General features: G+C 35.0%; 1 protein-coding gene across 1 annotated transcript; it reads right to left on the bottom strand.

Annotated features, from left to right (window-relative positions):
* Positions 1–13,426: 13,426 nt before the first annotated feature.
* On the bottom strand, positions 13,427–64,974 carry LOC105211299 (retinal homeobox protein Rx). Its single transcript, XM_011182649.3, has 4 exons — positions 63,475–64,974; positions 14,662–14,840; positions 14,499–14,584; positions 13,427–14,446 (listed from the first exon to the last, which is right to left on the bottom strand). Exons 1-4 carry the CDS (start codon positions 64,469–64,471, stop codon positions 13,867–13,869), a joined length of 1,842 nt encoding a protein of 613 aa, XP_011180951.2. The 5' UTR covers positions 64,472–64,974; the 3' UTR covers positions 13,427–13,866.
* Between the last annotated feature and the right edge of the window lie 7,115 nt (positions 64,975–72,089).

Below are 72,089 nucleotides of genomic sequence, written 5' to 3'. Positions count from 1 at the left end.
GGCGCCACTTGCTGGCGGTGGCAGCAGAAGACGCTCATTTGGCGGCTAATCGGTTTGTAAACACAAAATTGTTGTCAAAATATGTGATGCGGTTTTTAGTTGGTGGTGGTCCACACGACGAGGACTCGAATTGCGGAAGTGGACACGGACGCGCCTCTCAAGTGGCTGGTTGGCCTACCGATTTTATAAACAAACACGAATATGACAAATGTACGAACATACATACATATATAGCATACATACATATGTATGTATCTTTTTTCATTTATTCTATTTTGAATTTTCACTAAATTATGCCTGACGAGCTGTCAACGAATGGGGCGAGTGCCGTTGACATGTGGCGTCCACTGTGTGTAAGTGAATACCCACTGTATTGGATATTATATACATAAATATGTATGTGAGACCAAATGTAACAATGTATATGCCCGTACTATTCTTTTACTCTGTTTGTTGCTTATGGCTTGAGGAGTATTTTGGTGTTTTGAGCTAAAACCAAATCGATTGAGCGCATCAATGAAATGTCATTTGCTGTTTTCTCAAGTGTCATTCAATAATTTCGAACATTCAGTACAAAAATGTAATTGTTATTGTTGCTATTGCTAGACGCACATGTGTATAAACAAGCCAGATTCATGCGGCGGGAGCACATTAGCAGCGTTTATAATTATTTTAGATGGGGTTACTTGAGTTTCTCATGGAAAGAGTTACAATTTTCAACAAATTTATATCACTAATTAAATAATTAAAAATATTGAATTCTTAAAAAATAAATTTAAGTTGATAAATAAAATTATATTATTTAATATGTTTACTAAATAATTATTTTAATGTAGTTTTTGTAATTTCCGATATTAAAACTTTTCAAGAACCCTTTCATTTATGATGTCTCGTCTACGCCACTGTCAAGAAATTACAGCTGCAATATTTAAGAAATATTTTAAGAATTCTTTACTAAATTACTCTACTTTTCGTAATTTTAAACGCTGGCGTACATTGGCCTGAACTACTTATTGTTGTCTAGTCTTCAGAAAAGTACAATGATAGCACAATGAATAAAAAAAACGATAGTTACTCAAAATGATATTCAAACCGAGGAATCCAATAGTTCTTCAAGTCAGGAATTTATGCATATAACCGCGAAATGGTGAATCAGACGATGAATGGAAGAAATTGTGTTGACTGTCTGACTGGGATATATATAAATTTAACAACATGGAGTCGGGTGTCAAGAAACACAGTAATTTCGCTATATATATTGATAGATTCCATTTATGTTGCACCTCTTCGAAGAAATTTGACATGCAGAGAAAATTAACGACCTTATCGCCGAGTCAAACAAAGCTGGTCTAAAACTGAATATTTTAAAGACCAATGCAATCAAAATTAATGCCCGTAACAGCAATGACAATTACTTAGCAGAGGCTGCATTTATCGAGAACGTCAACTCCCTTTCATACCCAGGTAGCATTATAGCAAAGAAAAAAGGTAGAGTCCACGACGTACGTAGTAGGATCTTTTACACTCTATTATCTTTCCAAATACAACTCAATAAAATCTGTCGCTTATCATTAATTTCCTAAAATAAAGATGTTTAATTCAAATGTAAAATCTGTTTTTTGAATGTTTGCAAGACTTGACTGATTATAAACACCCTCCAAGACATGGTGTAAATGTATGTCAATAAGTCTCTGATGAAAATTTTAAAACTCTGGTGGCCAAACACAATCCAATATAAAGAACTTTGAGCGAGATACACACAAACGCCATCATCCAACCGGATGAAATCTGTTAAAAAGCACTAGAGTGGAACTCTCATGACAGTAGAAAGCGCTGGAGGTTTAAGTACACCTAGACCCGAACAAGGGGTTAGGGGTAGTCAAAGACACGGAATTAAATCATTTTATTTTACAAAAGTAATAATATGGCATTATTATGTTACAATGTTTTGACTTAAAGTCACGAAAAAACAAAATATAATTTCCAAAGTTATAGATGTCTGTGTTGACCCAGTTCCAAAAAAAGGTCCTTGCGGTGACAATCATAAGTCCTTGGAGATTCATCTAAAATCAATCGGATAAAAAAATTAGTTTTATAATTAGATAATCCTGGGGCTGATCGATGCTTTTTTTCAAAAATTAACAAAATGGCGGCCTGAGGAAATTTTTTTCTAGAATTTCGGGAAAAGATCAACAGTTAATTGGTCTTATAAAATCCCAAGTTCTGAAAAAAAATCCTTCGCTCAGGCCTGAGTTTATTATGTATTCTAAAAGCTGTATGAATTCAATTAAAATCCACTGAGCGATTATCGAGTTACAGTTGTCAACAGTTCAAAAAACATAGTTTTGAGAAAAGCGCATTTAATGTTTAACCCGAGCGTTATGGAGCGCCCGAGCACTCTTTGTTATTTGTCGAATAACTCGAAAAGTTATTATCGGATCAACTTCAAATTTTCAGATAATATTTTTAAGATATTACACTTAACGAAAATGCAAAAAAATTTTTTTTTTTCGAAAATTCTGACTAGCCCTAACCCCTTAAAAGCAACTTACAGCGAGCTGAAAGCCCGATTAAATCATGATCAATGGAGACAATTTGTTACGTTGATATGCTCCTCAAGCCAAGGGAAATAAGAAGAGGAAGACAAACTCGAGTTTAAGAGTTTGTGGTTCTGAATAACTAGATTGTTCAAAATAATAATGCAAATACAGTTGACAGTGGCAAAATCTTTTAATCTTGATTCTGTTATAAAACTGTTTTTTTAACTCGAGTTTGAAGAACAAATTTTGTCCAATAGAGTATGTGAGAATTACTCGTATTTACTATACTATTATTGATTTTCCGTCGTAATATCGCACTTTTTTTTAGCTTTAATAATGTAGGCACATAGTTCATTGCTCCTACTGGCAAGAGGAATATTTTTACTTCCTAAATATTGCTCAAGTTGTTTAATAATTTGCCACTACATTTGAAATTCACGACCTGCCTTTTTTCTTTAATGACCTCAAGGTATGAGAATATATTACCATTTTCCCGCCTTTGGATTAAGGTCTGAATAAAAATTTTCATTAAGAACTTTAAGGAATTTTAAAGAACATACGTCATAATTGAATTGAATTATCGGTCATCCCTGTAAGAGTGAGGCAAAGAACTGGAAAAAAATTATCTCAAAAACATAATAACGGTACTGAAGACTGCACTGTTCCTCTAATTTCACTGACTCTATATTTCATCTTCATCGAGTTTTGAGTTCAAGAAGAACTGGCAAGTACTACATCTGAATAAATACGTGATAATCTGTGTAATGCATCCCAGAAACTGTGTAATTGAATTCGGTAAGGGAAAAATTCGTCTCATATTTGTCTCAATACTTTAGTCACGCAGTGTAACATCGTACAGAACTGAAGAGTCTTCAAATTTAGAACACCAAAAACCGATTGACAACCGATATTAAATGTATAAACAATCGCTAATTGAGCCCAAGCTGCGGGTGTTAAGTTGGTTTTGAGGACGCTTCCTAGAAAACAAACGCAGAAACATGTATCGAAAGGCGACGACAACACAAGAGCTAATATGTGTCTATAAATATAAATAAAATAGAATATTCTAATGAAATCGCCCCCATTCCAACTAATGGCAGACGCAAGCGAATTTGTTAGAAAATCTGCCAGACATTAAAATAACAATTAGTGCACATTTAAATACACACACACCCACACAAACACAAGCAAACTAACGGTATACTAGAGCATAATGTTGTTTTTATAACTAACTGTTCCAACTAAACAAATGTGCGTGGGGATAACGGAAAGCATTTAAGTAGCAGCAATCGATCGAAAGGGTTAAGTGTTCGGTAGCAGAAAACAGCAGCAGACGAGTCAACGAGCATTTTTTATGTCCTCTCTAATGCAAATAGAGCCCATTTTTATTATACACATACCGTTATACACGCACCCATTTAAATGTATGTGTGTAAAATCACATTTTCATTGTCTTCGCTCTCCAAATTGACTCCGTTGTTTACTTAATATTAAAACAAAAACAAAAGTGTACTGAGGGAAGAAGAAGCAGAGGCAAAAAAACTGCAGCAAATCTGTGCCGAATGTGGCTGGTGCGCGTGGCTTTTTGTGTGCGCTGCAAGTTGAAGGCATTTTTATTGTTGTTGAGAGTTTGATGGATCTCTGTAAGTAGTGGGCCGCTGAAGTGAGCGTTTGAAAATTGCCGACTGCAACGCCGCCACATGATGCATTTGTGCGCCAGATGAGCTGCGAAGCATTTAAAAAATTAGCTAAATGCTCATCATATTGTTGTTGTTGTTGCTGTTGTTGTAGTAGAAAAGAAAAATATTTTGTTTTGGGCAACATTGATTGCCTGCTTATGTAAATATTATTCAACTCCTTGACGCTGTGGGTGTTCACACATTTTTCGTGCTATTTATGGATAATTATAATCACTTTTAAAAGCTGTCATTCAAATTTAGATTTTACAACGTTTACAACGGTAACATGTAAAGGATTTTCTTTCATAATATAGTTGAGTTCTTACTAGAAAGTACTAATAGAGGATTCCCTTTACAGCCGAAAATCAAAAAAAAGATTTTCTTTTGATATGCTAATGAGAATTTGTTATTTTTATTTTAAATCTTAGTCTGTACATGAGATATTGAGCTGAACACATTTCTCCAAAACTGCAATCATAATTTGCGGATCAATCCATTAGGGATTTGTATATCAATTTGCAAATGTTTTGACAAATTTAAATAACATTTTCGAGTAGAGTTGCCATCTATATATGAAAGTATGACTATAAATTTTACAAAATGTACGCAGTAAAAACGATGATATTTTTAATAGAGTTGCCACCTATATACAATTAATTATTACATACTACAAGGTTCTCAAGAGTTGTACCTGGGAGAAAAATACATTTTTTTAAAGTGTAAACAAAGTAAAAGTATAACTCAAACATTTAAAAAATTATATTCACCACACTTTGTAAATATTAACCATACTTAACCATACTTCGTTTTTATGAACTCAAATATATGTATCAATTCTTATGTGCGTTCTCATTCCTAATAATTTTAATTTTAATTGTAATTTTAAAGAGCTCCTTTGGAAATTCATATTCATATTAGGGTGGTAAAATATTATAATAAATGTAATTTTTCTTGAATAATTATACTTATTTAAAAGTTTTAATGTAATCTGAAATTTTTCGGTCTCCATTCTGAGAAGCAATTCGACAATAAATTAAATTATTTCGAATTATTTGGATTTAGAAATTTTTAGTTTACCTTTCCAAAATTTTATTTTAAAACTAGTAGCGAAATTTTATTCCACAAACCAAGAGCCGAGATTTCGAAGAAATTATATCAAATATTGTAATTAAGGATTTCTAAAAGGCTTTTCGTTTGATATAAAACAAGTGGCAACCTTTGTTGAAATTTTATATGACAAGATTTTGTCCAATATTAACTTTCTTGAATTTTTTCAGTTGGTAATATTTCATAAGGAGTTTTTAATTAATTTTTTTTTTTTATACTGGCGATCATAACACTAACCTTCCAAATTATGCTACACAATTTCGTTGCAATCGTCTATTTTTATATCTATATAAAGAAGCTTCACTTAAAATACATTCGAAAAAAATACAATGTTCGTGTACCCTAATGTATGTACTCCCATACGCATTTACACTCAAATATAAAACCACTTAAAATAGAGTAAAAAATACAGCCGCAGCATTATTTGAGTGGAAATACATGCCTTGCTTGTATGTGCGTTGCTTATGTGTTCCAAAAGATCTTCTGCTTATGATGTATTGTTGTTGTTTTTTTTATTCTTTGTCAGAGACAATACCGAGCAGTAGGTTAAGCATGGCGTCTGCAGGTGTAGTTTGTTTATGTTTATTGCCAACATTGCCACTACATTACTTATTATTGGTGGCGTTAAAAGCTGTGGGAGCATGGTGGGTGGTCTAAAGCACGCCCACCCTTTGTGTGCTGTGCGCAGCAACAAAACTTTAAATATGTACAGTGTGTATTGTAGAATGGGTTGTGATGTGATGATTATGATAATTTATAAAAAAACATGTGTGCATATACTTATGTATATGTATATATATATTTGTATGTATGTATAAAGAAGTCACATATGCCAGCGGCTTGTTTATGCTTCAGAAAAATGAAATTTGTTTGAATTAACTAGAGTAGGTGAGTAGCTTTTACCCGGATATACATATGTATGTATGTATGCATATATCAAACTTTGTATAGAAGCGTAGAAGTGCATATTACACAATTACATATTTAACATGTATGCAAGTACAAGCCAAGGAAATGCTTAATTCATTTAATTCAGTTTGCACTTTCGCCGCGCATTCACTCTTTGTCGCGGACATTTATATACATACAAACATATATACATATTTATGTGAGTGAGTTCTATCAACTTGGTAGCATTTTCCCTGGGAAACGCCTTCACCCTTCATATTCGCCCTGTGGCGTTTCCCAGCTAATGATCGCCTCTTGAAGGCCACTCGTGTGGAATTAATAGATTCTGGATTATGTGCATAGCTAAATATCTACACACATACACATACATATGTACATTTATGCATAAAAACATAGCAACATCACACGTGCGCTGTGCCTTTTACCGTTTGCCACCAACTTCGGAGTGTCAAAATCCTTTTATTGCGCTAGTTTAGCTTAGCTGGTCTCGGCTTTGTTTGCACAATATTGTTGGCGTTAGCAAAAGTCTTTCAGCGCTTAATTAGCGATTATTGATTGTTTGAATGCATTGAATGGCATATTAGGACGGTGGTTTATGCAAGTGTGTGTGTGTGTTTCTCGAATTTATATTCACACTTTTTGTGTGGTAACAGCAAATTAGAGCAGCTTAAGTCGAAAACTATTGGAAATCCAGTGGGCAGCGTGGTGTGAAGGTAATTTGATCAATTTAAGGAGTGAGGTCAATGGGAATTTTGGTTTACCAGTTGGGGAGATACTTAGATCACCTAAAAAAACGAGACGCCATATAAACAAGTTATATCGGTACACCTCAATGGTAGAATATTCCTTCGGAGGAAACGTTAATACTTGATATCCACGATTTGTACACTATGTCAGTTATTTAAGGTGAACACCATGAAAATTATTTCAAATTCATCATTTGGGACCCGGGTCTTTTAATCAATATTTTTTCAGATTTTTCATATGGTATGAAATTTGAAAACAATAGCTTCAATTCAGCAGCTCAAACAATTACTCATCTTAAATATTTCCAAAATTATGTACTCCCAAATTCATGTACTCTTCAAAGTTCACTAACCTTTGACACTTGACAAATCCCACAAAATATTCCATATATTTGCTTGAAGCTCTTGAAGTGCTTCTTCCATTATTGTTGATAGGTTTAATAACACTTTTTTATTATGATTTCAGCTAATTGTGTCATAATTGAGATAATAGAAATGAAAATGTAACATTTGACTTCATACCATAAACGTACAAATGGACATTATTCCTACATATTCATACATACTTTATAAGTATGTGTCATGTGAAAATAAGAAATGTATGCAGGCTTCTGTAGAATAGGGCTTCTACTCGGCGTTATCAACTCCAGATTGCTATTAATGCCGCCAATGAAGTGTTGTAGTGATGGAGTATTTGTGAAGTGACTGAAAGATTCACTCAAGTCAAGTGGCTGGCAAAGCGCAGCTTCCGTTCATTAATTTACAGTTATTATGTATACATATATGAAAATGTTTATATGACTCTGTTGATTTGATATAATTTTTATAAAAAATTGATTCGAGATCTCGAGCTTTTCCGTTATTCCGCTAAGCAACAAAAACTCTTCAAAATCATACTTTAAAAATCATTTCATCTTAGGCGTAATAATCTCTTTTAGTGGAAGTTTGAAGAGTGGTCATATGTAAAATTAATTTTCTATAAGTCTATCTGCTTGATGTTAAGCTTTGGATTTATTTTTTTTTTTTACAGCTTGTAAGAGATTTAGTCTAATATAAATATTAAAGTACAGTTTTTATATAAATGACGTTTAAAGTACCAAATTATACAAATATCTATAAGCAGTTTCTTAAAAATTATATAAAAGTTAGTATATTAAATATATGAACTCGTTTGTTGATCTTGTTATCAATACTACTATTATAAAGAGGAAAGATTTGTATGTATGTTTGTATTGAATAAACCCAAAAACTATTGTTCCGATTTCAAAAATTCTTTCACCATTGGAAAGCTCCGGGTAACATAGGCTACATTTATTGGTATAATCTCAACTTTCTGGAAAAAGATTCCAAGTGAATGTATCAAAAAGACTCCGTGATGGAGAATCTCAATCTGAAACTGAAAATTGTCTTGCCAGAGAGTCGAGTAACGAACGCTCGCAGCTGTTTGCTGAACAAAATTTCAAAACCCCCCAAGTACGCGCTTGAGAGTCGAGTACGTAGCGTGTGTAGCGGCTTGAAGAACGAAATAGTAGAAATATACAAGCTCTCACTAGGGCGTCGAGCTCTGAGCGTTCCCAAAGTCTTCATAATCACAGAGAAAGACAACCGATATCAAAGACGGAGTGGTTGTAATCAAGTTTTAGCTCATTGCAAATAAAATATAATTTCATGTTCGAATTTTTCTCATTTTACTTTTTTAGAATGACCTCAAGCAAGAAACGGGAAAGTACATATATATGGGTACATAACTTTTGAAATGTTATATGTACATATATAATCATAAAAGATTCTTATGAGAATTTTGATGCAAGCATAGACTCGTAGAAATGTATCCATTCCTTCTAACTAGAGTTTTAAAGCGGTTTTTGTAGATTCCAGAGCGTCCTCCCTAAAAAAATGTTGGTTTTTGATTACACTTTTATATTCTTTCTTAAAGACATTTTAATTGTCATATGCGAGCATCTCGAGCATATCGTATTATCTAATGTGAATTGAAAAACAATTACGGTACCTATGTGCATTCAAATATGCAGTAATTAATAACTAATTAATAGCAAATCAAACCATATCAGTGCCACTAACACATTCGAAATTCGAAAAAGAAAAATCATAAACCAATATTTTCGAAAAAAAATGCTTATCTTCGTATCCGTCTAAGCTTTTATGCGTAAATGTTTGTATGTACATATGTGCATATTTATCTGAATGATGGAAATGCCAACGAATGATGACCAATTGAAAATAATCAAAACTGTTGACTTGAGTCGAACTGCGCCAATCAAATCAAATTAAAATAATACACAAAGTATATTGACTGGACCGACATGTACATGTTAATACATCTATATGTACTCGTATGTACATACATATATAAAGAGCGTTGAATGTTCAATCGCTACGCAATAGAAATAGTAGTTTTCAACGGCAATATATGTATATTCAAGTAATTTTAATATATAATACGCCATTATACATTTCTATTTATGCGAACATAATTATCATAAAAATTTAATACTCACAACTAAATGTGTTAGAAATATGGGAAAGTTGAAACACGTACCTGAAATATATATATTAAATATTTTTATTTTAGTTAAAATTGATTTATAATAAATAATATTAAAAAAATAAGTAAATAAGTAAAACCTGAAAATATTTTATAGCACAAATATCTTAAAAAACCAAAATAAAATAATTCTAGCTTATCATACGCATTGATTGCAGTTTATAGCACAATTATCTCAACTTTTCAGCAATAAAATAATATAGTTATAATTATAGCACATTGTTTGCTATAATATCAGCACAGCGCCACCTGTTGCATATGGAAAATATTTCAACAGCTAAAACAACCACCAAGTTCATGGATGGTATGAAACTTCGTTGCAAAACACTATATTCTATTTGGCAACCAATTGGATTTCCATTAACAACTGTGCGTCAAGGCATTTGCAATAAATGTATTGCTTTTCAATCAATTATTTAATAGATTTATGAGGAAATATAAAACATCAAATACATAACACTCACCTTACTTGATCTTAAAAGTTCGCTTCTTCTTCTTCTGCTCCAAAGAAACTGTCCTACGCGTACTTTGCTCGCAAAGCCTCACAGCGGTCGCTGAGACTTCCTTGCACAAATTTCAATATTTTAACACTGCCGGAAATCTTTTTAAACAAATTTTCACTAGTAAAACACTAACACACTTTGTTTTCCAACAATTTTCATTATTTAACACATTTTATAAACCGAAATTTACATTTTATGTTCACTGCGTGGGAGACGAACGCTTTTTCATGGTTTTACGCGAACGCACAGAAGGAAACTGTCAAACGTACGCAATATGGCGCCGGAACGCTAACCACTGCGGGGTTGCATGTGGTGTGAAATATTTATTTAAATTAAGTAGATTAATTTTAATTTTAATATTTTAAAATATGAATACGATTAAATTTAATTAAGCATAAGGTAATAAAATTTAAAGTTAAATGCTTGGCTGAAGTATGCATTTTAAAGAAATTATATGAAATTCAATTGACTATTTTGTAAAGCAGAGTTGCCACCGGCTAAAAGTTTTTAGTCATTGCATATTAATAAAATAATTATGAATATCGAATTAAAAATATTTAAAAATGTTTTGGAGTGAAGGTTGCCAACGGAAAATGAAAATGCAAATTTATAAAAGAAAAAAAATTTATAAAAAAAATTTAATATTCAGTATTCTCATTTGAAATTATGAAATTAATTAAAATGTATTTGTCATGAATGCTGCTTTAATAATGAGATGATTTTATATTTTAATTTATTAAAAATATAAAAATATGTTATATAGCTCTTAAATTAATGTTTTTTATTTTTAAATATCTTTTTGTTTCATAATAAAAATTCCCACTTGTAATAATGATTTATTTTTATTTTTAATAACATTAAATATTTTTTATAAATGTTCTCTCATTAGCTCTTGAACAACAATTAATTCGATCGGTAGTTGAATATATCCCCTTAATAGTTCGCAGTATTACGAATTTATAAATAAATTGAATATTCTCTTCTTAAAATTTTCTACTTTTTTTACAAAAAATTTTTAGCATTAACTCATATAAATAGCTTATTTACGAATTTATTAAAATGTTTTAATTTCGCTTTCAATTTACATACAAATTTTACAGTTTTTCATTTTACCTATGCTCATTCTCAATTTTGTGATGTCATCACTATTCCTTGTGTCGCAATCTTGTCTCTATCATTCTCATAAATATCAACACGTTCGCATGCAACCCTTTGAATGACAGCGTACAGCAGACTTTTCCGCCATAACGGCAATGGCTTGACAGTTTCCGTTCGCGAGTGTGAAATGCAAGCTGTTCTGCAGCGATTCAATTGAAATTATTAATTTCTAACTAAAATATTGTGACAAGTGATATAAGATGTTGAAATAAGTGTAGTGGAAGTGGTATTATATCGAGAATAAATAAAATAATGTCAAAAAAGTGCAATATAAAGGTTTATTTGCTCAGTGAATATTTGGCAAGGGAAGTGTATGTGTGCATGTATTACGTTCCACCATCCACCGCTGGTAAAAGTGTTCAGCAATTTTGTAAATTATGTGGAATAGGTTGCAGAATTGCTCTTTGATTATGAATGTGGTAAGTGGTAAGTGCTGCTTTAAAGAATTTTACTTAAAATAATAAAAGTTTTTACGGTTAAATGATTATTTCTTGATTTCCTTTCTGCGGAACTCCTCGAAGCGACTTCCGTATACCGAAGCATTTTTTATAGTACTCAGTTGGATACAAATAGCGTCCTCTATTGGTGGCAGCCTTTGTGTGAGAAACAGCAAAGACACATTTCAACATCTAAGACACATGCATTTTGCTAAAACTCAAAGCATGTGGAGAGTGGATTGGAAAATGTGGATTATGAATAATTTGGAAATAACTTACACAACAACAATGTGCAATATTATCTTTACGTTTTATCTGAAATGGATAATTAATCTGCTTACGATTTGTCCTTGGGTTAATAACTTATGATTGATCTATTGTAGAGAATGATTGAATGTGCATACATACATATGTACGCATGTATATTTTTCAGGTGTATGGGATCGAAAATTGTGCAAAACCCTTAAACATTTCTTTTAAAAGCTTTGATAAAAATGATATCGTACTATGTATAAATTGATTTTTTTTTTATAAGTGTAATTTTATATTTTATGTTCGCCTCCATACGATTTTGTATGTATCTGGTCGAAAAGTTCGATTAATGGAAGAAAATTTATATGGAAATTTTTTTCTTCTTCTTCGAGTTAAGGAAGTTTGAGTTATGGAAGTTCCACTGTAATTTAATTACATCTGAGACCTATATGGCCTATTCACAGGCCAGTTTATTTATATGATTCGGCCACCAAGAATTCGTTCCAATAAAGTGATAATTTCAAGACCAAAATTTTATCATCTTCAGTCTTATGAAGAAAATCAGAAGTTAACAATTAAAATGTGTGGTTTTTGAAAAAAAAATTATCACAATTTTAAAAAGTGTACTTCCGGTGTAAATTTTAGGAGGATTATATGTCAGGGTATTTGAAACTTAACCTACAAGCAAATGAGTTTCCTTCGACATTTTGACAACAATTCATTTAGGAAAGACTTTACCTCTAAACAAATACTTCTTATTATATTAGGTAACTATTAGGTAATTTTTTAAATTCTTCCCAAGCTCTAATGGGAGTTAATTTGAATTGGTTTTTTGAAAATAATCAAATTCTGATTCCGCCGACCGATTGAGGCGTCTTCTAGTGTGTTTGTGATAATAAGTCAAGAATATTTAACTATTTTTTACTTTTCCAAAAAATTCAAGGTCATATCTCCTGATAAGTTTATCAAAAAAACTTTCAGCAGATCATGATCTAATCTCAATATAATTTAGCAAGACATATTATAACGGGTGTTTTATTTAGAAGTGGTTTTCAATGAGGAAATGCTTTTTTTCTGTGTTGGTCTTTGATTTATACCCAGTTTGATTTGTCATTTCATAATGAACAGAATTACTTCGGACCAACGTTTATTGCTGACATTCGGCCCTAATTGACGCATAAAGTGGTCGATAATTGGGCCTCTCGGAATTTATTCGAGCAAGCCACGCCGGTCACTTACCCGAAGTAAGTTTTAAAACATAATTGCAAAACTATATCTTTATAATAAAGCTAAACTCTTGCCAATAACATTAAATTATAAGCGTTTTAGTTTTTTGTTTTTGAAAACCACGTGTCTAAAAAAGCACGCTTTACTTTTTACCGAGTTATAATGAATGAAAGTGCATATACTGAAACAAATAAATACCCATGGATAATCATTCCCTAGAAAGGTGAATATTTTGCATCGCTTACATATATACATACATATCTCCACACATAGAAACCACCAATCATCTTTAATTGTTATGATATCTTATATTTGGAACATATTAATTTAATTAAATTAAAAAGCAAAAATCACAATTGCGCTTACATAACTAACTACATAATTTTGAAATCGAATACATTTACATACATGTGTGTTTAGAGTCTTATTTCCTAACTCATTAAGCACTTTCTTACATAATCTACGATACGCACAAGCATAGCTTAATGACCTACATTTGCTGTTGTTGCAATTTCACGATTTTGGCAATTGTCATAGTAACTGTATCTACATGCATGAGAATGTGTGTCAACATACAGACACATACATAAGCTGACTTACATAAAGATATACATCATTATTTGGTAATACTACATGTGGACTTAACCGCATATATCATCATACATATGTCTATATCTTTCTACTTAAGTAACATTTACAAATTGGGCTAATACAAATAATGCCGAGGTTTCCTCGCGTTCGCCTAATTGGCATTGAATTTGCACGGCGTTCGCTCAGCGTGTACGCCACCACCGTTAGCGGCGTTGCCATTGGCAGCCGCTCTGCCGCAGAGAGCGATGGCATCCCCAGACGCCGACGTCGCTGCAGCATCGGCTTGAGCACGGCTGGTATAATACATGAGTGTCATCATCTTCAGCATTTTCAGCTCCTTCTTATCCTCGGCTGTTGTGGAGCTGCTGCAGCCTTGGTTGGTAAGCGTTGGTGGCGTCGCTTGTGTATGCGCTGGCAGTTGCGACTTCATTTTCGTACTCGCCGCTGCTGTCGTTGCTGCTACGCTTGTTGTTGTTGGCAACTTTAGCGGATACATCGGTGACTGCGCATTCGTATTGTTGTTGTGTTTGTGCGGGTAATTGTGCCGCAGCTGCTGTGTGGGTGACTGCGCTTGCAGACAGGATAACGGCGATATTGGCAGCATGTGATGATGCGCGGCCAACGTGTGTTGATTGCTGAGTGTGGCCATTAAATGTTGTTGATGCTGCTGCAAGCGTTGCCGGCATGCCACCTGATATTGTTGGCTGCTGATGTCTGCTGACTGGTCGGGTCTTTAAAATACTTAAGTCATTAACATTTTCTAAAAAACTTTTATGTCCTGACAATTGTTTCACAGTTTCAACGTCCTTCTTCAGCTCCTCCATGTCACGCTTCAGCTTGGCACGTCGGTTCTGGAACCAAGTGATCACCTAAAGTAAACGTCAAATACCGAAGAAAAATTAGTGAAAGTGAGCTTAATGACATGTTAATTGATACGTTGACTTACTTGTGCATTGGAGAGTCCCAGCGAGGCGGCGATCTCATCACGATCAGCTGGTGATAAGTACTTTTGGTAGAGGAAACGTTTCTCCAGCTCAAAGATTTGATGATTGGTGAAGGCAGTGCGGGATTTACGTTTCTTCTTTGGATTCGGACGTGTCGAAAATATATTCAACGTGGCGGGATCTGAAAGAAGGAGTAGAAAGGGTGTGAGTCATTATTAATAATTATGAGAATTTTGATTATTTAAGCTTAAATGGCAATTGTAGGCATGTAAATTCATATCTTATATATACACAATTCTTCTGCACGTGTGTATGTCACTAAACTCTTCCTAAACGGCTGGACCGATTTATGTGTCTTCAGATGGATTCGAGAATGGTTTGTTGTTACCTTTCCGGTCCAATTTAAATAGCGGATTGTTACAAAAGAACAGAAATTGGAGCTCAGAGTGTTCTGAAACAATCTTCACGTGAAAACATGGTTCTTCTAACCGTTAGTTGAGAGTTCCTTATATACATTTTACATGCGAAACATGTTCCAAGATCCTCAGTTCCCTTAAAAACTTTTTTGTTTGGTTTGGTTTGTTGTTACCTTTCCGGTCCAATTTAAATAGCGGATTGTTACAAAAGAACAAAAATTGGAGCTCAGAGTGTTCTGAAACAATCTTCACGTGAAAACATTATTCTTCTTACCGTTAGTTGAGAGTTCCTTATATACATTTTACATGCGAAACATGTTCCAAGATCCTCAGTTCCCTTAAAAACTTTTTTGCTATATTTCTTTTGCAATCTTTTTTCTTTTTTAGAGTTAATCTTGAATGATCTTTTGAAACCGGTTCGTTTTTAAGCTTCTTGGTTACCATTTTAACTTCAAAAATTATTGTAGCGAAAGAGGTTAGTGAGAGTTAATATCGGTATTTGAACGATTCCATACTGTTCACACTCTTGATTTATCAGAACATTGTCTTCCTTAACTTATCTTCAACAGATATTAGCTCAGTGGGTTATTTCTTAAATAGAGATGGTTCCATAAGACCCTTTGCATGATAAGTACTTTCTTCTAAAATTCTATTACACTATTTAAACCGTCTGAATCTTTAATTTGCCGGAAGTTCAAATGTTCGAATTAGTTCGTGAATAAAGTAGAGCGATGAAATTTAAAGAAGACCTTGAAATCTACCAAAGAATGGAGGATGTACTTTTTTTCTCAAAAATTAGAAAGCATAATTTATTATGCTTTGGACTTATGAAATTTCTGGAAACAATTTCATCCAGACAGAACCGTTTCTAAGACTGTTTGGTCTATGTTTCCGGGAACTGTCCCGGATTTATTATACCAAGGTTTGCCCAAAACGTTTTGAAGAATGTTTTATGCTGATACAACAACAAAAATACAAAAAAAAAAATAAACGGAGGATTTAAGATTCCTTTTTTTTTCAAAATATACTTTACTTTAAGTTCATAAGTGCTTATAGGATGCTTTCAAAGAATGTTATTCATAATCCACATCTACAACCAAACAACAAAATTTTTATTGCTTTATTGCTGATCGAGAAAGCTCATTGATCATAACGATCATATCCGCTCTTAAGCGTCTTCACGCGATCTTAATTATCATTTTACGATGTGATTGCGTGAAAGATCAAAAAGATCATTCGCACTTTGTCTAATCATTAATGAATATGTAAATATACTCGTACGAAACACACATACAAAGAATCCATATACATATGTACATATGTAATCAACTCTACTTACGTAGACTTTCATGCGTCATAGCAAGTGATTTACAAAAACAAAACGAGAATTCACAGATGAAAGCATTCAAATGTTTCTAAAGAGATTTAGTAGCATTATTTATCCGGCTAAAGCTAAACATTTCTATGAAAATCAATTAAAAGCAGCTACTAAAATTTGATTAAGCAATGCCAATGAGAACAACAACAACAATAACAAAAACAGCAGCAACAACTCAGCTTTCGGTAATAAAATCAAGAATTTCATATTGTCGATGAATGAATTTTATTGCTTCTAAGTGTGATTATAATTATTGCATGGTTCCAAGTTACGCCGCACGCTGCTCATAAGGCGTGTTCACACCTTTATCTAGTAACAGTTTTTTTTTCATTTTGAGGGTGGTAAAGGTCGTACATTCATATACATATGTATGTATGTAGATATGTATCGACATTGGTTTATAGTAGCTCTCCTATTTTTTAATGCGATTTTTATAGGCATCTTGTTGTTTTTAGTGTTTACGATTCGATCTTTCGATTTCGAATTCGCTGCGCTACTTTTGTTGTGTAATTTTATTTGTTTATGGCGTGTTTGCCGGTGATTTTCACTGCTGATTGATGTTGGGCGGCGGAAATCGACTTGATTTCTGGCGATTTATTCAGCTTTTTTATGAAATACTACGCTTGTTTTTACAAGTAAAGAAGTATCGTAAACATAGGCATTGTGTGTTCTATTGAAAGAAAGTGGTTTTTTAAGTGTTTGCGAAGAGCTTTGGCAAGGTGAAAATTTAATTCGAAAAATATTTATAAGCGATTAAAAATATTGAAAGGTACAGATCAAAAGAATACTAAGGAAATAAACGAAATATCAATAAATGCGATAGATAAAATTTTTCATATAACTACTTTAAACAAATAAAGAGCTAGGAGAGGAAGTATTTTATATCTTTCATTTTGATCTTTTCAAAATATTTTTTTCGTTTTTCAATTTGAAAAAAAAAAAATAAAAAAATAAAATAAAATAAAATAAAATAAAATAAAAAAAATAAAATAAAATAAAAAAAAATAAAAAAAAATTAAAATAAAATAAAATAAAATAAATTAAAATAAATTAAAATAAAATAACATAAAATAAAATAAAATAAAATAAAATAAAATAAAATGAAATAAAAGAAAATAAAAGAAAATAAAATAAAAGAAAAGAAAATAAAATAAAATAAAATAAAAGAAAAGAAAATAAAATAAAATAAAATAAAATAAAATAAAATAAAATAAAATAAAATAAAATAAAATAAAATAAAATAAAATAAAATAAAATAAAATAAAATAAAAAAATAAATAAAATAAAATAAAATAAAATAAAACATATTTCTTGTTGTCAATTAAGATGTTTTTCTGTCAAAATAATTTTACAGAATTTCCTCTTCTTTTAACCAGGCGGTATTCATCAAACGATGTCCTTTTTAGTTCAAACAAATTGGAGCAAAGCCATTTACTCACATCATAATTATGCTCTTTGTGAACACTCAGCTATCACACACACATGTATAAACCAATGTATTTATTATGTGTATGTGCTTATTGCAACGACAGACAGCTGCTCGCTTTCCTCGGCGGTCGATATTTCATGCAGTCAAAACAGTGGGAAAAGGGGCGTTGCTCACCATTTTGACTTACATAAAAGCGGCTATTTGCTCAATTACTGTTTATATGCCACAAGAAAAAGCAAAAAACGAACAACACTTACAACAACACACATGCATAGGAAACGAATGCATGCATATATGTTTGTTAAACAAATTGACGCCCCTTTCGTATTTGTTTTTCGGTTTTGCACTATTTAGGTGTTAAAACCAACGCGAAAGGTCGTCCTTTTTGTCTGTCTGTGAACGACGAAATGGCGACACGCGGTACCAGAGCAGAGCAGCTGCCGACAATTTTTGTTGTACACCTATACTTTTTTGGTTTTTTATTTACTGTTGTTGTTGTCATTTCATTTCAACTATTTGAACTCACTTCAGCAGCAAATTGATACTAGGAAGACATCAGGAATGTTGGTAGTGAAAAATGTCCTCCCCTACAGCCACTGGCGATAAACACAATAAAAAGTGAGAAATTGAAATGGAATTGTTTGACTTTTTGTATTGTGCGGTTTTCTTATTCAATTGTGTGGAGTATTGAGAAAAAAGTTATATAATATAAAAATAAAATTGGTATTTCATTATATATTTTTTGCAATGCTTTTAATTGAAGTTGTTCAATTTTTATAGTGTCCGCTTGCTACATATGTATGTATGTTTATAATTGCTGATTGGGTTATACATATTGTATGTATGTACATATGTACAATGCACATATACTCGTATGCATGCAGCAATATATTGGAAAATGCCAATTAGCAACTTATTGCATCGTTTAAAAATTAAACTAAAACCAATTAGCCAATTATAATGCGATTTTATCGCCGGCTAGTTAATATTGATCGTTTAGTTAGCAACTAAATTACTCACTTAGCATTCATTAGGGACTGCACTAGTGTAATGTTATTAGTTTTTGTATGTCCTTTGCACTTGTTCTGACTTCAATTATTCTGAGTTCGCACTATCTTGATACTAGTGTAGAACTAGTCAATTTGAAATGTTTATTTTAATATACTTTATATTGCCACATATTGGTGTACTACTTGTTAAACGAACTTAGAGGTCCGAAGAATTTCTTATTAAAGTAGTCCCCAATTTCATATTAGAAGAAAAAACAACAAGAAATTAATTAACTCTTCACAAAAATGGTTTCAAAAATAATTTAGAATAAAATTTCTTGAAAATTCGAATCACAATAAAGGATCCAAAAATATCAGCTGCAAGAAATCAATTTTTAAGAATTTATTATAAGAAATCACAAAAAAATATTATTAAGGGGCACACCTAGTGTGAATTTTCAAAAAAATCAATTTTCATATTTCGGTAGATTACAGAGCGAAAAAATTCGGCAGCAAGTGCCCCTACCCACTACTACTACTACTTTTTGCGGCATATGCCTAGTACTGCAGTAACCGGTTACTTTTTGGAACCGGTTTTTTTGGGACACACTCGTGGCAGTGTGGACGGTCGGTGGGTGGGGCTTTGGAGCGTTTTGGAGCAAAACTTCGACGAGTGGGTAGTCGGTTTTCTGTGAAGAACCGGTTTTTTTGGGTCGGTCAGTGATCGGTTTTGCTCGTGCCCTTCTGCCCGAACACTTCTCAACCGATTTATACCGCACATTGTATATATCTGGAAAATATCTGATTTTGGCCTCAGCAAAAATCGCTATGATTAAGTGTAGAAATATGACAAAATATGACATACAACAGTTAAGGGTGCGTGTCGTATTTTTAAGAATATTAAAATATGACATAAGACATACAACAAAGCTTGTGAATTGCGTTAATATATAATTATACATACATTATATTATATATGAAAAATATATCGAATATATACGAAATTTAGTAAAAAAATTCACACAAAAATAATGACATTAAAGAACAATTGTATGAGAGCAGCTAAAAACATTATGCAGACACCATTGCCACAACGATTTCATTGTAAAAAGGACAGTTAATGGCATAAAAAAGTACACACTAAAATGGCCGTGGTAGTCGGCGAACAAGTAGTAGTCTACAATAAATAAATATTTGTAAGCTTGTCAAACAGCTTGAAGTAACTGAAAATATGCAAATCAGCTGAGTTATGAAATTATGCATACTTATTAGCTGTTATAGAAACCGAAAATATGCACCAGAAAATACGTGCACATACTTCACAATTCGTTAAATAGACGCATCTCACAACATTATGGCCATAATGTGAGACACTTTCGTAAGCACCATTTTTATGTTTTTACGAAGCAAAAACACATTAAATTCTACTGTCCAGTAAAATCTAATCTATATTCTTTTGTGACGTGAAATAGTAAAATTAAATAAAAGAACAAGAACATAAAATAAAAAAATATATATTCAGTGTCGTCTTTCATTGGTGGCAAGTCCATATTACCAACAACGAAAACAAACAGCATAATTCAAGTAATCCTTAACGATGTAATCCATCATCATTCCAAAACATTCGTGTCTCAATTAGTGACGCTGCTGTTCGCATAATGCGCGCTCATTTTCAATTCCACTAAAAAGTTGAACACCTTCAATGGCCACCCCCGGACACGGCTCTGGCACCGAAAGGCTCTTAGTACCAGCAATGTCATACGGCTTTCGTGCTATATGCTTACTTTAATGTGTGTTTTTGTTTAGCTATGTGCGGCCGCGCCTTTCTTCAGCGCCTCTCGCTTCTGCTTTTTCTTCTTCTCTCCACCTGCAGGGTGTAGTACAAAGCCTGCATTGTCCTTATTCAAACAAATGACATCGTCAACATTCCGTGACAACTGTGCGCACGCCATTGCTTTTGCTTCCTACAACAACAACAGCAACAACAATAGTAACAATAGTGCCGCCACTGCCAGCCATTCATCTGCCATTCAAGCAGCTATTAGCTTTATTCTAGCCATTGTGTGTAAGTGTTTTTCATAGGTTCTGCTGCTTGAGCTTCTGCTTAGCCAAACAATGAGACGCGTTGCGTTGCGTATATTGTTACGCCTCATTTTAATAATGCGACTAGCGGCGCGCTTCGCAAGTCAACCATTCGTGTTGAGCGTGTTGTTTTCGTTTTTGTTGCAGCGCGTGCTGCTTAGCTCAAAGCTGCAACCACAGCTCAGTGACAACACCTCCTCTAGCACCCTGTGCTTTTTGCGCTTAGCAGTAGGCGTGTGTGTGCATATGCATTTGTCTGTGTGTGCGCTGGTTAAGTACAAGTTAATGTCACCGTGTGTCCCTGTCATAATGATTAGTTATGCTGATGACATTATTTGTTAATATTGTGCCTATTTTAGTTGGCCTTTCGTGTTTTTCCGCCTAAATATGATTGCTCATTGTTTATTATGTTTGGCGCGTAGTCAGTCGATTAGCCAGCCAGCTGAAAATACTAGCTAGTGACAACTCAAAAAAAAAACAAAAAAAAATATTAAAAGCAGAGGAGAGGAACACTTTTTGGCTGTCATTTCGAGTGACACGTCCTTAATTTTCGCTTTCTGCTTGCCTGCTCTCCGTGGCTGTACAATAAGTGTCGCCGCTTGCGTTGGAAAATTGACTCTTATACGTAACTTTCGTAGGTTTATTGTTTTGGAAAAACATATTTAGACATACATTTAAGCAAATGTGTCAGTCTATTATTTTTCGTGACACTCAAACTACTAAATTCACGGATAAGCACTAATATAGTTACATTTAATTTATGCTTCATTTAATTAGAACATGTAATTAGTTTGTATAGCATGAAATAACATAATTAATAACATTTATTTGTAGTTAATGTTGTAAATGTAACTGGTCTCAAATTAATTAGCGAAGTACATAAAGAACAACTACAGTCATACATTTGTATATATAACATACAAGACTTCCATTTTTTTTATATTATATTAAAATAGATTTAAGTTTTTATAACTTATTGTTAGACATAAAAAAACAGAAATATTGGAAAACAAATATTATTTCTAGTTTTAGGAAAGATTGCTTAAAGATTTTCTTTGCTTTCAACGATTTTCCAATGAGAACTGAACTGAAAACATATGTACGTATATTATTAAACAAATTTACTAAAATTTAAATATGAAGTAAAAAAACTACGTAGTGTAATTTACACGTTCAAAAAATAACGGGAATTTTAAAATAAAAAAACTTAATTTTGCGGGTTTGGAACATTTTTTACCCAACACTTTTTTATTTTATTATTAAGTTAATTCGGGGCATGAAGTGCGACAAAATGTCCAACTGTATTCATTGCTCTTTGCAGCTTTGCAATTTTCATTTGTTAAAAGCTCTTACTTCGTTGCTTGTTCGTGAATTCTTGACCAAAAACAACACTGTAATGATTCCAAACATTCGCCAGACATGGCTCCTAAAACTTTTTCCAATTTTCAAAAATAAAAATAACCTTAAAGGGCCGTATGTATAAGCATACGAGAAAGAGCAGAAAGCGGCAAAATCTATACAAAAAATCGAGTTGGAGAAGCGTTTCGACGTAGCCTCACAGAAAATATTCTAACGGCGTCAAATCGCACGACCGAGATGGTTAATTGACTTGGTTTTCAATAAATCGATTGTGACATTCGCTGTATGGCTTATGGCACCGTCTTGCTAGAAGCACATATTGTCCAAGTCCGTATCATCCAATTCGAGCCAAAAATATTCGGTTATCATTGAGCGGTAGCGATTCCCGTTCACAGTAACGTGCCGATCTTGTTCATCACGGAAGAAGTACGACCCAAAGACGTCGCCGGCGCATAAACCGCACCAAACGGTAATTTTTTCGGGATGCCATGGTGACTCATGGAGTACGTGTGGATTGCTGCCTGACCAAAAACGATTATTTTGCTTTATGACCATTCAGCCAGAAGTGAGCCAGGCAGTAATGAGAACGATCATAAATTGGACGTAGCGCTCATAAAGTTGAGGCCACTGACTTTGAATTTCGGTAGTAAATTTTAATAATTTCAACTCGTTGTTGGATCGTACATATATCTTTCCCTGATGAAATGGCAAACCTTACTGAACAGAAATGTCAAACGAGCGAAAAAATATGGCGTCGTTTACTATTGATAGCGATTAGAATCTCGGCTGCTCATAATCACAAAATTGAAGGAATCAGTACTCAAAATTTATTAGTTTTTCTCCCACACTAAATACAACAAATTAATTAGTTCTACATGTGTAAAAGTTAATTAATAGATATTTATGAGAGTTTTATGCAGATTACACTCGACATTACAAATTCATAACCACATAAATATATTTAATATATAATAATGGTTCTCAAGCACATGTACCTACGACATTCTTTTACACATTTGCTTTAATTAATAATTCATATTTTTTTTTATTTCGCCTTGCCACCTTCACCAATTGTAATACTGGTGTGGTACACGGCTGTCAATGGACACGAAGGTCCGATTTGTGCACAGCACCTCGCTAAATACCGGACTCGTTGTAGAGTTCATGTCCAGCGCCAATTTGTTTGTAATTAATTAAATACGCTGAGTTATGCTTAAACGGTGCATTAATTAATTAAAATCAGAACGAAAACGTCAAGTGTCGTGTTGAGTTCCCATTTAAGTCGGATTGAAAACCAGTCGGATTAGCCAATAATTTGTGTAGTTTATTATAATTTACAACTTACAAATGTGCGCATACGTTCGCCATTTGCATAATTATTTGCGTAAACTTATAGAATTGTGCTGGGAATTAAAGTGAGAGGCGTTAAAGAATTTTGAAAAAAAAAAACAATATTATTTGCATTCAAATTGAGTTATGTAAATAAGCAGTTTTGCTAGTAGATTTATAAATAGATATGTAACTTTTTTTACGCTTGGAAAATGGTTGAGCGTGGATTTTTGGCATTCCGAAGAATTGGGTTTCATTGGAAAAGATTTGCAATGTTTTAAAATATTGGAGTTTAGTTTGAGATTTGTTTATTTTTAAGATGCTGGTTTATTAAGTCTTCAAAAGCTTTAAAAAAAAAATTATTTTTCAAATATTTGTCAATATCAAATCTCAGATTTATGAATCACTGATTTTTCTCTCGAAATTAACAGTTATATTTTTAGAAAAACTTCTCCAACATTTGTTAATTTTTAAGATGTTGGTCTAATAAGTCTTCAAAAACTTTCAAAAAAATTTATTTTTCAAATTTTTTTCAATATCAAATTTTAGATTTATCAACCTCTGATTTTTCGCTCGCAATTATTATTACAAACTACTTCGAAAAAAGGGTCAATATATCCCATATGACTATTTAAGGGTTAAAATAGGATTTTAAAGAAAACATCCATGTATAGAACGCTGAAGATTTGTCTATATTTTTGAAATATATTTCAGGGTAAAGGAAAATAATGATTAAGTTCTAAAAATAACGGTATATTTAGAGAAAATTAAGGAAAGGGAGCTTATGACATGACTCTAATATTTTCCAATGTTCCAACAATACAGAAGATAATTCCAAAGAATTCACAACAACCTTGTCTAATCATTCCTAAATTTGTGCGGTACCGTTGGAATCTTTCCCGAAGATAAAAGAGAGCGATTCAGAGAGTGCAAATAAGATTCGGACCTCTAGACCAAATCATACGATTTTTTCCTGGATGACGTCGAGATTTTCTTCACAATTTGAAATTATTTTCTTCCACAAATTTATATCCAAATATAATCTTATTAATTCTTAAACTCTCGAGGAGGATAAACATAAACTTGCCTAAGCTCAATCTAAACTTTTTTCTTTTCTACGTAAAATGTAAGGTATGCAGGTCATATGTGTAAGTTTGTACTCATAGCCTAAATAGCCCAATCTCCGTTTAATTTTCTTGACTACAAAGTAATTTGTTCACCTCAAGTATTTCGGGTTATTTCATATGGCCAGCTGATTAGATGGCTTTCCAGAAAACCAACCAATTAACCACAATTAATTAAAAGATGCTTATCTGCGCTTATTTCATTCCTCAACGCAACTCTTTCTGCTACAGCACGAACACTGGATACTTAGTATTATCCCAACTGAATCGCCGCGAGCGACAGCCACTCTCACAGCTTAGCTACTTGCCGTTGCTGCCCTGGAAAACTCAATCAAAAGCCATTAAAACAGCAGCTTAACTCAGGAAGCTGCAACTGTTTTTGTTAATGTGTTTGTATGTGTGTGTGTGTTGGAAGTGACCCGAGTGAGAAACTCTTTATAATTTTAGCTTCCTATTAGATAAGCGTTAATCGCCAGTTTGATGGAACGATACGCTAAGGTGCCGCCACTTCGGCTCACAAGCATTTACTCATATGTATGTATGTATTACATATATATATGTATAAGCCGTACAGTTAAGCTGCTGTTGCACAATAATGGTGGAAATCAATTATGTTAATTAAGTGAAATGTTGAGTGCTGTCATTCAAAGACGTTAGAAGACACACTCAATTAAAAGTGCCACCGGTCAACGTCGCCGTTGCTTTACAATTGTTGTTGTGTGTTGAGATTTTGGGTTTAACGAAATCGTTTTTATTTCTCGAATTAGTGTGCCGTGAAGGAGCTTAGCTCGATTTGAAGTGACTTGAATAGATAAGGGCTTTTAAGGTGGGAAAATAAGTAGCAAATTGCTTAAATGGAATTTATATCGCCAGAGAGTTACAATATGTGGAAGAGTCGAATTTTGGTTGAAATAAGGATTACATGTTCAACTCAAAGACTTTTAAGTGATAGATAGTGGATTGATGTATTCAAATCTTGTGCAATAATTGAGGGAAACTGCAATTAAGACATTGTTAGAATATTTATCCAAAAAATGAATTATATATAAAGGGTGTCTTTTTAGACATGTGGTTTTCCTGAAAAAATTAAACGTATATAATTTAAGGTTATGCCCAAGAATTACTTTATTATAAAGATAACGGTTTGTCATTATGTTTTAAAAATAATTAATTCTATCGAGATAAAGGTAGGGACCGATATCATTAATTTTTAGTCTCAAAACGCAGATGGCTAAGTGAAATATGATCGCTTAATTTTTTTCAGATATACAAATGGTATAAAGTTAAACGGAGATGCGGAGATATTGGACTACGACTTTTGTCTAATTTTTGAATTGATCCATTGGTAAACCTGAGTGGAGATATGCTCGTTATATTTGACCCGACAAAGCTCCAATTACTTTAACTAGTTTCTACTAGGCGAGGGACTTTTTCAAGTTTGTAAACCAAAAAAAGTCGAACTGGACCAAATCTAGGGGATTCGGTGGATGGATAGCATGCATTTCGTTTTGTTTATTTTGACAAATTTTTCATGACGACGTTTCTTCACTAAATGGGACCATTTTGTTGCATCAGGTCTAAAGGACAGTTTTCGTTTGATTAAGTCCGCCATATTTAGTCCGACACTTCCATTATTTCTTGGTCTTGAATGTATACCAGTAGATCCATATTTCGTCGTGGGCCACAGAATGATGCGGAAACATCATCGGTTTGTTCTTAAACAGGGAGAAATACTGCTGTGAAGTGATCTCACTCATTTCATCTAGGTTGTTGTATGGGATGAGTAAATGCGACATTAATCGCGGGAGATCGTGAAGCTTTAATATGGTATTATCCTTGGTATCCGGTTTTGGAGCATCTGGGCGGGGTTGATCAAAAACTAAATAAATAGAACTAAAAAAAATTTTTTGCGGTTACTATCGAAGAAGAAGCGTCTCTGTATGCAGATTCTAATTGTCTTCTTCGTCTTCTGGACGACTCAAAGGGTTTATCGAACCACTCTCGTGTATAAATTTTCTTAATGGGGTTTAATTCATTTCTACGATTAATTTGGATTATATTGGTCCTAACCAGAGAATGTTGGAAAGGCCCCTTAAGCAAATATATTTAAAGTTAACCATTACTATTACTGATTTATTAAAAAAAAAAAATTTATAGAAATGTGTTAGCGATCAAATCAATGTAATAGTAATGTAAAATTATATATAAACGTTTGTTTATATACATACATATACATTCATGTCATCAACCGTTTAAATTCAAAGTTAGAACCTTTTAATTTTCCAATGGCGTTAATAAAATACACAAAACTGCAGAAATATAAAAAAATATACATTCTAGCCTTGAAGCTAGTCGGCGAAGCTGTTTGACAAAGACATTCATTTGTAAACTGTATAATTTCATTAAATTCAAATTATTTACCGTTGAATGAAGGAATTGCAAGGTTATTAAAAACTCTGCTTGCGAATTTAAACATTTAAGTGCATGTGAAATATCGAAATTGTGAAAGCACAGCAGAAGTTATACCTCCATATATTTATACATATATGTATTTACATATATACATATATTTATGAGGGTATGTGTGTGTTTATTTATGTGTGTGTGATTTATGCATACCTCCCAAAAGCGATCATAAATGTAAGCAAAAGTTGTGACAAGCGTTTTCTTTTCATACTTAACCGATCGTTTGCAGTCACTCCGATCGCTTAATGAACGGCCTTCATCAATGCAAATTAGAGGAGGAAAGCAAAGGCGACATGAGCGGCACCTCACAACAAGAAGCGATAAAAAGGTACAACAATAAAAATTTGCTAAAAGCGTTAATTACATTCACGAAAAAAAGGATTCAAACGGACCGCCAACTTTACGCGTATTATTCATAAACACGCCGCGCCGCTGCAGCCCAAAATCCGAAGCGGCCGCTTTCAAGCCGCACCAGCGCTTTCGGCATTCATCGATGAGGCATCAGCAAACCGCAAGTGGAGTCTTTTTAGTTAACTACAATATGCCAAAAGCCAATATTCATAAAGGCATGCAGAAATTCATAAATGTACAGAAACATACATATGGAAGAAGACCCAAGATGAAGAGGAAGATTCGTCTGTAGTTAAATCATGAAAGAAATTACGGTTATACATGAAGTGAAGACTCGCGTAAAGTGTATCAGAGGCTGCACAACAACAAAAACAATTGCAACAAAAGACACAGAAACAACAACAACAAACTACAACAATTGTAACAACAGCAAACAAAGCGAACAAGTGACTCAAGTGAATCTTCTGTGTGGACCGAGTGTGTTCGTGTGCGTCTGCGCATGAGCAACTCCAGCGCAGCCAAAATGAAGAGCTGTGGACCACAGATTGCGTTGTCCAGAAGCTCGAAAGCATAATCAAAAACTAATTTTAATCCTGTTGTGGCCGTTGATGAGGGATCAAATAAATGCGCTTGACTGGAACTGTCGTGCGTGTTTGTGGACGGCGGCAATGCCGTGTGAGAGCTACAGCAGAGCGAAACAAGATAACATTAATAGTAGCAACAACAACAATGGAACAACAACAAAGCGATTAGCAATACAAATTATTATATGACCACATACTTGAATACACATAAATTGTGAGAACAGCCAAAATTCTTTAATGTTGAAAAGCGACAACAAATGAAGAAAGCAACAACAAAAGCACACTGCCAAAAATTGCTTCCTGAAGCCACTAATAAAGCGCTGTGTTGCTTTCGGTTGGTTGATTTGATTGTAGTGAGGCCGCTTTTGGCTACTTAACGGTAGGTCCCCACACAGACGTCAACTTCACTGTGTTCCTCTCAATTTAAGTAGCCTTTTAATATTTGAAATACCGCAGTGGCAGTTGTGAGCTCCAGCGGAGATGAGTCACAAAATGCCATTAGATGTGGGAAGTAGCGTACATTGTGGAATATGTGAATGATTTGAAGGCTTAAGCGGATTCTTTTCTTGTGGATTCGGGTTTCAACAAAGCGCCTAGTAACAATATTGGTAAACTTTGAAATAATTTCATAAAAAAAAATATTATTAACCTCTAGTGGATATTTCGACTAATCTTTATAACTATTACAAGGTTAGAAAACGACTACCGAATAAGCTTTTTAAGCAAGCACTAATAAGGAACTGGATTATAAAGACAGCCACTGGAAAATAAATTTGGTTTTGACCTGGGGGTCTTATTATGTGTACCTTATGTCGCTGAATGCGACTCCGAGGTCCATTTAACCCTATCAGAGCAGGGTTTTGACATAACACCCAAAAAATATGGCAATCGCGTTTTTAAAAATTAGTCGGATTCGCTTGAAACCTCGCTACTCGGCGGTTTTCGGGATCACGAATTACGATTCCGGTGTCGGTTTTTCTAAATTCAAAATGTTGAATCCAATATGACGGAGGCCTTTTGAAAACATCATCGGATTCGCTTGAAACTCGTTACTCAGGGGTTTTCGGGGTCGCTGATCACGAATTTGACGTTTTTAAAAATTCAAAACGGCGGACAATATGAATTTATTTTTAAAATGTGTCCACCACAAAGTCAGTTCAATACAGTCAGTTTGTGAAACATACCAAATACATATTTCTATAAATTATGTTAACGAGTATACACAACCTTTCTCAATGTGATTGCCATCAAATTGTATCATTTTATCACTTATTATGCTGACACACAAACACAGCATTCACATCGTTAATCAATCCATTCACAATTCACTTTCTTATCTACAAATGCGTTACAATTTGTAAACATGCGCATGCGTAAGCGCAACAACGGTTAATTAGGGCCATGTTATTTGGAGTGAGCTGAGCTTGTTTGCTTGCTCACCTCAATTGCCATTCACCGCGTGCAATAAACCAACTTAAGCGCATGTCGTGGCCAACAACAAAGAAACAAACAACGAAAAGGTGTTATTTTAACAACGTCTCTTCATTTATCATTCATTCCATCAAACCATCAGCCATTGAACGGTTATACTTGTACGTGCAGCAAGACCAACGCCACCACCACCACCGCCACCATCGACACCACCGCTGTCACCGCGACCGCCATCGTCGCTATCGCTCATTCGCTTACTCCGTTCTTTGGATTTGCATGGCAGCGGATGGTGTGGGCAGCGCAACGGTCACACGAGTCAATTTCTTTCTTTCTGCCTTCTTCTTCTTCTGAGTGCAGTTATTCAGGGTGGCTATTAAGTGTGTGTTTGTTGGCACTTTTATAACCATGCTCCTGACACTTGTCTACAAGAATATTTCGAAGTGCTTGCGTGTGGTAGCTTAGATGCCTGTATGTCAAATATATGCAAGACATTGATGCCAATAAAGCAGCAATTCAGCTCTTCTTTTCTTGTTCCTTGTGAATAACCAGATAACAGGGTTGCCAAGTGTTGTGGAAGATAACTGTATAAAGTCTTATTTAAGTTATTTGATTGCAACCAGTAGAATTTGCAAATTTACTACATCTGAAGTCTTCCATTAAGTTGAAATCTTTGTTGTTATAAAATATTAGCACTTTTTAGAAAAATTACTAAGTGGCAACTCTGTTTTTACACATGCATACAAATGGCTTAATCATATCCAGTTTGTGTCTTGTCGGCGCATTTCAATGAAATTAATTTTATTGTATTGATTATTTGGGCGGCGTAAGCTTCGCTGGTTGTCTGCTTATATTTATTATTTAATAAATAGTCATGGCTATTGTAGGAGAGAATAACTGTAAGTGGTGTCAACATTTAAACTTGACTTTTAGGCTTAAGAGTTGGGCATTAGAAAATTTCATTTTTGTTTAGGTGCAGTGAATAGCAGCGATTGCAGTAGGACAGTTTAGGAACCGGATCAAGACATAGATTTGATACTGACCATTTCAGGAAGCTATAGATTGGGACTATCGTGATTTTATGACTATACCTTTATCCCTAATTTTATTTTAGGGAGCTATCCATAATTTAAAGACTAAACTTCACTCTAAATTATTATTTAGGATCTTAGTGAGACGCTTTCGGATATTGAGCAAAATATTCAGAGGAAATGTTTATCAGTTTATTAAAGAAAATAAGTCTACACTTTAAAATCCGGCAATGCGAAAACATTGTCTGGAATGGTCCGATAAATAGAATGTACTGTTCCAACATTGACGGTAATCCACTTGTAATGGAATGTAATCACGGAATGGACGAGCATTTTTTACTTCAAAAATAACAAGAAGGGATCACATTAGCTGAATAGGAAATTAATATGACGTTAACTTCAGAAGACCAGAGACGAGTTGTTGTTGTATTTCTTCCAGCTATATAAAAATTGTTCAAGTGACTGAAATGCATCACTGCTATATGCTTAGTGGGACTCTATTTAAGTATTCGTATATCCGACAAGTTTCAAATATGGACTAGATCCTATTGAAATATACCATTGCCTTCAGAGAAAAAATGGAAGAATAGAAGAAATTGGTATAGGTTGAATATCGAGGTCAAATATAGATCCTGAACACCTCTTACCAGCGGTCGTGATACCAAATAAGTTAATCTTCGCATTTTTTAGGACCTATACCCTTCAAAATCTTATGCACAATTATATTTCCGTTATTACACTTGTAAAAACCCTACATATGTACATCAGTATAACCCTCTCCAATAGCACACCTCACCTAAAGTTATTGTTTGATGGTGGTCGTCAACATTTCGCTTTGAAAAACGCCGATGAAATATCTACGATGTGTGTGTGTGTGTGTAACGTCTCGCATTAAAATGATAAAGTGGCAGTCACTGGGACACTCAATACACCCCTTCGACGAGTTGAACACACATTTTTTGCACTTATTCTTTCCACACGGACGTTTGTTCGACTGCTCTCCTTCTCTCCTCTGCGCAACAACATCTTTATTCCATTTCATTTTGTTGCCATTTATATTCACATTAGTTTCTTTTACATTTTCGCAGAGTCCAAAATTGCAATGCTGGGTAATTTTTATTACCAACATACACACGCAACAACAATGCGCGGCGCATGGCTAAGAGCCTCTGCAAGCGCTCGTTTAAGTCAAGCTGGTCAAAAGTTTCAACAAAAGCATTGTTAAGGCACACTGCCACACATACACACACATACATACATACATATGTCATATACTCATACGTACATATATATTTACGGTATTTAAGTTGAGCCGTAGCGATGATTACGCTGCTCAGTGGGCAGTGTTCAATGAGGTTCGCCCAAGTGCATGTCCACGTGCATGATTCGAACGCATAAGCATATAATTGTATGTGTGTACGAGGTGCCCCTTTAGGCGTCCGGCTGGCTGTAGCGCCAGCTCGTTTAATCTCTACTCTTGCGGTAGGCGTGGCCATAGTATTTTATACTTGCTGATCAAAGGCCGCCGCCACTTTGTATTGAACCGACAAAGCATCGCGTCGCGTCAACTTGCCGCAATAAAAGTGAAAAAAGCAGCATATAATACACATTAAGAAAACAGTGGTGCCGAAGAATGAGAATTTGAAAATTTCTCTTAAAATACATAACGAATTAATACTTGAGGTCATTTGCATTAAAAGTGGGCCTGAAATTTTTTTATTTTTTGAAAATAAGAAAAGAGAAGAAGTAAAACATTATTTGGTAGATAATCAATTAAAGATGATTTGGAAAATGTTTCTGCGTTAAGATTTATTAAGATTGAGCTCTTCTACTAGCAGTGTGTTCTAAAATTCAATTAGCTTATGATGACGATTGCTAGGTGCTAGGCCAAGCTTCCTTTCTCTAATGTAATAAGCGACATGCTACTATCATACAAATAAAGTGTCTAAAAAGAATCTTACGTGCAATATAGAAGGTATTCTTGGAGATTCTCTTTAGCCAAGCGAGAGCTAAAAATCAATTAAAAACTGGTTGATTGGAAGCTTGCATTGAGTCTTATTTAAACCAAGAACTATGTGACCAAAGGCTACTTTTTTGAACGTCGGGAGAACATTAAGTCAAAATTGTGTAATATATGGTATCTTTTCCAGTAAGTCCATTACTCAATCATCGGTAATGACTCGAGGATCATCGTCTTAACTAGGTTCTTTTTGTCTGTTTCCGTGGTTTATATGGGGTCTCTTTCTCATCCATCCTTGATGACTCAATTTACGAACTCTACAGTAATGAGTTGAGGATTGTCGGTTCGACTCCTCCCAAAATGATTTTGTTAGTTTCTGTGGGTTGCTATCGGCCGAATCATATGCTTCTGCATTGCTCCCGTTTTTTAGATCAGGGTTGCTCAGTCAGTCGCTTAGTTCTTAGGTCCCCTTTGGGTCACAACAATATTGATAGGGCTGAGCTTGGTCCGTCTATTACAACAAATACATTTTGGGAAAACCAATATTGAAAATTAACCCAATAAGCGTTGTGTAGCATTGACTCCGACGGTCCTTTAGTCGTTTAGTCGGAACTGATCGAGACTAAAATCCTTCATAGTAGTATAGCCCCAACGATCATCTCATATTTAGAAGTGAAGTTCCCAATTCATTTGGTTTTTATTAGTGAGGTCCAAGGATATATGTTATGTAGTTGGATTTTTTACCCATCTTTCTGATGAGTAGCACATCTTATCCAGAATATATCAAAGGAATACAGGGTTCAACATATGTATCTATATATTTACGGAACTGAAAGGCCAAACTCTGAAGTTGCATTCTAAAAACAAATCTAATCATTTTATCGTTACTCTGAACTAATAATAATCTATTTGAAGTTGTTGTAATTTTGCAATCAACTATTTGCCAATAACAATTGCTCCACTAACCGAAAAATGTCGAACGACAGCATCGAACACAATCACAAGCACTAACACGCTACAAATACAATAAATACAAAATATGAACGACAACAAAACTCAATAAATTAAATATGAGAAATAACGAAAAGAATGAATGGATGAACAAATAGCTGCAATGGATGAATGAAACTCAAGCAAACCGCCGAGTATGCGACGGCAATGCGTCGTGTTTTGTGCCGAGATCGAAGCAACTACCTGGCAGCGCATTTGTTGGAACTGGGCTAAAGAACACTGAAGTGTGTAGAATACACACAAACACACTGAAGAATTCTTCTGCATTTTAGTGCGGCGCATGACCGCAAGGTGAGGCGCAGCAACAAACGTGGTAATCATCTTGCTTTTGTTGTTGTTGTTGCCAGTAGTTATTGCTATTGCTATTGTTGCCGGCAAAGTGGCAAGACCACGGAAGCAATTGTTGCCACCGCATTGACGTACCTTCTTTTACACCTTTCGTTGCGAAGATCAAAGCCAAAATGCCGTCCTAATAATATAAATTAATCTCTTCTCTGCTCCATTTGTCTGCTCTATTGTTGTTGTTGAATGGCGCGTTGCGACGTTGAGGGATATGTTCTACAGTTCTATACATTCTTTGTAGGCATGAGAATAATCTTATGTGCAGCAATGTACGAGTATTGAGAACATATAAAAATTGAATGAACAGAAGTGCCGTGCGTTGTGTAAATATTATACCAACAACACATTATTTGGGGGTTTGACTTTATCGATTTTCTATGTATGCGTGTGTGTGGGAATGCCCGCGATCGTGAATACAAATATAGAAGTCCCGAATTTGTTCATTGATATTCTTATATTTATAATATAGAAATTTCATTGAATGGGGGTTGGATTAAAATGGAGTCCATATGTGGTCCACAACACCTATTCTGGAGACTTTGCATAATATTTGTTGATATCAAAGCAATATATTTTGAATCACAAAATAACAAATATTATAGCTAAGAATCTACCATACCTCGAAGAATGGGTTTTCAGTTGTTGATTCGAATGTGTGATGAGATACATTTTTGGAAGACTTAATATGGATCGAGTTTTACTGGTCATTTGAATTTATATTAATATTGAGATTAAGATTTGCACAGCCACCGTCTATTGTGACCTCTCTTATTCACAAAAATTCATGTGGTTTCAGCGCCCGGATTAATTCCAGGATCGCGTTTGGGGTCTGAAAGTCTATGGGCTCCCTAACCCTGAATTTTTATTCCTACTCAGAAGTAGATGCTATGGAGTTTCCGCCTCCATGTTGCCGTTGACGCTATATCCAGGTTTTACAGATGTCTTTTGAGTTTACACCGTGCAATCTATATGTAGTAGCAAGAGTGGCATTATTTTACCCTCGGAGAGTTTTTAAATTCTGTTCTGTTAAGGTTAACAGTATGGCCTCTTTTCACCTATTTGAGTACCGCTTTAATGGTTTGGAAGTCCCCTGTGAAGAGGGGTTTCGGTTCCAGCAGCTTGGATGCCGCTTCAGAGCGGTCTAGTCCATCAGTCTGTTCATTATTAGATTTACTGTTGTGTCTCGATTATATAGACTCGGTTACAAATTGATAGGCTGTTGAGTCTTTCAACACACTATTGGATCAATAGTAACGAGATTGCTTTGAGTGATGCAAGACTCGATCGGAAATGGTAATTTAATCATGAACAATACTAAAACATTTTTTCACATTAATGCTCGTAGTTTCGAATAGTATTTATTAACTCAAAGCTTTAAAAGTTGTGTAATAATTTAATTTGTTCGATTTTATGCGATTATTTTGTGCAGCTACAATTAGCTTAAATGACATATTTAATGCCTCCATTGCAGAATAATGTTTGATTTTCTTAAACAATGAAAATACCACAGCTGATCAAATAGAAAGGTGAATGAGATTAAAGTGGTGCGGCGACAATCATAATAAATAATCTTTGAAGTCAAATTATCGAAGGAAGGGACATCGGATGAGCGATGTGTTGGTGGTGCAACAGTAGCAATAATAATATATACGGACGTCAGGATGGAAGTGGCGTTAGTTTTATGGTTTAGAGTATGGTGATTAGATTTCAAAGTTGTCAAGGTAGTTGTAATTGGCGAGAACTTTATTTATTAGAAATTCTCTTAAAAATCGAATACGTTTGAATATGACCCTCTCATCTGAGAGATCTATGTTAGATTTTAATCTCTTATTCTTCCTGCATAAATTATAAAGAGAAATTTCCACTTCACGAAGAGTTCTATATTTTCCTTCTTATTATTTCCGAAGTCGATAAAATTAAGTTCTTATATGATGGCTTGTAGATTAACCTCCTAATGTTCAAAACCGCCAATGTTCCTTTCCCAACTGCAGGCGGTCGAAAATTTTATCTCTTGCAAACCTGATACTCATAATGTCTTTTAATACCCCTCACTTTTGACTTAATTAAACGCAAGCACAATTTTCTATGCAAAAAAAAAAGGAAGCGCACTGTTGGGTTAATCCGCCAAACCAAAATGGTGCCGCTAATAAGCGTCTAAGCCATGGCTAAAGCTTATCTGCAACCACTAATTTACTTACTAGCAATAGTACCGAGCATTTGCGCACGAATATGACATTTGTATCGATAGTAAACAAACAAATTTATTTTAAAATTTAAATGGCGGCACGACGGGTTGGCTCGAAGCGCCGTTGCCGTTGGTGAGGGCAAAAAACTAGACGAGGCTTGTGCATACATACTTGTGTTAGTAGTATCTATTTATTCGCTCACACTAAAACCACTATTTTATATGAAAGCCGCTGTGTCTACGCCGCCAACTAAATTTTAAATAGATTACATGGGGTTTGGCACTGCAAGGGGTAGTTATTTGCAACTTAAGTGAGTTGAAGTATAGCAAAAAAATTTAGAAAAAAGATTATTTTTAGAATATTTCAGTTTTATATATCAGGATGTCAATACGAGGTAGAAAGTCAATTCTCTATTTTATGATTATAGACAATTAATTAATGGACCAAATTAAGTATTTTTTCTGAGACATCAATGAGCTTAATAATTAAGTGACTTAAAAAATTGAGAAATAGCTCAGCATATTCTGTCCTTAGCTCAATAAATTTAGTTTAGTGTTAAGTACGGTATATTAAATATGCAATAAGGTCTCAAAATAGAGCTTTAAGCTTTCAGGGAGGAACTAAGCAACTCAAATCATTTAAGATGGCCTCAATTGATCAAAAATTAAAAAAAAAAATTATTGAACTGTGTAAATTCTTCATCGAATTAACTATTTTTCCAAATTTCAATATTTTTAATGCAAACTGAGCTTTTGAAAGCCTATTTATTAGGAAATAGTGGCTGATAATTGTTAGCAGTAGCATTGGATTCAAAGTTACTCACACGAAATCCATAAATCTTTTCGACTTTTCGAACTGCCTTCATATAAATTTTCATAAATAGCGGACTTTATATATATACATACATACAAACATACATCCAATAAGAGCCGGCCACCTGAGAGCCCGTTTGATTTAACTTCCCGCTACGCACCAGTACTGCAATCGTTATTTCGGCATTTCCCGCTCTGATGTGTGTTAAATTTGTTGTTATTCGCAATTCGAATTCGCACTGCGGCAGCAACCATTTAAATACATACAGATTTATTTAATTATGAACGCCAGCGTATAAGGCAACAATTTAGTTTGAAAAATATGAGCAAATGAGAATGCGACGACAAGCGGTTTTTGCTGAATTTATTTAATTAAATCGACGCGGTTGTGACCAACACACTCACCTTTAGAAAAACATATGTGCACGTGTATGTATGTATGTCTATATGTATGCACGCCCCTGCGTGTTTGGCGCATAAACTATAACGCGCTAAATACTCATAAATAATGAAATTTATGCGAAATTAGCACATTCAAAGGCGAACAATGCGGCTTATGCGCCGCATGCGCCATGCCAAGTCATGAGATGCTAAGCTCCAACGCAAACTCAGGCGGCAACAAGCAACAAACTAGACACAGGCACACACATATGAATGCATATATTTATGTACATATGTTGTTTTTTGTAAGACATAAGCTGTGAATTAGCTGAAACATGGAAATGGGCTATTTGGCGCTCTGCGGCCTACGCGATTCGCCACCTCACCGCACCGCGCACTTATCACCTTTGCGCTTATTAAACAAACACACACACACTCACAGAGCCGCTGCGCAGCGCCGCCGTTGACATTTTTCGTAATCACCGCCGTTGTTGCTAGTTGTTGTGTTTGGTGCTGCCGCTGTGCTAGTCACATCAATTGCATATGTTAAGTGGCGCAGCATGGAAGCTGGAGCACAGTGCGCCGGATCGCATGTGTGAACAGAGCAAGGGGAGTGAGGGTGAGATTTTAATAAAGCTTAATTGGAAAATATTTAATTTTATTATTTCTTTAATAAATAAATCAATAAAAAATATTAATTCGAAATTAATTTCGGACTAATTCGTGGATCAGTGCTAAAGAATCTTTATACGAACTGAATTATGTTTTTGTCATTTTTATAGCAGCACAAATCATCCTTGACATTTTTTTGGGATATGTTTCAAGTTGATGGTTCTGAGCCCCATATAAATCGGATTGCATCCGGCTATTTTAGAAATGAGAAATCTATAGTCAGGTACTCTAAGAAGTAAGTAAAACTCTCCGCAGAAGGAAAATATTTAATTCAGACCGGGAAGGAATAGGAAATTTAAACCGAAGATTATAATCCTAAAATTCTTTAATAAAGGTCTCTCCAGATCGATTAAGAACCGTGAGTGACTCTTTACATATTATAATATGATGCGCTGGAAGTCCACTTGTGAGAGCATCGTCTTCTCAGGTCTCCGGGATTGGGACACTTACATAAAGCTATGTTGCCCAACAAAAGGTTAGCAAAGCATTGAACCGTGTCTATGCTTCGAATCTATCCTTCGAATAGATTTCTATTCTTCTATTCTATTCTATCTATTTTTTCTATTCGTCGAATCTATCCTTCATTTTCCAGGTCAATAGTTTGAGGACTGCTTACCGGACCATTCGTAAATTCACAATGTCCTCTATGAGTCAATATGTCAAGTAGAGCAACAACTTTCTTGGATATGACCAGGAGGCTCTCCGACCCTATAAGTAAATTAAAGATAATCACAGTGCAAATGGGTTGTTTATTGGGCATTCACAAGTGTCTCAAAAGAATCTTTTATACCAGAAAAAGATGAATTATAACTTAATTTTGGGTGAATAAAACCAGATTTTACTAAAACTTACTAATATTAATCGGTGACCTATAGAAATTGTTTTACAAGGCATTTATGATTCCTTAATAACATAGAAAGGAATAGGAAGCGCTAAGGCTTTTCCGATCTCAAAATTTCGTTAATTTAATACATACATAATTCCAATAAACTGATATTTGGTCTTAGCGATCTTAACAATATGCTAAGAATTTAAAGTGAAAGATTCCTTATTTTACACTGCTATAAAATCTTAAAATAGTTATTTTCCCACCAAATATTATATCATTCTACTTAACTCGTCATTACCCACTGTAATCTATACGCTGTCAACTCAACGCTCACAAGATCATCAAAGTCAGTGATCTTCGCAAGTTTATTTTGCTGTGCCTTTAACTCGACGTATATTTTATTTGATTTTGTTTTTGTATGCCTTTAGGTTCATGGTAGCTCGGATTTTATGGCGCTTTTATGCGCCAATATTCAATGGGTCAGTCAGATAGCGTCGGATAGCGAGCTAATCGGTGTTTATTTAGTTGCGTAAATTTCAATAAAAATGTCAAAAATCATTGGTTACACGTACAACGATAACTGGTTAAATGACTTGTAAGAGCAAGACAATTCCAATGAGAACGACATCATTTAACTGATTGTTATGTGCGCTTTATTCATGCTTTTTTATTGGCTTATATTGCAGAGTTATACATAAGTTACGCTGCTCAATGTGAACTTATTTTGAAGTTTGCGCATTTATTATTTATACTTGGTGCAAAAGTACTTTGTGTTGTTGCGGCATGCGTTGGTTAATGTGGGGATTTGGATTGCTGATTGTGAAATGGATTAGAATGTGGTTTTGATAATATGGAGTGAATTTTCCTGGTGGAAAATTACATTGTATAATCTGAACCTTTTTGAATTTCTGTAGTGGCTATGTTTAAAGCGCTACAGAGCTCGTATCTGGCAATACTATACATTTTTGAAAGATCTTGGCATACAAAACGACGCTATGTATGATTAGTTTGGATATTGCGTTCAACAGTTATAGACGTGTAAACATGGAGTTCATTAACGCCGAAATTCGCGCTATTTTAAAGTTTTCCTTCGTTAAAGGCAAATCCAACAGAGAAATGTTTCGTGAGATTAATGGTGTTTTGGGCATGGTACTCTATCATTTCGAACTGCGGAGGAATGGTTTCGACGATTCAGAGCGGGTGGAAGCGACACCATGGTTAAGCCAGCCGGCGGAAGACCTGTGACGACGAATACCGATCAAATCGTGGAAAACATCGAATTAGACCGGCATGTGGCATCTCGTGATATCGCCCAGGAGATTGGTGTTTGTCACCAAAACATTTTAAACCATCTGCAGAAGGCTGGATACAAAAAAAAAAGCTTGATGTTTGAATCGTCCCATACAGTGGCCAAGTCGGGATTGACGGCCAGGAAGGTTTTACTGTGTGTTTGGTGGAATTGGAAGTGAAACATCCACTATGAACTACTCCTATATGGCCAGACGCTTAATTCTACCATCTATTGCGAAAAACTGGACCGCTTGAAGCAGGCGATCGACCAGAAGCGTCCAGGGAGCTACGGTAGCTCGGATGGGAGGTTTTATCGCATCCATCACATAGTCCGGACATAGCGTCAAGTGATTACCACCAGTTCCTGTCCATAGCGAACGCCCTTGGTGGTGTAAAGTTGAACTCAAAAGAGGCTTGTGAAAAGTGGCTGTCCGAATTCTTCGCAAATAAAATTGGGGGCTTCTACGAGGGGGGTATTATGAAGTTACCGTCTAGAAGGAAACAGGTTATCGAACGAAATGGCGCATATTTGAACTAAATCCGATCACTGTAACACTTTTTACAAAGTATTGAATAAATAGCAAAAAAGAGGAACGGAGATATTTGCCAACCTAATATGTGATTGTGAAGAAAACTTAACGGTAGGTATTCTTCTTCTTCTTAACTGGCGTAGAAACCGCTTACGCGGTTATAGCCGAGTCCACAACAGTGCGCCACGCATCTCTCCTTTTGGCGGTTTGGCGCCAATTGGTAATACCAAGTGAAGACAGGTCCTTCTCCACCTGGTCCTTCCACCGGAGTGGAGGTCTCCCTCTTCCTCGGCTTCCACCAGCGGGTACTGCATCGAAAACTTTCAGAGCTGGGGCACTTTCATCCATTCGAACAACATGACCCAGCCAGCGTAGCCGCTGTCTTTTTATTCGCTGGACTATGTCTATGTCGTCGAACAACACATACAGCTCATCATTCCATCTTCTGCGGTATTCGCCGTTGCCAATGTTTAAGGGACCGTAAATCTTCCGCAAAACCTTTCTCTCGAAAACTCCTAGTGCCGTCTCATCGGATGTTGACACCGTCCACGCTTCTGCACCATAAAGTAGGACGGGAATGATGAGGGACTTGTAGAGTTTAGTTTTTGTTCGTCGAGAGTGGACTTTACTTTTCAATTGCCTACTCAGTCCATAGTAGCACCTGTTGGCAAGAGTGATTCTGCGTTGGATTTCAAGGCTGACATTATTATCGGTGTTAATGTTGGTTCCTAGGTATACGAAATTGTCTACAACTTCAAAGTTATGACTGTCAACAGTGACGTGGGAGCCAAGACGCGAATGCGCTGACTGTTTGTTTGATGACAGGAGATATTTCGTCTTGTCCTCGTTCACCACCAGACCCATTCGCTTCGCTTCCTTATCCAGGCGGGAAAAAGCAGAACTAACGGCGCGGGTGTTGTTTCCGATGATATCAATATCATCGGCGTACGCCAGGAGCTGTACACTCTTGTAGAAGATTGTACCTTCTCTATTTAGCTCTGCAGCTCTTATAATTTTCTCCAGCATCAAGTTAAAGAAGTCGCACGATAGCGAGTCACCTTGTCTGAAACCTCGTTTGGTATCGAACGGCTCGGAGAGGTCCTTCCCGATCCTGACGGAGCTTTTGGTGTTGCTCAACGTCAACTTACACAGCCGTATTAGTTTTGCGGGGATACCAAATTCAGACATCACGGCATAAAGGCAGCTCCTTTTCGTGCTGTCGAAAGCAGCTTTAAAGTCGACAAATAGATGGTGTGTGTCGATCCTTTTTTCACGGGTCTTCTCCAAGATTTGGCGCATGGTGAATATCTGGTCAGTTGTTGATTTTCCAGGTCTAAAGCCACACTGATAAGGTCCAATCAGTTTGTTGACGGTGGGCTTTAGTCTTTCACACAGTACGCTCGATAGAACCTTATAAGCGATGTTAAGGAGGCTTATCCCACGATAGTTGGCGCAGATTGTGGGGTCTCCCTTTTTGTGGATTGGGCAGAGTACACTGAGATTCCAATCGTCGGGCATGCTTTCTTCCGACCATATTTCGCAAAGAAGCTGATGCATGCACCTTATCAGCTCTTCGCCGCCGTATTTGAATAGCTCGGCCGGCAATCCATCGGCCCCCGCCGCCTTGTTGTTCTTCAAGCGGGTAATTGCTATTCTAATTTCTTCACGGTCGGGCAATGGAACATCTGTTCCATCGTCGTCGATTGGGGAATCGGGTTCGCCATCTCCTGGTGTTGTACTTTCACTGCCATTCAGCAGGCTGGAGAAGTGTTCCCTCCACAAACACAGTATACTCTGGTCATCAACCACTAGATCACCGCTGGGGGTCCTACAGGAGTGTGCTCCGGTCTTGAAACCTTCAGTTAGTCGCCGGATCTTTTCGTAAAATTTTCGAGCATTACCCCTGTCGGCCAGCTTGTCAAGCTCTTCATACTCACGCATTTCTGCCTCTTTCTTTCTTTTTCTGCAAATGCGTCTCGCTTCCCTCTTCAGCTCTCGGTATCTTTCCCATCCCGCTCGTGTTGCGGTCGATCGCAACATTGCGAGGTAGGCAGTCTGTTTTCTCTCCACTGCGAGACGACAATCCTCATCATACCAGCTGTTTTTTTGGCTTTTCCGAAAGCCAATGGTTTCGGTTGCAGCTGTACGTAAGGAGTTTGATATGCCGTCCCACAGCTCCCTTATACCGAGATGCTGATGAGTGCTCTCAGAGAGCAGGAGTAGGTATTACGTAAGAAAAAGTATCACAAAAAATGTCAAATATCTATCGACATTTGAAGCAAGTAGGTACTACTAAATAGCTAATCATATAAACGATTTAAACCCTTAAATATGGTTAATAACTTTTAATGAAAAAAATTAATGATAAACAAAAATGTCAATAAGCAAAGGAAATGGACAAAATTCCTAGTTATATGGCAACGCGACTGCCAATAATAATTATAGACGAATATTAAAAAGAAATGAAAATACACTTACATACACAATTATAGACGAATATTAAAAAGAAATGAAAATACACTTACATACACAATTATAGACGAATATTAAAAAGAAATGAAAATACACTTACATACACACACACACATAAAATAGAAACAATTAAGCATCCGCCATTACAAGGCAAACGCAAACGCAACGCAGCACAAGTGTCTTCTCGTTCATTTGCTGCGGCGCCGCACCTCCCCACTTATGCCGTAATTATATTTTACTAAATAGCCACAAAATGAACGAACTTCTGATAGTGAGATATGAAAATGAAATTAGTGGCGAATGCCTCGTACAATAAGCGAATGTACATTTAATTACACAAATTCATTTGCTTCTCTGTGTGTGTAAGTGTGTATACAAACGTACACATGTGGGAAATACATATGTACATATGTATGTGTGCAAGCTGATAGAAAATAATTGACAGTAGGAGAAGACGGCTGCCAAACTGTTATTACTCGTAACTTGGCGCGGCATTCAAGTGGTCGAAGCGTTCTGCAAGACGCCAAAGGCTCTGATGGCTGTCTATTACAACTGTTTATATGTACATATACATATGTATATATGTAAAGTTTTATTGTCTACTTCGAAAATAGATGATGAGAATTCATAATGCGCCGCTATGAGAAATTTGTATGTGTATTTTTTACAAGCTTCTTTGCCCGCCAATTAGTGGTGATCTTGTGAAATATCAACCAAAAAGGCGCAGCCGACTTTTGTAATGAAAATTTTACAATGAAGATTTCAAGTGCAAATATGCGCCTGTACTTGTGGTAAATGCGTATGTAATTGAGATAAATGGAATTTTAAAGTGTTGCAGCTGGTATACCGTTACATATACATATATAAGATAAGTATATATGCCGCATAGTCTTTATGGCGTTTATCTGCGGCTGATACCTAATGACATGCCAATATAGCGATTAATATATGAAGGTTTCTCCATAGACACAAGTGTACATTTAATTATGTATAGGATCATTAAGTATACCGTCTGTCATTTCAGTTCAAGTGTTAAGGTTAATTCATAAATTTAATTATATTAAAATGATTTTTTTTTTTAATTTTCATTAGTAATTTGAAGTCATTATTATTCAAATGATTGAAACGGGTACCTTACATTGCAATAATAAAATAAAAATGATGTGAGTTTATTTGGCGATGCTTCCAACCATTAAATAATGTCTTCGAACTTAACTAAATTATTTTACAATTTTATCTTGATATTCTGATGTCTAAACAGATATCTTCGTTTTCAAGTTTAGCATGCCAAAATTTTTGGTACAATCTTTTATGAGAGTGTACAGCTGCTGGCGTATGCCGATGATATTGATATCATCGAAGCAACAACCGCGCCGTTAGTTCTTGTTTTTCCCGCCTGGGTAACGAAGCGAAGCGAATGGGTCTGGAAGTGAATGAGGACAAGACGAAATATCTCCTGTCATCAAGCAAACAGTCTGAGCATTCGCGTCTTGGCTCCCACGTGACTGTTGGCAGTCATAACTTCGAAGTCGTAGTTAATTTCGTATACCTGGCTACCAGTATCAACAACACCAACAATGTCAGCCTCGAAATCCAGCGCAGAATCACTCTTGCGAACAGGTGCTACTTTGGACTGAGTAGGCAATTGAAAAGTAAAGTCCTCTCTCGACGAACAAAAACCAAACTCTACAAGTCTCTCATCATTCCCGTCCTTCTTTACGGTGCAGAAGCGTGGACGATGTCAACATCAAATGAGACGACACTATGAGTTTTCGAGAGGAAAATTTTGCGCAAGATTTATGGTCCGAATGTTGTCCGAATGGACGAAAACACTTCAGCGCTGAATGTGTTCGATGCAGTACCCGCCGGAGGAAGCCGAGGAAGGGGAAGGCCCCCACTCCGTTGGATTGGATAGGTGGACAGCGACCTGGTTACATCTGGGATCTCCAACTGGCACCGAACTGCGAGGGAAAGAGAGGAGTGGCGCGCTATCATCGATTCGGCTATAACCGGCTAAACGATTTCAACGCCAATCATATACATACATTCTGAATTTTGTCCTTCACTGTGTTACGAAAGTGATAAACTCTTTAATATTGATCATAACTCAATAGGTGCAAGCAACCAAAAAGATGGCGAAAGGTCAAATATATGGCTCCAATTGTATGTCATCTTAAGAACATTACATAAGTAAATTGGGATATTATAAAATGTTCGGTTCCAAGCGAACTTAGTATCTTCCCTTCCCTTCCTTACTTATTATTTTTGGTATTTACTTTCCCAAAACCAAATTATCAAAAAACCTTGTATAATATCGAAAAGCCATAATCCTACTAACCCAGAAACATTCTAACTGTAAAAGGATATATACATGCATAAACATATATGTTTAGTTCTGTTAAAGATTACCAATATTTACATCATTTACGTGCATACATATATATGTAATTATGTAAGTATATGTAGCTTAGGTTTTAATGTGTTCTCCTTTTACAAAAGATTTACGACTAATTACTTTTGATATTCATGCGGTAACCGGGTAACCGGCAGTAAAGTCAAATCGAATTATGCTAACCGCTAAATGGATCATCAACATTTCAATTACTACTAAATTGTTGTCCGGCAACCAAGTGAGCTTTATTGACCAAACGGTTAAGCGATTCTTAATAGATCAGCGCGCCCTGCCACTAAACGGTTTGCGAATCACCGTTAATAGAGTTTAATGACTTCATACACTGCATGCATGTACATATGTATGTGTGTATGTCCAATCGTCGTTTCGATAAAGTGGCCACGGTCATTCAATCTCGACTCCTAGCGCTATGTAAGTCCATTAAATTGAGTCATAAATGGTTATACTCATGTTTGTACATATGCATATTTGTAGCATAATAAATGATAATGTAGTTTTTGTTGTTATCGTAATCGTTAATCGGTCGTGATTTGTGTGTCCAGCGTTAGCACTTGAATGCAACAAAATATTAACGAGTTAACTGTCTAGGGTATTATACATAGAAGACTGATATGCATGCAATATAGATTTATAACGGCATACATATGTGAATACATACATACAGGGAAGCATGTTTATATTTATTGACATTTGGATCGATCACAAAGCGACGCTTCTTCTTCTTGTGACTTCAATTGAAGTTGATCGATGAATTGTCAATAAAAACTATGCAATAACTACTGAAGGAAGTACTTATACTATATTTACAGTGTATTCATTGAATTGCAGTGAACGAAATGTACGTTTTGATAAGAAGAGCGTCGCCATAAAATCCTTTTATTTCCTTTAAAATGACGAAAAGTCGAGACTACGAGGAATTAATAACTTCTTCCTTGTTTCTTAAGTTACGCTATTTACGACCAGCATTGATTTGAAGATTCATGCGGTCATTTCGTCACCTTACTAATACATATTGGTATATATATTGTATATATGTACAAGTAAATGTGAAAAAACGAACAATTTCTAATCGATCCAATACGGAGTTCGAAGAGAAAGAATACTTCTTGAATACGTGATCCAAATAAAATAGATTAGATTTATAATTTCTGAACTTCGAGAATTTGATTTTCAAATACTATTTAATTTTTTTGAGAATTTGTCGACTAGTTTTGGAAAATTGTATGTCTCACCTAATATTTCCCCCAAAATTAGCACTGAATACTGTAAAACTATTTGTAGACAATTTTACCTCAAAACCCCTTACATCCAATTGGACGCCATTTTGATTATCATCAAACTATATTTAAATATATTAAAAATTTATCAGCGGTCATAGTATATTCCCAATAAGTGGTAACTGTTTTTCAAAAATGTAATTTTACTTCAGTCTAACATCCTTAAACAGAATATAAATAATATACATCATGCGATTGTCTTTAAATCTCTATATATATACAAAGATGTAAGATATTTTAATAAAATTAGGTCAGGATTTGTTTCTTAATAATTTATATCTATATATTGGTATGTTCAAAAAATAACGGGAATTTTGGTTTTTTGAAAAAGAAATTATTAATTCGTCTACAAAAATGTCGTCGCCTTAAAATAGTCTTCATTCGATATACGAAATACTACGAAATACTTTTCAAACTCGATTTTTGGCATGACCTTTGACTCTCTCAGCGATTTTTCGTATGCACGTAAACCGACTACCATTTAAGGCTCTCTTGATTTTTGAAAATAGGAAAAAATCTCACGGAATCATGTCTGGCGAATATGGAGGCTGGAGCATCGTAACAGTATTGTTTTTGATCAAGAATTCACGTAATGTGAGCTTTTAACAAACGAAAATTCGCTAAATTCATAAAAACACGTAATTCTTAGCTGCTGCTACAGACAATGTATGCAATGAATACAGTTTAGTTTTTTAATGATATTTTACAATTCCTGTTATTTTTTGAACACACGAGTATCGAGGTCAAGGATTTTCTACTACATTAATTTTACTGTTACATAAACCACCTGCAGCTGTGCGTACTTCACTTCCCCTTAACCTATAAAATCCAAATATGGCTTAAATATGCTATCTAACTGTGTTTTTTGTTAAACATTCTACACTCTTACCACTGACACAAGCTTGAATGCGCCCCTCTTCTCCAAGAAAAGAATTCACTACGCAACCTAATGAAAGCGTTGCAAATGTGATACTAAATTGAAATGAAATTCACTGATTTGGAAAAATTCACAACTTGTTCACTGTCGACACTCTGTCAACACAAACAACAAAAATAAATGACAAACAACAACAACAAAGACATAATAAAAGGGCAGCGGGCACAAGGAAGCTGTAAGTTGCTTGATTTCTCACTCCACCGCGCCACCCATCCTTCCTCCACACTGTAGTGGCAGTAGCTTGGCGCTGCAGCTGGTGGGTTGCTTGTGCGCTGCTTTAGCGCTTTGCTGCTTCACACATACATAGCGAGTGTATTGTGTTGGCGTGAAACAATTGTTGGTTGTTGTTTTATTGTTATTGTTGCTACCAAAATTTAGATTGTACATTTGTTTGGCAGGGGCAACATATTGTCAGCAAGTCAATTCACACTTTTGTCAAATTTAAAGCACAGCAGCAACAACAACAATAGCAATGTTAACAATAAAACCGTAATGTAAACAAATTAATTCGTACATTGTAAATAGATATATATGTATATATATATATATGTACATATGTTTGTGTACAACAACATTTATTAAAGTGTGAAGAATGCCTTCGTTGAGTTTGGGGTGATGTTTAACGGTGGTTTTGGTGGCCCAAAATGAAATGGGGAGCGAAGTTGTTTCTGTGCGTGTTCTGCTGACAAGATTAATTTCTTTTTGTGTTGTCGTTGTGATTTTTATTAAGTTGGCGTGTAAAGTCAATGGACTGCCGGTGGCAGGCTGACAGTTCGGCTGCGGTGTTGCCATAACGGCAGTGCCAGTGTTAATGGATGTGTGTGTGGCATGGAACGAATTAATGCTTTGGCATAAAATTTAAATTAAAAGTTATCCCTTTCGTAAAGGTAATGTAGCACCACAGACACATATACGTACATATATATTGTATGTGTATACATATACATACATATGTATGTGTGTTCTTGTGTGAGTGTGCTGGCAAATTACGATTCACTAAATATGTTTTGATTTGGCGTGTTGGCATTGCATGCGCCACGTCATGTTTCTCTTGGCAAATACACCTGAATTTTTCTCGGCGATTTTCCCTATTTAGCATTGCAACGCTGCTGTTTTGACAGTCTTGTTATGCTAAGCAAAGCATGTGGCAAGGAAAATTTATTCAAATGATTTTTGCATTTATACATATTTATGCAAGTGCTTACGTACTTATGTATGTGTTTGTATGTAAGAATATATTCACTTGGAACACGCTAACATTGCACGCCTATTCACTGACCGCCACTTCACCATGCACTTGGAAGATTTTTGGTTAAAGTTATTCTTACTTAGAGTTGCCAGATTGTTTCAAAATTAATGATTTAGTAAATTCTTTTAATTAAAGTTTTATATATAATTTGTGTAGAAAATGTTAATTTCTCAAAAAGGGAATTATTAACAAAATTTTTAAATTTTATTTAATAAAAGAAAAAATAATTTTAATTTTAAATTAATATGTTAAAAAAATCAATTTTGTAATTTATTATATTTTTTCTCAGAACCTAATTTGCTAATTTTTATTTTAAATGCCTGGATTTTATACCAATTGTTAAAAAATAAGTGTGACCTGATTATTTAAAAGTGCAAAGTTTTTTAAAAAATTATATTTTTAATAAGATGATATATGAAAATGTCTCTCATAAATTCATAAGAACCAAAAAGTGATTTTCTAGATCGTTGAAAATACAATAAATATAGTTTATAAAGAAAAAAACATTGCGGAACATTTTTATATTCTTTTAAAATTTTTTTATTTCCTTTACATTTTATATTTTGAATATTTTTTCTGGAACCAAAAATTTGCTTTCAAAAATTACATTTTGTCACATATTTTTTATAGAAAACTTATAGAAAATATGGATTTAAAAATAAAATATTGCGGGATACATATAATTAATGTATGTTGTGCAATAAAATCTCAAAGTTATTTTTTTATTATTTCTAAAAAATCAATTCTGAATCCTTCCATTCCCATTAAAAAACGAAAAATTAACAAAAACCCGCAGCATGGCAACGCTATTAAGCTTAAATACATAAATTTTTACTAAATACATTTACGATTTACATCCATACAACCAAAATTACATACTCACTTACACACCGCCCTGCTTACTCCACCCCACCAACTCCTCCACTTACCTACTTTTGCTGTTGTTTTTCCACTGCATTGTAATTTAATAATGCGCGCTTGGCGGTGCTGGCGTTTCAATAACATGAAATACAAAAGCCGCTGCTGCCACCTTCGAAGTTGCAACTTGGCACTTGCAACACGACATGCAATGCTGAATGCAAACTTGCCGAACAAGTTGATTTTTTTGGTTGGCATCACTTGTGAGTTTGCACATAAAATACATATACTTATTTGTATATATTTAGCGCTGTGTTGGCTGCCACTTGTTGTTGTTGTTAGTTGCAATCTCAATTAAAGTGTTAAGGAAAAATGCCAAGGGGCAAATGGTAAGCACAAGTTAACTGCAGTAACTCATGTACTTAGATAGGCAAATGGTTTATTGCACAGTTTGAAATATGTATGTAGTAATGTATGCAACAAAGAGTGTGAGTCATGAATGAGCAGAAAAATATGAATTTAGAGATATCAAAATTTTTGTTTAAGTTAGAAAGAGAGAAAATTTTAGAGAATATATAGTTATCCCAAGGTCATTCGAAATATTTCTCTAAAATTTTGTCAGTCTAGGCAATGCCATCTATCCTTCTTTCTAAGTTTGAGAACAGGGAAGAGTCGCTGGAGACCATATCTTGAGTATATTATGAATACCGAATCATTGATGATATTTTTCCAGAAAAAAATTCAATTTCCAATTTTTCTTTGGTTTTCTTTTTCAAAATATGAGAACGAGTTGTTAAGACTCTTCCGAAGAGCTCTTGAATTTTATGAGAAGATTTGAAATATACGAAATATCTACAATGATTTCATATTACCAGCTGAGGGTGTCAATAGTTAAAATACCTTTTTCTATATAATAAATCTTTAAATTAACAACAACAACAACTAACATTACACATTTTCTTCCTGCACAAGTCTCTACCCATAAGAGTAAGCACTTGTTTAATACCTCATTTATTTATCCACTTAGCCATATAAGCGATGTGTCATTTATCATTCATAATGAGTTAAATAAAACAACATGTACACACACAGACATACATACATATTTACTTATATAAATACTCAATGCGATTGACGCGCGCAAATCATCTCGATTCGATCATTTTCTCGCTGCCGTGTTCCTGCTTTCACCTGCTCCGCAACTAATGCGCATTCGCCACCCTACACCGCCCCGCCTCTCCGTACCGCAGCCACGTGTGCGTTTGTGTCATCAACACGTCGCTGCCTTTGCCGCTCAGCGCCAAGCGAGAAAGGTGCGGCGCATTGCATCCTCTGCGCTGACGACGACAAACGATTCCTTCCGTTCGCGACGGTCATATAATAAATGTGTAATGTGTAATAAAATATATCACAAAAAGCACATACAAATAACTAGCAGAAGGCAGAAGACAGAAGAAGAAACGAGCGCAAACGCACCACCAACAACTCTCAAATACGACAAACAGTCGCGTTAATGGCTCATCAGCGTAACTGTGAATAATTTTCCCATCCGCTGAGCGTTCGTGTGGAGTGTTTTTCAAATTGTCCGTCCGTCCACTTGTCGGTGTTTTGTGTTGTTTCCGAGCGCTTGTGTTTGATGCGTTGTCCACAGGCCGTTTGACCAATTGTCACACGATCGCTCGTTTGTTAAGCATCGTTTATAAATTACTAGTTGGTGTAGGCCCCACCACACCTTGTCTATTCTCTATAAACTCTACATCAAGTGTTGTTTGAGTCGTCACTTGCTGCCGCCACATTATTCATAATCATAATCATTCATGTATCAAAGTGTTTCTACTAGTGAAGTATTTGAGAAATAATGGCTCCCGAATTCGATATCTTCGAGACTCCGCGATCTCGCTAAATTTTTTAAAGCTCATTTAAGCAATGTGTCCGAAAAGTTTCCAAAATTAAACAATGCGGAGTAGGCATATATGTGATGAGAGTATGAATCCTGTCGGACGCAAGCGACCATAGCTGTATAGAGGAAGGTGAGGTGGACGCATCAAGCCAATTCCTTATCCACTATCTTGCATTCGCAAATACTGAATTGAAACATCTGGGTAGCTATACGTTTAACGAACCTATCGAATTGTCTATAATGGATATTAGTCGCCTCATAAAATTTATTATAGACTCAAAGCTCTCTTGAGACTCTTGTCGTGATGGTCAGCCATTGAATATAACCGAACCTAATCTAAGTCTATCCGTCAAGCCGATTCAAATAAAATCTTTCAGGGTATAAAGATTGATTTAAAGTACTGTTCTAAAGGTCTTGAAGTTCTAACGAGATAGAAGAAGAAGAAGACGGAGAAGAAGACTTTGATCATAGGAATACTCTTGTGAGTTTGTGACGAATGACTCTTGTGAGTTTTCTTTTGGTTCGTAAAAGTTTAATCTCAGAAAGAAACTGAAATAAAGGAACTCTGTATGATCTCATAATGATCGTATAACAGTACTACAGGTTAAAACGGACTGAACGCCTTTGCAGGTATTAATGGACCGAACCTCAATTAATTTTGGGGAAAACAGTTCAAGGGATCATACTGTACTGACGTCATGGATTTTGATTTACTTATGTTCTAGGACCTACATACCAAAATAGGAACTTTCAAAGGCTTGCAGGAAGGAATTTATTAACCAAAAATAATAATAACACAATCCATTGAGACGCCGTAATACAAATCAGCTCACTAGGTGAAGGTTCTTTATACCGCTAAGTTTACAGTAACAGTTTCAAGGTTCTCTGTTTTGAATGTAAATTTTATTTATTAAAACCGATTAATCCCGAACTTTCCGCAACATCACTAGTTTTGTGACACTAACTGTATATGTATATCTTGAGTTACCACATTGACTCGGTTTTGTCAATAATTACACCGGAGTCGGCTTTTGACGCATTTTATGTGCTTTATGGTTGTTGTTATTGCGTTTAATTACGTAAATTTATTATTGTATTTAATTTAATGACTTTTGGTGTGGTGAATTTAATAGTAATAGAGAGACATTCGGAAAGCAGGGTTGCTTAGAATAACTTAGTACAAAAAACTCTGACGTATAAACAAACATTTTAGTTGCTTTAACTGAACTAAGTTCCGTTTACCGCTAGTATTTCTTTCATTTTTGGCAATTGCGTAAATCACACGCCGACTTTTAGGCCATTCCGGGTCGGACCGCTACTTTGGTGTGTGTCCGTGAGTGTAATATTTGACCGGGGCTATGCCAGCGGTAGCTTTCCGTTGCGTTGGGCTGTCCATTTGCACATCAATCTCTTTATGCGGCTCGGCCCTCATTTGGCGCGTCTTCCCTTGTGCGTTGTTGTTTTTTTTTTTTTTTATTTCTTTATTGTGTTTTATTTTTTATTTCATTTTACTTCCATTCAGTGCGTTCGCAAGTGCTAATTTTCGACTACTAAATGCGTTTTTAAATGCGCCTCTTTACGTCGTCTTTATGACCCCACGTTCGCTCACTCGTATGCCACCAGTGTCCGGTGTGGCGCGGCGCGTTTTGAAGTGCAGCGAAATGTGTGAGGCGCGTGATTAATGCGTCACATAAACGCAACCGCGCACCGACTTTACCGACCACCGTCGAGTAGGCGAATACAAATGCACAATTCGTTGCAAATATGCGACCGTGAAGGGGAGGAGAAGTTTGCTTTGGATTTGTTGTTTCTTTGATGAGGGGTGTTGAAGGTGTCAGAGCACCTGAGTATGCAATTCGGTTATAAAGTTTGTAGAATTATATAAGATATATGTAAGTGCATAAGTTATAATATTCCTTGACCTCAAATACTCAATTGAAGATCAGAGAGCCGTGAGGAGCTTTATTTCTAGATATAAAAACACTCTCTATTCTTTATTTCTAACACATAATAAAAATACAGTCCAATAACATCCACTTGATCCACAATTTCTAATAAGTACACTAAACTTCTGGACATATTTCTGGTACCATGAATCAAGACCTTATAGAATCGGTGTTTGAAACAAAGATGGGAATTTATTGAAGGAAAACAGTCAAGTTACATAAGTTAGATGAATAATGAATAAGTAGGGGTATTCTGACCAGCTCTGTTAGTTCGTTACCAGACTAACAGGTTCGGTCTGAATATCCCTTGTGATAAGTAGCTTATGGAAAAAACTGAGATCACGGTCCTCATAAAGCAACGAAAATGGAAAATGATTTCTATTCACTAATTTGATTTCTATACTATCAGTAAATTGTCAAGTCAAGTCTGGATTGATAATGATAAGAGTTTTCCTGTGTGTTTGATGAGATTAGAGAATCGTCTACTATAATCTGGCTCCCTGTGGCCAAACTCTACGAATGAATCTGTACTGCCAACAAGTGGAGCGTGTGAAGGAAGTAATCGCGGTCAACTTTGTCCAATAAGGAGAGAGATTTTGTTCCACCAGGACAAGGCCAGACCATACACACATCGATAGTTACTCACCAGAAGCTCTGGGAGATCGATTGGTAGGTTCTTACATCTGCCTTATACTCCGGATCCAGTTTGTGGAAAAATCGCCTGAAGAGAGGCTTGTGAAAATCAACTGTTCAAAGCATTCATTTATGTATCAAACCAAAAGTACTAAGAACACTTGATTAGGGGTTAGGAATTTCAAAGCTACTTTGATACTTTGGTTTGCTAATTGTTTTTGCAACGTAGGACCTCGTAACAATATTCTTGGATTCAGCCTCAAAATAATATGGTTATTAAGAGAAGTGTGACTACTAAAAGCATTCAACGGTACTAAATCATTTTAGTGCTCTGGGATATTAGTGTTTTTTCTTAAATCAAACTAAAATTAATTTTTATAAATTTGTATGAAAATGTATATAATATACCTAGTCTTATTTTATTTCTTTTAGTTTTTAACTCCTAAAGCAGAGGTGTTCTCTTCTTTAATACCCTTTACTGCATATGACAACATTGCAGGTATAATTATATGCACATTTTCATACAGCTACAAGCAAATTAAATGCACATTAATGCCGTTTGTCAACAAATATTACAAATACAAATTGTATTTGGTTTATCAACCAGTTTGTTTAAGGCTAAATGACAACAAAATTGTTACAGATTAAAACAATATTAAATATTTCTTCACTTTCTAATTTAAAAAAAGTAACAGTAGGCCATACACATCGCCAACCCCAGGCCACCCGCTCACTTTTCCCACAAACACGAACGAATGACATATTTGCACTCGTACGTTGAACGCTTCGCAGATTGAGCTGAGCGTCATCCATTTAATTTATGAGTCTAGCTTTTTGCTGGCAATGTACGCCAAACTATGTATGCGTCCTTAATTACGATTTAATTACAACGTCTATTCACTTAATGGCCTCCTCCACACTTTTACTGGCAGTTGAACTGTGTGCTGTTGAGTTCAACGGCGAAGGGAGTTTTGCAGTAATATTTCCGCTGAGATTTACATGCTTCGCTTCGCAACAACAACACAAACACCGCTGATGGCAAGGTGAAGGTATGTACAGGGTGCCTAGCTGTATTTGTGTATGTACATCTGTGTTTAAAAAAATTGTAGTAAAAACTGTTGTGATTATACGCACTGATAAAGAGAGAGAGAGCGCATGTGTACGTGTATATTATTTAAGAGCTTTGCGCTAATTACTGCCTAGGAAGGGCATAATAATAGTAATAATAATGTACAAACAAGCGTAGTTTAATAAATTGCTTAAAAATTATACAAACAATTGTTGTTGGGCGTATTAAATAGAAATGGTGGCTCATTAAATAGAAAACGAGCACATTTATGGAAATTCACAATGTAATTAACAGCGACACTATTTCGAATATTTTTTTGTTGCTTTGGAGTGGGAAATACAGAAATAAAGAATTAAAACAATAAAAAAAAAATTATGAAAAAAAAATATTATTATTTCTTGTTTAAATAAAAAAGTAGAAGTGTAGTGCTCCAATATTTCATTCCACTAAGTCAAGTTAGAAATAAACTAATATTTAACTGTTAATTTGCTGGCTATTACAATACATACTTGTAGACTTAATTCAATATTTATTTATATACAACAAAGTGCGTGACTCCCACCTATACGCATATATTGCATACATAAGTATATATTTCTACATATTTTTTTGCATTAATATATCTATTTATATACCTAAGCAAATTCAAATATGAATATGTATGGTTTGTAAACATGCGTTTCTATTTTGTTGCATTTGTTGCATTTAGTCGGCAGTAATAGCAGTTTTGCAATTTCATCTATGTTATGCTTGTGCCTTGTGCTATGGTATGACATTAAAGATGGCGTGACTAATTCATTTGTATAAATTACCTATAAAGAATGGCGAGTTATTAACAAGGCTGTAGCATTAATATGCGTGATTATGTACATATGTACAGATGCATTTATGTGTTTAATATGCGTATGCATTTATATATGTAAGACATATGTACACATTAGAAAGTACTAGTATTCTGTATATTATATTCTGAGAATATAAAATTTGCTATAGAGAAACTTCAAGCCAGTTTGTATATAGGAAACTTTTAGAAATATTTAATTTATATTTTAAGTAATATAATTTCCGAAACTTAGTAAGAAATATATAAATTTTTAGCCATGGTTTCAAGAAGAAATAAAACGCATATAATTTAATGTAATGACCAAGAATTTAGTTTCATTTTAAAGATAAGGGTTTGCCTTTAAATCGAGATATTTGGATTTCAAGTTCGAAAAAGGACTTTTAAAAAAATATTATTAATTAGGATATAGCCATTAAAAATCCAAACTGTAGATATAAAATACAGTCAGATGATATAAGGGGCCCAGTATATTATTTATTTATTTTTATAGGCGGAGCTAACATGTTTTCTAGTACAGATATATATTAGTCTTAACTCAAATATGAAGTGATAAAAATTTCAAAGTCCTTTGTATCCTGGTTCGTTAGTTACAGTGTGTTACAGACTATTTTTTTTTTTTTTAAATAACTCTCTTATCTATATTTATTTATATATAATAGTTTACTTTGTTTTAAAATAAAACAGTAATTTTTATGTTTTTGAACACTTTTTGTATAACCGCTTTATTATAACTTTTTCTATTTCTTTTTTTTGCCTATAGGCAACATTGGGCATGAAAGGGTTAATAATAATTTTTTTTTAAAGTCATTTTTTTTGGAACTTCGAATCCAAATACAGTGGAACTTCTCTAACTCGAATCTCCATAATCCACAAAAAAGTTCGAGTTAGAGAGACTTCGAGTTATTGAAATTTTCATTAAAAGATAAATTTTTCAAAAAGCTGTAAAATAAAGATTTACCCACAGTTTTAGTTATTTACTTCGCAAATTCGGTATTTTGTTTGTTGCACTTTGCTATTGTTTGGCTCTTGACGTCTGTATCTTATGCCTTTGTTACACGATTTATGAAATCTATAAGTGTAATATCATATTTTTTGTTCGCCTCCATACGAAGATAGGAACTCCTTTAAAATTGTTCCTTGATTGTACAATTTTAAATTTTTTACTATGCACTGGTCGAAAAGTTCGATTAATGGAAGGAAATTTGTATTAAATTTGACTTCTATTGCCAATTTAAGAGTTCGAGTTATGGAGAACTTCAATATATAGAAATTTGAGTTATGGAGGCAAATTTGTATTAAATTTGATTTCTAAACGCTATTGCAAATTTAAACGTTTGAGTTATGGAGATCTTCGACTTATAGAAGTTCGAGTTATGGAAGTTCCACTTTATTTAGATTTTTGAGGTTTACTATGAAAATTACAAACCTTACTGAGTATGAGTTATAACCTTTAAATGTTTGTACAATTCTCCATTTGTAATAATTTTAATTATTTTTTGAAACTGGAGGCAACTTTTGCACAAATTTCTTTATTCAAAATCATTTAAAAATTGTTTCTTATTTTCTTATTTTTCCAGAACAACTAACAATGTAATAAGCTAATAATCAACTTAACAGTGGTGAGTGATGAATTTTTGTATGAGCCCTTAGGCTTATATATTAACATATTTTCATTATGATTATATTCATCTGTATTTATAATAAACAAGTTTTAAACTTTCACGCCATACACTTAAGAAGTTTGCCTCAGGGCAAATGCAATATATTGTATTTTAACGCTTCAAAGCTTCTTATTATAAGTTACTTTGCTGGGTCTTTGCCAATTCTGTAACAAAAAAAAAATAACTACAAGCAACTGCATTAAACAATATGCACTTTTGCTTATATACATAAACACATATTTATAGGTATATATAGATATAAGAGGTTATATATATATTCGTATATACTTAAACTTCTATGTAGACATACATATGAGCACATCTAAACTAAAGAGGTAGTTAATATTCAAATAATTATAAAAGCGCTTGCGTGCTTGGTTTATGATGCATGTTCAAATAAATTAGCATCATTTTAAATAGATGCACTCACACCTAAGTGGGTGTATAGTATATGGTATTTTATGACTAACATTGTAAAACTAATATAAGCTAATAGATATGCAAATGTGCATACGCAAATGCTTGTCGCAAATAATCAATTAAGTTTTAAATAAAATCAATATTAACACAATTTATTTAATATAATTTTGAAATGAAATATTAACATATATGTATCTTGTGCTTTTTGTACTCATTGTGCCTTGAATTCGATCTATCACAAATAAAAAAAAATTAAATAACTGTTCATTACCTTCCACTTTACTGACATAGTTCTCAAGAGTAGAGTGGCTATTTACTACCTAACGGAAATCTAATTATAAATGTATTAGTCATGGATTAGTTGAGCTACTTCATAGTCATAAGTATGTGAGTACTTTGTAGTAAAGATAACTGGTTACTTATCTTTGCCAGGCAATAAGCTACATTTAAACATAATATACTTAAATTTACATTAATGTTAGCATACATGCACATACATAACTATATATAATATAAGTTTGTATATGCATTAGTATTCTACGTAACTTGCATCATTCCAAACACCACAAAGGTAGTTACGCTTTTGTAATTCGCAGTCATCAGCAAATTTCATTCGATCATTACAACAATACTCACTGCAACAATGCAACCAGAATCTTTTGTTACTTCAATATTATTCTGTTGTTGGCTTTACAGTTCTAAAGTGTTGAAACATTCATCACATGGGTCACAAAAGTATGAAATTATATGCACCTGCATAAGTATGTGTGTATATGTGGACTACATCAGTCTAATGATGTGAATTCGCTATACAGAGTCAAAGTTTTGTATTTTGCTAATCATGTACTTTGTGCACTTTTCCTCATCTGTAACTTCCCGTCGAAGCGAATTAAAACTAAATTATACAACTCCATAGGTATACATACATATATACATACATTATACATATCTGAGCTTATATAATATATTGCATTCATTGCTGATGACTTCCTTTTAATAAACGGATGGAATTTGCTACATTGAAGCAAGTGCTTATAAATGTGGATCATGTAGAGAAGTGATGCATAACTAGAAGTAACTCTCTTTTAATTTAGCATCATGAAGTGCCAAAGTAACTTCTTTCCGCGTAATTAATAATTGATTGAATGTACAGTTAGATCCAATGAACGACTCTCACCACAATATGTATTGGATACTATGACTGTACTAAGATATATCTAAAAGGAAGCTTGGGATTGAAGCCTTATAATTAACTGATTTGGTCGGCTGTTAATGACGTTCATACCGTTTTTTGACTTTGTGAGAATAATCTAATTTATATTTTATTTATCAAACAACTTTTTTTTATATCCGTATTAATATTTCTGGTCTTCAAGTCTAATAAAATGTACAAAAAGTGTACTCGTTTTAATTATGAACCACTTTTTCCATAGTTCTATTCTCGTTAACTCTAGTGGAAAACGAGCGCTTATAAAATAACTATAGCAAAGTATTTTCTTTGAAATTTAAACGGGGCTTGGTCCAGGAGGCAAAATTAACTAGATTAGCTTAGTTATACCATCGATTTCTACTTCTTTATCCAGATCAATATATACACATACATATTTTCGGACACTACAGATGTTGTCCTGCATAATATTACAAGCTATTAGGATATTAAACAAATTATGAATTGAAACACGCATAATAAAATAATTTGGAATTAATATATAATTGTATTAAAGATTTCGTACACCGACAGTAGCGACATCCAATTAGAAATCATTTTATATTTGTACATGCCTGCCAAGCGGTTTTGACGAAAACCTTCCCCGGGTGCGAAGCACGTTATTAGTTATAAACTGGTGTAAATCGGTAATATATTTAATTTTGCGGCTTATTTCGGGTTTTTTTATTTTAGCGATTTTGTGCGACGTGGCACTGATCAAATGGTACGAAAATGTGCCCCGATTCTTCATTGTTATCTATTTTGTTTGCGTTTGTTTTTTATTCAATTAAATTTTTTTTTATTTAAATGAAAGACAAAGTTGAATTTTCATGTGTCGCACTAAAAAGGTGCTACATGGCAGCCAACGTGTTAAGCGGTGTTTAGACTGTAACAATGACGCCATCTATTTTTGATGAATATAAGACATAAAAAAAAATATAAATCTGAAACTAATCGAATAGAATGGCGACTACAAACCATTCTCGAATTCACATGAAGAAACACAAAAAATTCCATTCAAATAGGTCCAGCTTTTTAGGAGGAGTTCAGTGACATACACACGTACAGAAGAATTGTATAAATAAATATATATGTATATATATTTGACATAACCGTTTAAGAGTGAAATATTTCGTGAAGTTATTTGCGAATGATTACTGTTTTGCTCTAATCAAATTTTACTTAACATCTGTACTATAAGTAAAAGCTATTCAACTGATCAAGATATATGTATGAGTATACATACGGATCCTTCCAAATCGGACGATTAAAAGAAAGTGCTTCCTAGCTTAGTATTAAAGTATTAACCAAAAATATTTCCGTCACTAAATTGCTTTTGTTAATTCCTCAAATACAAAAAAAACACATTAAATTTTTTATAATTCTTCAACTAAAAAGAGTATTTAATAAATCGGACAAACGCGTTTTTTTCAATATTTGAATTCATGTATATTTGTATGAAAATATATTTATAACCCGGAAAAATTAAAAAATTACCAGGATTTAATGCATACTTACACATATATAACGGGAATTTAAAATTTTATTTGGACAATATGCATTTTCTAGAAATAACTTTGGTCAACAATTTCAACATTTTATATCCCCATGTATGCATACCTACTTCCACAACTGTCTCTTCTTCTATATCTGAGTTTATATCTACCGACTAACGGTATGACACCTATGTACATACAAATCCATAACAGTGCCCCACATTAATCCATTACTCTCCATTACTCATATAAACCGCAAAAAGGAAATGCAACTGTTTCAATAACACAACAAGCGCTAACCAACAACAGCAGCAGCGTACGCGTAATATATTATGAAAAAAAATGAAAAAAGAAGATGCCGCCGCAGCAGCATGATCGGTGATCAATTGTTGTCATTATGGCTTGATGAGATTCTGTTTAAAGCGTAAACACAGTAGTGAGGTCACTCGCCTGTAGTGGATTAATCAATTTCTACGACGGATCTGCACAATGATGCTCACAACAACAAAAATAACACTAACAACAGAAAATCAGTGGCAACCGCAAAAAGGAGGGGAAAACGGCAAACAGCGGAGGATAAAAATAAACATGAAGGTGAAATAAAGCGCTAATAACAGCAAAATCAATCCAATTCGACGTCAAGCAGACATATGTACATACAAGCGGGCTTGCCGCATTTCACTGTGGATGCGTGTATATATGCATGTATTGTTGTAGTTGAGTGTGTTTGTTGGATTTGCATTCCATTTGGTGGACGAGCGGCATTTTGATTGCAAATTTGATCGTTTTGGCGCATGCGTATCATTTTCACTCATCACTCAGCGGCCAGATGTAACGAGCAACGAGCAAAGTGAAAACAGCCAGATCAGCACACCAAACACACACACACCCCATCACATAGATCAGAAGCAATGTGGACCCAATTTCAATATCAAAAGATTGACTGCGTGTTGTTGTTGTTGTTGTGGCAGCCTAACTGTTGGCTTTTCCAACACGTCGCGGTCGATGTTTTCTCGTTAAGCCCCGAAGACCTTGCCGTGATCGTGTGATCGTTCAGTGAAATCGGCTACTGTATTGCGCAGCGCCGCTCGCAACCGGAGCTGGAGCTTGCTTTATGATAATATTCAGTTAAATTGGATTCACGCGGGGCACGTACGCGCAAATCGGTGCTTCGTAATCAGGCGGCAGTGGCTGTGATGGCTCTTCGCCAACAGCGGCGGCGGCGGCGGCAAAGTAGACTGGGCCACAGCAGAACAGATCAATTCAAATTATGCCGCCAGCAGCAAGGAAAACAAAATGCCACTAGTCCATTCTTTCACTCGGTTTTCAACACCTCTCGCAGCGCCACCGGCTTATATCGGCCAAACTAGCCGTCTTCAATTGCGCAGATTATTATTATTACAGTGTTTAATCACGTGATTTGTAATGGCCGCGCTGCGTTGGTTGGTTTGCGGTAAGCTCGCGACGTCTTCAGTTGTAGTCGCCTTCATCACTCGTCATCCGCGGCTTCCTGGCGTCATTTGCGTTACGCATGTACGAAAATCAATTTGAAATTGCGCTTCTTCTCAAGGCTTCCAACAGCGGCCTCCATCCATAAGTCATATTGGCAAGAGTTTGCATTCGGCTTGGCAACAACAAGTTTAATGACTGGCGCCTCATATCCGGTAACGAAACGCTTTTCTGCGCGTTTTAATCTACTTTTGGCTACTGGGATTGAATTTGGTGCTACTGTCTTTGCGGTTAGTCCATTACGCATTTGTGGTGAAGCACGTTCAGTGGCTGCTATTTTACAGTTTTATTTTTTGGCAAACAGATTGATTAATAAGCTGAAGGAATAATTGTGTTGAGTGGAGATGATAAATAATTACAAGCCAATAGCTAATAGTGGCACCAGGACCGTTACCACAGAGCAATTCTCGAAATCTATAATAATGTGAATTCATGAAGTAATGGAGTTCAAGTATAGGTACGTCCCTGATCTCTCTCTTAACGTGATGACAAGAACAACTTCTATTCTTAGTTTTACATTCCGCGATGCGTTGTTCTCAGGTTATTTAGAAACTAGTTCTCCCTGCTCATATTTTATGTTTTCTTATACCAATCTCTGAACGTTAAGACGCGCATGAGAAGAGGCTTGAGGAACATAGTTCTTATTCAAAGGACACTGCTAATAATTTAACGGAACACTATAGAGAACCCTTAGCATTGACATTAGGTCTTGAAGGTAAAGGAAAATATAGATCCGGAAAGCGAAATATACATATGTATGTGATTTAAATCTGTCGAAAATACCAGGTTAGATATAATACCTAACCACTTTATATATCAATTGGATATGCGGAGCCAATAATATAAAGTCAAACCCATCAAATAAGCCAATATAATACTTAATAAACCCCTAAAAATATAAAATAAGACTACCTTCCGAAGCTTTTATATATTTCAAAGACTCACCTGTACCGTCATCGAAATTTTTGGTTGATAGTTGAAACAGAGCATCGAGTGGCGTGTCTCCCGCAGCTTTTTTAGCTTTTTCTCCCGTCGTAGCATTCTCAGTGCGTTCCTTTCGCACTTTGTCCCCCGATTTATCATCACCACCGTTCGTCGAAACCCCATCTGCGGCACTCAAAGTAGGCGAGCAGCATTCACTACCCGCCGAGCTGGAATGTGAGCGCTCCGAGCCATCTTCCGAAGGTATTATCGAGGGATCCATACTCATTTGGCGTAAGAGTTGCGCCTGTGCTTGAAAGTGCTCCTGCAATTGGCGCTGATAATCCCACGCCAGACGCTGTTCATAGTGCAAGAGCGCGGGCGGCAAAAAGGGACGCAGCGGCATGGGAATCGCAGCGCCAGCACGCATTGCTTGCCAAGCATGCGCCGATGACTTAGGAATGGCGTGCGCATCGAGCAGCAGTTGCGCTGGCGGCATGACTAGTGGCGGTGGTGGCGGTACAGTGGGCGCCAAGCGTTCGGATAGGACTTGTGCTGGTAGCACTGTAGTAGGCGCCGTGGGTTGTGGCCGCGGTAAAATCGGCAAAGTTGCTGGTTCAGCAGCGCTAACGGTTTTGCTAAGCGCCAGCGGTACTGCCAAGGGCGGCGGTGTTGGTGTACGCGATGGGGTCGGCGAACGCGCTGCAGCATCATGCTTACCCAAAATATCGGCGATCGAAAAGCTTTTCACACGCTCAGCGGTCGATCTGCGGCGTTGCAATGGCTGTGGCGCTTGATCGGTAGTTAATTGAAAACCATCATCGACCAACAAGACTGAGCGCTGGTTATGTAAGTCGGCGAGTCGCGGGCGTTTTATACCAATTGGCCGGAAAGCGGTTAAACCATTTTGTTGTCTTAGACTATGCATGGCGGCAAGCAGTGGTGGGCTCGGAGAACCCACTGAAATCTCGGATATAGCCGGACTGGCGGGACGTGGAAGTGGACTGCCCGAACGCATCATGCTCGTCTAGGTAATTAGCACCAAATGTATAAGTACTCAATTTTCGTAATTCTTTTCACGCTCAACAACGCAAAAGATCACACACACAAACACAGCATGTGACTAAGTGTATACTCATTATACGAATTTTTGTTTTTTTTTTGTTTTTCTACATTAATTAGTAAAACGCTTAAAGTACTCAGCGACCACTCATATGCAAATCAAATCACATGTGGACGACGGTAAATTTGTATGTGTAACAGTATTTAATTGCACTGTGTTTTTACTGTCACTAGTCATTGGCAGCGTGGCGGCGTGGCGGCGGCGGATGCGCCTCAGTGTGTCAGCGCGAAATCGCGTTATATCCGGCGCGTAAAAAATGGTTTGCAGAAACGCGTCGGCAAAACGACAAACGTCAAAACGAACGTACACATCAGCGTTGATATATACTACTAGCACTGTGACGCGGACTGAAACAGAAAAATGGCCTGTTGGGCAGCCGGTCCTAGCAGAAGCTCAAAGGCGCGCTATGCGCGGCAGAAACTCGTCAAACGAGCTGTCAAGCCGATTGGAAGGGTGCGCGAGAGAAAGAGAGAATGAGTGAGAGAGCGTGGCGCGCTCGCAGTTATTATAAAATAAAAAATCTAAAATACTGCAGAAATATCGAAAAAGAAAGAACTGAAAGGTGGTCTGAGCAGCTATTTTTGTTGTTGTTGTTGTTCACAAGAAAACCAGTTCAACTCACTCTCTCGCTGTTTTACTTGCTAGTTTTGCAGCTCTACACATTTTCATTACTTCTTTTTTCCTTTTCCTTTACTTCTTATCTTTACACACCACTTTCAGTGACGTCACAACTCTACCTCTAATTGGATTGAGAGTCAATGAACATTGCGCTGTAGCAATAAATAAGCGCAAAGAGCGTCAAAGGCATAGCCGCTCTGCATTTGTTTTTCGAAAACACCCTGTGCAGCAAAAGCTGGGCGTGTTCTCTGCTACAACACGCTTGACCAATCACAGCGCAGCGCGGTTGCTCTTGGCTTTTATAGTCGTTTCTATATGTTGATATGTGTTTACATGAGTGTATATGTTTGTATATGCATATGAGCGCATTCTTGGCATATGATATAAGACGCTTTTTTGTAGCTGTCAACAGAACGTCATTAATTTTTCCAATTTGACGCTGTTGGCTCGACTCTGATGTATGTGAGTAGCTATTGTTGCAACTATGGCTGTTTGTTGCAATATTCGCTCTCCTTTATTCAACAAAAAAATATGTCTTTATATACGTACATACATACATTTAAAGCGTTCTAAATATATAACATCCACTGTGATTACTTGCTTCGCCATCTGCATTGCATTGTATGTGTGTATGTATTTTAGTGTTGTTGTTGTTTTAGCGTATCTTTTGTTTCAATTGTTTGTCGTTTTGTTTTTGTGGTATTCATTTCCTTTGGCTTTTTGGTGGCGACAATGGTGACGGCTCGTTCGCTAGTTCACTCTGTCATTTTGCTCGTTTAAATTTCTTGTTTTTATTGTTTTTGCTTTTGTTTTTCTGCAGTAAACTTTCCACTTGGTTGCATGCGTTAATTATTATAATTGCTTTGCTTGCCGAATTGCCGAATTGCCGAATTTCTTTTTTAATGCGCGTTTGTATTTATTATATGTATCATCTACATGCATACATATTTATACTTTAAATGCATTCGCATAATTATATTATATATACATATGTATAAGCTTTTGAGTTAGTTAACCCTTCCCAGTGCGTACTCAATTGGGTTCAGAAATAAAATTATACTTGAAAGGTACATCCTTGTGTTGTATTGATAAAATTGTATGATGGTTGATGTTATACTCGTACTACTCTAGATACACATATAGTTGCAAATGGGTTTGAATATTCTTATATACATGTATGAACTTTAGGGTGGCACATAATACGTTCTTTATGTTTAATATTATTATTTAATATTACAATTTTATTTGCTCACGAGAAAGATTTTTATATTGATTTTAACTAGTATTTTTTTGGAAAATGTGAATAGGTATACAAGGTGTGTTAAAAAAATAATGTGAGTTTTCGTTCGATGGAAATATATGTATTCATTCGTCTACAATAATGTTGTCGCCTTCAAAACAGTCTCCATTCGATATCATGCACCTATATCAGCGCTTCCTCCAATCATCGAAACACTTCCCAAACTCTATTTTTGGAATAGCCTTTGGCTCTTTCAGCGATTTCTCGTATGCATGTAAAACCACGGTTCTTTAAGGTTCTCTTTATTTTAGGAAATCGGATATGGTCACATAGAGTCATGTCAGGCGAATATGGAGGCGGGGGAGGGGCATTGGTTTTGGCTAAGAATTCACCAAGTGTGAGCTTTTAACAAACAAAAACTGCCAAGCTCATAAAAACAGGTCTACTACTGACAAAGTAAGTAATGATTACAACTGAAATAGTATCGTACTTCAGGGACACGTGCATATATCAACATAATAAAAAATATAAAAAAAATTGAAAATTGTGATCTCCAAACTCTCGAAATTATAAACTCCCTTCATTTTTTGAACAGACCTCATATACAATATATTTACATTTGATTATTGTTTTCTTTTTAAATTTTAGTGATAATTGTTTTTTCATTGAAATATAAAATGTATTATTTTTTAATAAGCTAACTTTGATAATTATCATCAAGAATAAATATTATTTTTAATTTTTAATTTCAAACATTTTTGCTTTTGATTTCTTTTAGCTGTAACCACCAGGTCACTTTGATAAAAACCATTTAATAAACATATTTTTGAAATCATATTATGTATATTAAGACACACCCTCTCTTCCAAATATTCCTATATATAAATTTACTGCTAAGTGCTTATCCACACCTACACCCATTCTTATATATAGTATACATACATACATATGCATATGTATATATGTATGTATATGCAAAAACTAAGCCAAAAAGCAAATCATCTCTTCGCAATTTTTCTTTTTGGCATTTACTCAAAATGCGCTCCCCCACCTTTTGACAGTTTTTGGCAGTTATCGTTAAGCGTACACTCAATTGTCATCAATAATGATGTCTACTTGTCTCCACGAAAGTGCCGAGAGCCCTCTTCGTATACACACACATAAACACACTCTCGTCAGCTATTTGGCAACTTTATGAGCTTTGCAGCGCACATTGTCACATGCAAATACACACATAAATATACTCATATATACATAGCAGTAATCGTGCCCACAGCCAGACGACTTTCTATTAACCCGCTTATCCGCGTTCAATTGCCTATGTGGCGGAGGCAGCGATTTTTACAGCCGTCCGTCCGTCTGTCCGTCCGCCTATTTGCCCGCTAGCATGCTAGTCTGTTAGACTGCTAGTGTTTGTCTTTATTATTTTCATGGCAGCGGTGCGGCGTCTGGTGCCGGTTACTCTTTGTCGGCTATTTTTGCCTTGATGTATTTGCTGACTGCAGTAATTTGCAAAAGTGTTTAACACTGAAGGTGTCGCCGCCAATAATATGATTGCTGTTGCGTATGTTTTGTTGTGGTTGTTACTGTTATTGTCTTTGACTTTATTTTTTATTTTGTTGTGCTTTTTGGCTGTGCTTGTTGTTGTTATCGGTGTTGCCAATGTATATATGTAACTGTAGCTGGTGCATTTTAAATGTGTTGTTGTTGCAATTGCATGCATACACTTGATGAGTTAATATATGTGAGTAAGTGTATTGGTTGCATGTTGCTCGTTGATTGTAATTTGCTGCGGGCTGATTGCTGTTTGTTGTTGGACATGTTTGTATGTATACATTGCTCTCATACTTACTCATGCCAAATTTGTTTTTGTTAAGCGAACGCCATACTCAAATTGAATGCGGTAAATCACATTTGCTTGCCGTAGAACTTTCAAAATCAAGAAGTTTGCGATTATTACTGCAGAAATGGAAATAAATGGTTTCACATATATACATACATACATATGTACATATATATATTTACATACAAATATATAAATTGTGTTTTCGTAAGTGAGCGCCATGCAAATTGTTACAATTGTTTTCGTCTGCAACGAAGATGGCTCCCATTTATTGTGGGTTATTAAAATAATAATACGAGCGTTTTTTAGTGCAACTAAACTTTCTCCTACTAAAATTTTTGCGCTAAAATTTTGGCATTCAAATGAACATAAATGACATTCAGTGGCTAAAACTAAGTGCATATTTCTATATCTAGTGGTATCTATATATTTATATATCTATATAGGAACACAAATATGCATGGTAACCTTGTTAATGGGTTGGAAATTTTACTAACAGCAACCGTAACAGTCATCAGTTCTATCGTAAAACAGAAGCAATATTTTGTCATTAAAAGTGGTTATTTCATTCTGTGGACGCAGTTTTAGTGGTATTTCATTTTTTTTCTTCACTTAGAAAAAATTCCAATTCTCTAAATGAATAAATTTTAGTTTAAATAAAATGCCAATGGCTCGGGAGTCATAGAAAATAAAAGAAATTTTGTTTACTCAATATTTTTGTTTTTTTTTTTAATTTTAGTCATTAATTTTTACTTTAAAACATTCTATACAATTCTATGTACATATATATACATATGTATTATGCCTGTATCTATTTATCTTTCATTATTTCCCATTAATTAATGCTCCCCAAAAAGAAATATCCTTTAATTGAGCAGGTGAATGAGCGCTAAGCGTTAAGTGAAAATCGCTTTGCCACTGTCAATTTTCAAAATATTTAGACCAACATATCTGCAGATCATCTGCACTCTAGCTTAAAATGTATAATCCTGTTTATGCGCTGATGATTTTGATCTACATAAAGGCGCTTAATGTAATGCAGGCTTGAAGTCGATTCGTCACACATACATGCAGCTGCAGATGGCTGTACTACAGCTCTGTACATAAACTTACACACGAATTTGTACATTTACTCGTACGTCTGACATTTCGTCACACTTCAGAAACACAATTGCCGTCATAATTAAAGGACGAGCTGCAGAAAGGCATCACTGCACACACTTATACATATATATACATATGAATATGTACATATGCATGAATACGATATTGTTCATTGAGTTTCTTTGTGGTTAATTTGGTGTGAGGATTAGATGCTTGTACAAATAGTATTAAATTAATATAAAATATAATAATTTTTGATTTTTTTTATTTATTTTTATGAATATATGAATACATAAGTACAATTATTTACATGAACATTTTATGACAAAAAAAAATTTAAATTAAATTGTAAAAAATATGGAAAAAATTATACACATGTGTTTTTCAAAATTTATTTCTTATATGATAATATAAAAATTAAAAAAAAGTATGTATATTCGAAATTTTTATTTTTTAATATAATTTTATTTATTTTATTATAAAGGTAAAATTTATAATTTTAATTTTTAAACTGATCAATATTTAATGGTACAAGTTTAGATTTTTCCCAATTTTAAGTGATTTTTTATTTTTTTTTTAACACAAACCCAGTTGAAAAACATTTTTACTAATTTTAATAACCAAAAATTGCTAGAAAATAAAAAGTACTATAATTTTATTTGAAAGTTTATTTAATACACAACTCATATTATAAGCTTGGAGACGCTGTACGTCTAAGTGCATTTGACTAAGCCGGTAAAATAATTTGAAAGTACTGAAGGATTTGGAAAATAATGACAAAGTTCATCTTATCACACTTTGGTCCAACGGAACCTTTAAATTATTGTTTTTTAACTAAAATAAAAAATTCTGAATTGACAGCTGCCACGCCTTCTATGCAAAATTACTAAACAAAAGAAATGGTTTTACGAAGCTTCTTCGAGATTATATCCACACGGTATTTTAATTTCCGGATCTTAGACCTACATACATATATATTTTCAGTTTATAAAAAATATTAGAAAATATTCGATATTTCATTTAATTACTATAAATTAAATATTTACATTTTTCTTAATCTGCAACTTCATTTTTATTTCTCTCAAAATTTTCCAAAAATTTATGAAAAAATACCTCAGCTATGGAAAGGTGCTTTTAAACATATGCATCCATTTATTTAATACCACCGATCTCTAAATTTTTATGTACATATGTAATGGAAGCAGTTGTAAATAATGACTTTGTCGTTTATAAAACTGCAAATTATTTTACACATTTTAATTGCTTGCTTGCTGTTGACTTTTGTGATTTGATTAGGGGTGCGACAGCAATAACATACAACTATAACTACAACACAGCAGAATACGCACATTCATAGGCCCTCTTACATGCAGGGCCCGAACAAATGACTTTATTGGAAATTTATTAAGTGCCACCCGATTTGAGCGTGACAGCAATGGATATCCACACGAAAAAAGTGCTAATGTACATATGTATGTAGATACACAAAAATATGTATGTGCGTCCATTTATTAGTACGCCTAATTGTCTAAACGCTATTGTTTTGCCCGCATTTGCTCCGGATATCAGCAAACACATAGATATCTATGTGTATAAGTGTATATGTGTATTTTCAGTGAGTGAGAAACGCTAATAAATATAAACGAAGGGCGGTGATACTTAAAATGTTTATGAGCTTCTAATGAACATTGTCACTCAGCAGCATATGCATATATTGTCTATTATATATACATATATGTACGAAGCATATAATATGAGGGTACATATAGAAATTTTTGTATGTAAGTAAGTAATATACATCCGAATCAAATTATTTGTCGTATATTTTTCGGATGACATATTTTTCTCCATCATTACATTTTCCGGTTTTGTCAGCGCTTTCCGCATTGTTTCCAAATGCTTGTGAAAAGTCATTCAGCATTGTCATTATATGACACACCTATCAGTGTATAATAACTCAACAACTCACTGTTGCTGTTTTATTAGAAATAAATATGACTCCAATTGGCGATCAAGTCATCATTATTGAACTGTGTCAGAATATCAGCGAACTATTTTTTTTTTCTTTCACAAAATTCCTTCCTCAGCTTTGAGTGTTAATATTAAGGGCGTGACAAATTGATTTTCATAAAATAAAAATTTAAATATTTTCACAATCATTTTATTCTAGTCATTCTACCAAAAAAGTGGTGAAGCGCTCTATTTATACTTCATACACTGCCATTTGATAGGAGGGAGTGTCTAATGAAGTGTTATTGGTGGTGGTGCTATGTGTGCAAGGCATTAGGACAACTAATTATGATTGACAATGCTTTAAGAATATTATAATCAGAGAAAGAAAAAATAAAATTTAAAACAACAATATGAAAATGAGCGCAGCCATGTGCTTGGACGCTGTGCAAATGCAAAGTCACCAATACATACATATCTACATATATATGTATCATACATACCCACAACAACGTCTAATTGCCTTCGGAAGCCCGCAACCAACATTTGCCAACGAAGCGTACTTCGTACGAAGTGGTGGTTATGACGACAGTCAGTCAACGCAGACCAATTGACAGTTGATTCAGTTCGTCCGCTTGATAATGGCACGTAATTATGCGGCACAGGCACACACACACACACACACAGACAGCTGTGAATGCTAATGCAACAACAGTAAATGAGCTACTTTGTACATACTTACTTGTTTTTGTTGTAAGTGT

The sequence above is a fragment of the Zeugodacus cucurbitae genome, chromosome 2 (genome assembly GCF_028554725.1).
Source record: "Zeugodacus cucurbitae isolate PBARC_wt_2022May chromosome 2, idZeuCucr1.2, whole genome shotgun sequence".
Taxonomy (NCBI): Eukaryota; Metazoa; Arthropoda; class Insecta; order Diptera; family Tephritidae; genus Zeugodacus; species Zeugodacus cucurbitae.
Note: the sequence above shows the minus strand (reverse complement) of the source record. Positions and strands in the feature narration are given on the sequence as shown.

Excerpts from the sequence above, each read along its gene's own strand:
- LOC105211299 (XM_011182649.3), bottom strand. The coding sequence starts at position 64,471 with ATGATGCGTTCGGGCAGTCCACTTCCACGTCCCGCCAGTCCGGCTATA. Across the intron at positions 14,585-14,661 it reads TGGGACTCTCCAATGCACAA|GTGATCACTTGGTTCCAGAA; the intron begins GTAAGTCAACGT and ends CGTTTACTTTAG. Across the intron at positions 14,447-14,498 it reads GTTGAAACTGTGAAACAATT|ACCCGACCAGTCAGCAGACA; the intron begins GTCAGGACATAA and ends AGTATTTTAAAG.